The sequence below is a fragment of the Phaseolus vulgaris genome, chromosome 8 (assembly GCF_000499845.2).
Source record: "Phaseolus vulgaris cultivar G19833 chromosome 8, P. vulgaris v2.0, whole genome shotgun sequence".
In the NCBI taxonomy this organism is placed as follows: Eukaryota; Viridiplantae; Streptophyta; class Magnoliopsida; order Fabales; family Fabaceae; genus Phaseolus; species Phaseolus vulgaris.
Genome location: NC_023752.2, coordinates 15,372,145 through 15,443,471, shown reverse-complemented (window position 1 = coordinate 15,443,471; position 71,327 = coordinate 15,372,145). Strand labels below are relative to the sequence as shown.

Here is a 71,327-nt window from a genome sequence, read left to right as displayed (position 1 = left end):
GATCAATCTCTCAGAAAGTTCCTGGAGATGAAAGGAAACATCTACCCAGATTTGATAAGGGTGTTCTACACAAATCTCAAATTTGAGGGAAACAATCTAGTTTCTCATGTAAAAGGTGTAGAAATTGAGATAAGAGGTATGGGTTGTTGTTGCTGGTCTCAAGTTCTCTGGCCTTAGAATCAACAAGGGAAACCTTAGAGTAGTGGAGGATTTTAACAAAATCCAATACTACAAGAGTTGCTTGAAGAATCAACATGCTCAAGTTAGAACATGCTCGGTTGGAGGTCTAAAGCTTGATGAAAGGTTGATAGCCCTCATTGTGACTTGGATTCTAACTCCAAGTGGGAGCAATCATCCAGTGCTTACTGAGGAAGATCTGGTGTATATCTTCTGCATCATGAAGAAGATCAAAATCAATTGGATTCACATCATCAAAGAGCACATGCAAAAGGCTATGAGGTTAAGTGACTATCACTATCCATATGCTGTTTTGGTATCTAAATTTCTACTCTATTTTGAAGTGAACCTTGAAGATGAAACATCTGAGTTGGTCAAGTCAACTCAAGAGTTGAACAATGGATCACTCAGCAAAATGGGTTTTACCAAAGTAGGTGGCAAATGGATTAGCAAAGATGGTTACCTTGGTGCCTCATCTAGTGCTGCTGCTGATCTTGAACAAGATGAACCTGTTGATATGGATGTTCAACATGAAGATCCATCTGAAGATTATCAAGATGCTGGACCAAGTGCTGGTGCTGGAAATCAAGAAGAAAGGATGCAAACCATGTCTCCTTTTGAGAGACTCATGGTAAATAGGCTTGATAGCTTCATGATCTCTGTGTCAGTAATTTCTAGAGGATTGATAACAGGTTTGACAGAATGGATGCATGCTTCATGACTCTAGATGAACAGATTGAAGTTGTCCAGAACCAAATCTTTGATCTTCAGTTTGCTGATGATGATGAATGAAGAAAAAGAACCGGTTGATGTATCGAAACAACCGATTGTTTTTGGGGGTTATATCAGTTTTTCAATTTTCTTTCTTTATGCTGTTGCTGTTTTAATTTTGATGTAATCAAAACAATTATCTCTTGTTTTATCTCTTCTTTTTGTCTATTTGTGAAGACAAATAGGGGGAGATTTATATGCTGTGTTTGATTTCAGTTTTTATGTTTTTCTGCAAAACAGTTTGCTATATTTTGAAGGTTGTTTATCCTGATATTATGTTCTGAATTTCTGTATTTGTTTCTGTGTTAACCATATATCAGAAGTTCTATGCTTTGCTTAAAACTGTATCTTGCAGGAACTGCTTCAGATTCAATCAGGTACAACACAAGCATCAGGGATTTGTCTTCATCAAATAGGGGGAGATTGTTGAACCAAGTGGTGTTCAAGTTTTGAAGAATCCAAACCCTTTGAAGGATGTTGAAGCCTTGGTTGTGCTTGTTGTTGCTGTGCTGTCCTAGATAGGTTCTGGGGTAGTTTGAGTATTGTAATCCACCTCTTGATTGAATCCAAAGCATAGGCATTCTCAATCTTTTTGAAAGAAAAATGTTTTTCAAACTAAGTTAGAAACAACCGATTGTTTTGTCGAAACAACCAATTGTTTATACTTAGATGTTTTTAGAAAAGATTGAAAACTGTTTTTCACATGGTTAAGCTATTAAAACCAAAACAACCAATTGATTCGAGAAGACAACCGATTGTTTGTTTTGGTACCATAATAGAAAAACTGTTTTATCTTTGACTGATCTTTAAATGATTTAACTGCTTACGCTCCAGTCTTTAAATGCTTTGACCAATCCTTTAAATGCAATTAATAGTTTGTTAAGATTTGATAACAAACAACATCTTTGAATAAATTCAGAAAAACAGATTTGAGTAACAAGTTTTTTAATAGAGATTTTGAGTTTTTCAAAGAGTTGAGATTGCTTAGAGTTTGTGATTGATCAAAGTGTGTGGAATAGGATTTTGGCTTGTATCGATTTCAGATTATCTTCTGTAACAAGTGTAATCCTTGTACTCTGTTGAACAAGTTTCGTTTGTGTGTTTGCTGAGATTTGCTGTGTGTTCTTGAGGGGATCAAGATCAACAATCTTAGTGTTGGTGTGTTGGCCAAGAGAAGTGTGTGTCTTGAAGGGATCAAGGTCACTTTCTTGGTTGTGGTGTAAGTGATCAAGGTGTGGTTGCTTAGTGGATTTCCTCAGTGGTTTCTGAGAAGACTGGATGTAGCTCTGGTTTTAGAGTGAACCAGTATAAACATTTGTGTGCAATCTCTCTATCCTTAATCTCTTTAAATTCAGTTTTTGATATTTGTTTGCTGGTATAAACAACCGATTGTTTCTGCGAAACAACTGATTGTTTTTCTGGTACTGTTGTTTTTGCTTGCTGTTTTGGCAAACTAGATTCCTTATCAATTGCTTCTTGAGATAATTTCATTATTGACTTAAAAGTTTGCGAAAACCCTCTTTAAACAATTCACCCCCCCTCTAGTTTAAAGTCATCCATTCTAACAGGATCTACGAGTGTTATAAAAGGGTAAGACCCCGAACAAAGGTAAGTGTCATTCCATACACTGCACACTACACTCATATCTTTATGCTTTCACTGACTTGATCGTCGGAGTCTTGTCAACAGGTGAAGTTCCCCTTATTGTGATTTTCAAGCATCGCAAATCGGTAGTGTTGAAGGCGGATCTGAATTCCACCACCAAGACCTAACCCAGATTTGTTGGCGAGAACAATAACATTTTTAGATTGTCTTCACTCACGAATTTGCTTCAAATATATGAATTTTAGGTCAAACAAATTTTAGATAAAGTGGATAAATTTGAGTTTGAGTTTGGTCTAACTATTGTGGTTGTTGTAGAACCATGCCTAGATCTTACTTCTTGTGGTTGGACCAAGAACATCTCTTTATAGATTTTGTGTTGTTGGTCATCTCGTGAAGGGAAGATATGTAACTTGAATTATAACATGTTTAGAAGATATTAAATGTAGATAATGTTTTTAACCATCATCTTCCTTATACAAGTTGTATGGGTCTTTCACAAAGATGAAGATCATCCTCCTAAACCCTAAACCCTAAAACTCAAATGATAATAAATGTTCGAACAAGGATCAATATGATTTTATATGATTAATGTCTTCTTTCTTGCTTTTATACTTTTTGTTCTTTGAAATGTTTCTCCTTTATTTTGGATAAACATTTTAAACCTCTGTTTGGTGGGTAATTATATTTATGAAGACATTTTGACCTCAAGTTAGTTGACATTTAAGAATAACAATAAATATGTAATCAATTAATCGTATATACCATGAAGTCTTATAGTTGTAGCATTTTAATGAGCTTTTACTTAAATAGGTTTAGCTTAAGTGTTCAAGTTGTCCTAATAAAGGATTAATATTTAATTATCTTATTGTTTTCCTAATATATATTAATTCAAGGGGCTTGGGAACAATACATTGACCCCCTCTCCCTAAACTCAAGCAATTTTTCTTTGTTGATAGTCTAAATAAGTTCATACACCCTTTTTATATCCTAACATGTGATAATTTATATAATATGGTGGGGATCGTCTTATTGATAATAGGTTATCATTCATATGTGGTGAAAAAATATAACTATGACCTTGGGTTGCCACCCAAGCACTGGTCACACAAGTAAAAGGCCAAGATGATATAAAGTCTTCAAGGGAAAAAAACTAATTTGTGTGCATTTTTTTGTGAGAATGTAATGATTATACTATGAAAATGATAATTATTTTTGTTTATGACCACTAGATTAGGGACATTTGACAAATGAGGAAGGTTGTGACAATTGAGTTGCGTCCTTTTTTATTTCTATAAGTATGTGATTGGTCATTCATGTAGGGGATCACTTGTAATAGTTTGATTGTTGACAATATTTAGTAGTCGATATCTTATTCAAGTATTAAGTGAGTCATGTGTTCTCCATCTTTTAGTTTTTAAGGGTTCTCATGTGGTGGTCATTGTTTGAGGAAAGGGATGCTAAAGTGCACCTCAACTCTCTGAGTGATTCTAAAGCAACATCGTCATCAACCATTAGTGACAATGATAATTTCAGTCACGAAGATCACGTAGTCATAAACAAAACGATTAGTTTTGGAGAAAATTGATAACATCTAGCCATGATTTTTAACCTACATTTCCACTCATTAAGATTATTATTGTCAATATATAATTTAATACAAAGTAGAAAATACATAATTGAGAATAATAAAACTCATTATCCACAAATCAAAGGAAAGACATCCTCTAATACTATCTTGTAACTTCCTATAGAAGATTTGACCGCAACATATACAACATAAAAGAATAAACATTTAGATAATACAAATATTTGTCATACATTTGTGTCTCTAAGTTAAATGATTCAAAACATCTAAGATAAATTATTACAAAGAAATACAACTGAGTTACTTTGTACACAAGATTAAAAAGAAAATATATAGAAAAAAAAAAGTAAGACTAAACAACTTTAAGAGTTTCATAAATAAAACTTCAAGCTCCATTGCACTTTTCAAACATAGTGTCATCTATTTCTAAACTCATTTTTCTGTAATACATGTTAAGTGAGATTTGCTTACGAAGTGGTAAAAGAAAGCAAGGTAAATTGTGTTATAATAAAATAGGATTTAAGATTATTAGCTTAATGTTAAACACAATTTTTTTTTAGAGGTATCCCACCAATTATGCTATATTATTGACATTTTATACCCTTTACAAAATTTGATCTAACGAGACTTTCGTATTATAAGGTTACTCATATGGTGACTTAGATACCCTTAAATAATATGAACTTTAAAAAAACATACTTTAGAATTTCTTTTCTCAAATAACTTATAAAACATAAACTATACTAAAAAAATATTCATTTGCTAGGAGTTATATCTCAATATAAGGAAAACAATTATTTCAACAACTCATGAAATGATTCAAGAAAACATTTATTTTAGAACAAGATTTGAGGGACTAGGATCTCATAACCCAAAGGCCCAATACTTCTCCTAAGTCTCATTTTACACCATAAACAACAGAAAATAATGAAATAAGACAATCATTCACCTAAAATGACTACTTGATCCTTTTGCTTTGTTTATGTTAAAATGAGAAATGGAGTCAATTTATGATTATTGAATCTCTATTTTGTTGAATGGATTACTAAAAATCTTATTAGTGGAAGCACTCCATATAAAAATTATGAATTTCTTACCAACTAGATTTGTTAAGTGACTAGACATTTGTTGAGTGAATGTTTTATATCTATTTCACACTTCACTCTTTCATCTGCTAATGTTCCAGTCCACACTGTCACGCATTTCCCCGCGGCGGCACCACCCATTTTCCACCGCGGTCGCCGCCGCCATCGCCGCCAACAGCGTTCCTGCCTCGGGGCTTCCTCCCTCATCTTTCAAAATCCGGCCCCCAGTCCACCCTTGGCCTCGCCGCCTCACGCCTAACAACCTCTCTTCCCTCATCTCCCGCCAGCACGACCCCGACCTCTCTCTCCAAATCTTCCACCACGCCCAATCCCTCCACCCTTCCATCTCTCACGCGCCGCAATCCCTCCACGCGCTCTTCCTCAAACTCTCACGCGCCCGCCGCTTCTCCCTCCTCGAGTCCCTCCTCACGCGCCTCCCCAATCCGCCGCCCGAGCCCTCCCTCGTCATCCTCATCCGCTCCTACGGCCTCGCCGGAAAACCCCTCTCTGCGGTCCGCCTCTTCCTCAAATTCCAATCCCTCCGCGTCCAACCCTCCATCAAATCCCTCAACGCGCTTCTGAACGCGCTGGTTCAGAACAAACGGTACCGTTTAGCTCACTCGCTTTTTAAAAGCTCTGCGGAAAAATTCAGGGTTGTGCCTAATGTTGTTAGCTGCAACATTTTGCTTAAGGCACTGTGTAAGAGCAATGAAGTTGATGTTGCGGTTAGGGTTTTGGATCAAATGGGTTTGATGGGTTTGGTTCCCAATGTGGTTAGCTTTACAACTGTGTTGGGTGGGTATGTGTTTAGGGGTGACATGGAGAGTGCTATGAGGGTTTTTGGGGAGATTTTGGATAGAGGGTGGGTGCCCGATGCAACCACTTACACTGTTTTGATGAGTGGGTTTTGTAGGATGGGGAATTTGGTGGAGGCAATTAGGGTTATGGATTTGATGGAGGAGAATAGGGTTCAACCTAGTGAGGTTACTTATGGTGTCATGATTGAGGCTTATTGTAAGGGGAGGAAATCCGGGGAGGCTATGAACTTGCTTGAGGATATGATATCAAAGGGGTTTATGCCGAATTCGGTGTTGTGTTGTAGGGTTGTTGATGTGTTGTGTGAGGAGGGGAGTGTGGAGAGGGCTTGGGAGATGTGTAGGGGGGTGGTGAGGAAAGGGATTCGGGTTGGTGGCGCTGTGGTGAGTACGATTGTGCATTGGCTTTGCAAGGAGGGGAAGGTGGTGGAGGCAAGGGAAGTGTTGGATGAACTGGAGAAGGGTGAGGTTGCGAGTTTGTTGACTTATAACACGCTGATTGTGGGGATGTGTGAGAGAGGGGAGCTTTGTGAGGCAGCGAGGCTGTGGGATGAGATGGTGGAAAAGGGTAGAGCTCCAAATGCATTTACTTACAATGTGTTGATAAAAGGGTTTTGTAAGGTTGGGGATGTGAAGGAGGGTATCAGAGTTCTGGAGGAGATGGTGGAGAATGGATGCTTGCCTAACAAATCAACATACTCCATATTGGTTGATGGGATTTCTGTTTCAGGAGGAAAGAAAGAGGAAATTGAGAAGGTAGTTTTGTTGGCCATGACGACTGGAGTTGATGGTGGCTTGTGGGGTATTTTCTTAAAACTTGTGGGTAATTTGGATGGCAATGCAGCTATGCTTGATCGGATATTGACAGAGAATGTAGTGTGATAAAAGAAACTCTGTGGGATGTGCTGTCGTGTCTGATCTTTGGAAGTTGACCACCAAAGGGGATTGAATTTCTAAAGCAAAGGGAATCAATGCATGTTTTGTATGCTGTATTACGTGTTTCCCACTCCCTTTGTGGTGTGCTTGGAGAGTGAAACAAGTTCGAAAACTGAGTCTGAGTTGTCAAGTTACTAAGGGAGTCTCATTCCATTACTGACTGCTGTTTAGGGAGTCTGTGTTGCCATTCGATTGAAGCAATTAAACATAATCAAATCATACGAGGGTTCAACTGCTGAAGCACTTGTTTTATTTCCAAACCTATACGAAAAAGAGTTACATCTTAGTTGGTATCCTTCCTGGTAAGCTGCATATATGATAGGCATGCCACTGACTGCAAGCAACATTTTCTTGATGCTATTCTGGGCATGGCCTTAACAAATGATTCAAATGGTTTATGGATGGCCTGTTGCACTAGCATTTGCAGTGATGTAAATGTGGTTATAGAAAAGTAACATCAAAAGGAAAATGTTGATATTCTTTCTCATCTACATCGTATAATGTTGGTCTTTGTAACTTTTAGTCTAATATTGTAGCCAATTCAGTTGTGAGATTGGTTAGTTTATACAAATATACTTCAGTAAGAATGCATTGTATTTTGAGAGTATCTGTAATAGGGGGCAAAAACTAAGGAAGTGAGAGAATAAATTGAAAAAAGAGAGCTTCAGAACATGGAAGATCCAAGATTTAGTTCTTCGCCATGATCACAGGCTCTAATGTGCATGACTTCTTGCTTGAAGGAAAAATCTTGCTTCACTATTTTCAATTATTCTATATAATTATGTAGTCTTTTCAATTTCTTCATTACAGTTAGCAAATTGTGCTGTCCTCAATCCTCAGAATCTCCAGGTGGGCTCTTTTTGGTACATTTGTTTGTTTCTTTGGAAATTTCACCAAACTTTAGAACACATTTGTAAAAGACAAGTTGTTGCAGTTCAGATCCAAGGCGTGGAAACGCTTCAAACTACCTCTGAAAAGGTTCAAACTAATTCAATTTGCATATTTTTTGTTTCATTAATTTGTTTTGTTCAAAACATGACAAGCCGTCCTGTATTATGTCATTGTCGCGTACCAAATTTTAATTATATATGTATATTAAATAATAAGCTCAGGAAAAATCATTAGACCAACTAAGGCGAAATCATAAATTAATATAAAATGATTGTATTATATGTTACGTAAACCAAGGAGTTGAGTGTTTAATTCGTGGAATTCTTTTTACATTGTCCGAGTTTAATTTTTGACCAGCTTTTACCTATCTTTTATTCTAGTCAAAGTTAATTTGAGACAAAATCTTCAAACACAGCTAAAAATTATTTATACGTTCAGGATGAAAAAAAATCAGTAATACGTTTGTAAACACTTTGTTAGAGATTGAGTAATAACAATTGAGAAGTGAACCTTAGGCATGGACTTTTATAACTTGACATTAGGTCCTAATTTAATATAAAAAATGGTTTAATAATTTTTTTAAAGTTTAAACAACTGGTTTGTCTAACGTAATCAATTTTGGACAAAGTTGACCAGTAAACAAATCATATACCTAAACCATTCACAATTTTTCCAATCAGTTTTGTTGATTTTTTTTAACAATATTTGTATAGCTAGGAAGAACATATATATCAAAAGAAAAAAAAAATACCAATTGTTATGAGAAAGCAACTGTTCAAAAACTCATTTAAAAATCCATTTTTATACAAGAAATTAAATTGACCAATGAATTGAATATCAAGTGTTTTCTAATTACCATAGACCCACTGCATTGTCTTTCACAACCTTTGTGCCTATCATATACGTGGTGAAGTTGAAGTTGTGATAGATTGCTTATTGAAACCAATTGCAGATTAAAAAACTAGAAGAAAAAGTGATATGGTATACTCTTTCTTCCAGTAAAGTATAACTTAGCTTTCAAAACCAATTTGACCAAGATTTTATATAAGTAACAACTAATTTCAACCATGCAGAGTTTGAATTAAAAAGGGCAATTTGTTGGACTATCAACCTGTTATATCCAAATCTACTACTTCCTGCTCCCTAATATGTTGACAATGCCTTTTGAATTCGTTAGAACTTTGAGATCAAACTTTTTCTGGACCCTTCTAACATCTTCTTGTTGTTTGAAACTGATAATTTTAAATCCTTGATATTTAGCACATAAATAAGGATCTTTTGTCAACTGCCTGCCATTTTGGTATCATTGGAGAAAAAAATGGGCGTTGACTTTGTGATCAGGTTATGACAATGTTTTTAAAAATTCTAAGAGAAAGGGAATATTTCCCTTGGAACGTAGATCTACCTCTGAAAGAAAACAAAAGATGGATTGGTCATCAGCACAGAACTGGTCCTTTCTAGAAGGAAATATTAAATTGTAGATTGCCCTTAATTTTGGATCATTGGTATTAAAAAATGCAAAAAGGGTAACAGAAGAAGAACTAGAAGGAATTTCTTAGAGTTTCAGTAAGTGTCAAAGACTCTGTGTGCTTAGTTGCTATACTCGTAACCTCATGCAAATTTACACTAATGAACGCCATATTTTTCCCTCTAAGGAGATTATGACAATAGAAATGTCATCATGGTAATGACGGCGTTCCCCTTGTGGAATATCAAGCAGCTCATGGAACTCCAAACCTGCAACAATGAAAGTCAAGCTCACTAAGATAGTTTTGACTTGAGAATTCCTTTCATGTTGAAAAATATTGAGGGAAAAAGTGCTTTATACCAGCCCTTTTTGCTGCTCGACCTAGTGCTTCTTCAATGAGAAGTTGTGCAGGATCTCTATCAGGAAACATGGTGATGAATGACTCAACTTTTGCAGCTGCTTCTTCATTGGTGAAATATTGGTAAAGTCCATCTGAAGACAGCATGAGGAACTTGTCATTTGAATTGAGCTTGTGGTGGTGGAGTGAAGGGAAACATGTGATGTATGGAGATTCTCCTATGTAACTCACTCTGAAACTCTCTAATACTGCATTGTTTTGCTTAGGCTGCAAAATGGACCAACAAAATCATGCCATTGGTTATATGCAACATTGAAGTAATCAAGCAATTAAAGTGAAATATAGTGGTCCATTGCAGTAGCAAATGGAGTGCTACAAAAATTTTATACTGTTGACATGCAAGATGTGCTATGAATTATGATTGAGTCTTCGCAAAGTTGAGTTGTCTTATTTTTACTTTTGAAGAATATAACCAATGACCTAATTCAAGTAAAGAATAGGAGTATGAACCAAGCGTTGCATTTTTTTATGCACTAACAACAACAAGAAAATCCTAAACATGTTTTTGAAGAAAGAGAGAATTTTAAGTGTGATGAATTTCAGACTGATGATTAGATTTATAACTGATCTATTAAACTGAAACTAGTAGAGATACTTCAAGATCCAACTAGGGAGCGAAGATAATTATGGTAGTTGAAAAAGGCAAAAGAAGAAAGCCTTATTCTACTAGATAGAGTCAGTTAAATAGACTGCATAACACCATTAAGTTTAGTTATATACCAAATTCTGATGAATATTATTCACATCAGATCGCTTCTAACTGTGCTTTTTATGCAGTACTGTAAGTAATTCAGCAAGGACTATATTACCTGCTTAAGGAAGCCTGCCCCAAAAGCCCTTGTGACACTCAAGCGACCCTTCACCCGGCCTCTAGTTACTGCTAAAGGGTCATCAGGATGCTCCCTCCTGATTCTGTAAACCTCCTGAGATTCACAAAGGTCTCACAAACTATGTCATATGAACTTAAAACACCAACCTTCATTCATTCATTGCTCAGAAAACAAGTTGCATTGCACAAGCACAAGCTACCTCTTTCACTTGAGTGCTATGGTCCATGGTGAGCTGAAGTGATTCCCCACTGTGAGTGGCCAACACAGCACGGCTATCTCCCACATTCATCAAGTAAACATCTTGACCCTTCATCAACATCACCAAAACACAAGAACCCATCATAGCCAACACAGGGTTGTGACCAATCATCTCTTCAGCAGTCCTCATGAATGAATCCTCAGTCTTCCTCAAGGACTCTGAAAGAGCTTGTAACACATCTGAGTGACTCAAATCCACTCTTTCAATATTCGTCCCATTCATTCGCTCTACTCCTTCTGACACACATTCCAAATTTAACTCTCCGTTTTCTATTGGATAATTTTCTCTATTATGACCTGAAGAACAACCATCAACCACTCCCTCCCTCAACTCCAAAGAGTCTGAATCCTTGAGCTCAAACTTGTTGTGTCCACACAACATCTCCTTGAGCTCATCATTCACAGCATAAAACAAATTGTTGAGAAGAAAATCAGTGGCATCAGGACCATTAAACCCATCATAAATCCCCACAAAAACCCATCCATGATCCTCACAAATCACAATATGCAAACGATCTTCACCAGCTCTCCCTTGAGCCCAATGAAGATTCTCACACCCCATCAACACATCACTATCCAAGTAGTCATCAACCTCAACACCATGCAAACTCGTCTCAGCACTCAAACTAGTACTACAACTCACTCTCGCATTAGTATTATCATTATTCTTGAAAATAGACTTTCCCCCGATGGAAATCTTACTCAGAACCTTTTTCAAATGTCTTTTACTTCCCTTCCCTTTATTCATTGCTACCTCAGAAGAACCTTTCTCGATGGACCCTTCATCGTTCAGCACACGATCACGAGGACCCCAATAAAACCCTCTTTCCGAACACCCTCCCAGAGAGAATCCACGATGAACGTGTTGATGCTGAAAAGGGACCAAGGTGTAAGTGAAGGAGCCAGAGCTCTCAAACGAGGCAGAGGAATCCAAAACGGTGCTGTGTTGAAGCGAATCATCGAGCGAAGTTGAAGGCGTCGCCGACGTGTTTGCACTCACGGTAGCACCGGAAACCGACCGGAAAGTCATGAAGGTGTCATCATCGTCAGAAAACGCCTCGCTGGAGAACCGACACGTGTCGGGTCTCACATAGCAAATAGAGTTTCCGAGGGAATTCTGGTGTTGCTTGGAGAGGAAGGAAGCTCTGTTCTCGAACCTTCCGGAGGCGTCGCCGGAGGAACAGAGGCAGAAATTGCTGATTCGGTTACCCATTGGAGAGTGGAAGAGAATGGAGGGTTCAAGTTTTAAGCTTTGGATGTGGATGTGGCAATGCTGAAAATGGAAGATCTTGCATTGCAGAGAGAACAGAGAAGAGAAAAACAGAAGAGAACAGAGGAAAACATGGTTTTTGCAAGAGGGAAGAGGAAGGGGTGTTGACTTTGTGGCACTTGCTTAAAATTTTAAAATGAAAATGTTGTTTTCTTGTGGTTAGTTCATGGTGGTTTTTCTTTCACGGCTTCATTTATTTTCTCTTTCTATGGATGAGTTGACTATGAGTTTGAGTAAAAGGGTGGGAGAGAGAGTTATGTTCATTATTTTAGGAGTGTTGAGTTTGAATGAGGAAGAGTTTGTAAGGAGAACAGTTACTTTTTTTAGGTATGCTGAGTTTGAAGAAGGAAGAGTTTATAAGGGGAAATATGGTGTTCTTTTTAAATTCAAATAGTAATGGCAGCTCATTAGGGTGCTTTTGACTTTGCCAAGTTAACATAGAAACGGCGTGGGAAGCATTTATGAATGTTTTTATTGCTACCTTCTTTTTTCTCCTCCACCAAATCAATACATTCATTCAAGTTTTTGTACTCTTTATCACTATTAGTTTAAAGCAGTTCATCAAAGTTACTCTAATTTACTATGAATTTCTATCTGTATTAACCCTTAATATTCCTATCAGATTCAAATGTGATTATATCTTATATGTACATACTTTAATCATAGAGATTCAAGCATGGATATGAAGATTTCCAATTATATCTGATCAAATATTAGTCATATAAATATATTTTATTCTCCCCCTTGTATTAAAAGTCAATAATTGTCCCTTCTGCTAGTAATTATTTGCATGCAGATGGTGACAGAGATACCAACTCCAAGATCAGACTCGTTCTGCTGATATGGTTGAGCATGAACTGATAAAAAAAAGTGGAGAATCTGAGGAAGCAATTCAACTATGAGATTCCTAAATTTCATGAAACACCAAAGACAAAGCAGAACTGAATTGAGAGATATGTGTGTGGTCTGGTAAATTAATGAGTATTTTGAGCATGGCATTTTGACTTGAATGAAACAGTACACGTGCTTGAGATCCAAGGCTGACCACACTATACATGATCTTGCAAGTGGAGAAGAAGTTCTAGCAAAACCTAAACCATGGAGTTCACCACTTCAGTTCTATAATGAGTTTATTTTGTACACTCTTTTTCTTTTGAAAAAAAAAATTGTTTCTCTTATCCTTTTGATTCTTGTCTTTTTTTAAATTAATCTTGCAAGTGGAGAAAAAGTTCTAGCAAAACATAAGCCATGGAGTGCACCTCTTCAGTTCTATAATGAGTTTGTTTTGTACACTCTTTTTCTTTTGAAAAAAAATGTTTCTTTATCCTTTTTTATTCTTGTCTTTTTATAAATTAATGAATTTTTTTTAAAAAAAAAAATATGTAAATTTAATCTCTTGTCATATTAAAACTTAATATCTATGGATGACTTTTATAGTACAAAATTACATGTTTCTTAAAGTTGAAAAAATAAATTCATAATTTAGAAGAAATATAAACAAATTTAATAAAAAAAATTAAAAAAACTTTTCATTTTTTTATTATAATTGACATGAAATATTCATTTATTTTATTATTATTGTTATTATTTAATTTTTAATGAAAAATTCATCTTATCATCTTTAGTATAACTGTTTTTCTCACTACATTGTTCCTATTCATAACATTCAAATTTAATATATATAGAGTTTGAATGTAATTCACTCTAATTAACTTAATATTGTGCACAATCTTACTTTATAGTACTAAAATTCCAGAAAACAATATGCAGCATAATTTGCTTAGGAGGATTTTGCTGAAATAACATGAACTTTCTGAGTTATGCATTGTTGCATTTCACCTATCATATCAATTATGCTAATAACTTTTGTTTTTCTGTGAACTTATACAGTGAAGGGAGGGTGAAGTGTCAAATCAGACTGTGAAAAAAGAAAAAGAAACTTCATTAATATCACCTTACTGAAACCAAGAACAATTGTAGATCCTACATATAGTAGCTAAATTTGCATCACAGAGAATAGATAAACTGGTCTGAAAATCGTAAATGTGAGATATTAAAAAGGGTATCTAACATTAAAATGCTATCTGTCATATTCATCCTACTTGAAGTCAGCGGCAGAAAAGCAAGATAAAATTATGAACACTGCGGCTAGTCATCATTGCATTGCATTATTTCTCTTACACATTTGATTCTAAGCTATCTGCTGAAGAGAAGTAGTGTCAATAATATATTTTCTTATTATGTTTTTTCCTTTCACAGTGTTCTTCTCCTCTCATGAAAGCTTTTGTTTATATATTTTGTTTGCAGTGGTAATTGTTGTGAAACATTTTCACTATGAGACAAACTTTCTCTTAGTTTGGGTACTTTTGACTTTGTTTCTTGTACATAAGGTTTTTTTCTCTTGCGTGTTTCTCTTTTATGCTACCATGATGTTCAGAGCATGACAGATAAGGTGGTGCAATAAATATAACAGTAGCACGTAGCCTGGAAAACTAGAATATGTTTGTATATGAAGTACAATACAAGAATTTTTTTATATTAAATACATTATATTTACTTTGTGACAAGATCTTTTATATTTCCAATGTATGTGTATAGGAAATGGAAAAAATGGTTGGACATTTTTCATCTGGCCTACATAGGATGCAAGCTATTAATGTAGTGTTTTTGAAATATTTGCGAGTTGGATATAAATAAAAGTTAAAAAAGTAAAGACTTTTGCATAATACTTTTTGTGTTTTGTAAGTGTTTGAAGATGTACCGTCGGCACTAAAGTCGGATACCCCACGATTTAGGTGGCCGAAATCAATTCTTGGGAAATAAATTACATTTCTTGATATAGTGTGTTAACTTACCATGTCTTAAATATTAGCATAATGACATGACTAATGTTAATAAAGGTTAAAGTCCGAAATTCGTTAAGATACTATAAATATATTTATCAATGTATGTGTTTCATATCTCTTTCAAAATATATAACTCGGTTTTATAAAATTAAATAAGATTTAAAGTCTATTTTTTTATATGGTATTAGAGCGATTTAAAGTCTATTATAACGAGAGTTTGTTGAGCTTATTAGGTTAGTTGTTAGCGGATTACCATGAATTATAGTCTCATGCATAAGTTAACAGTCTCGACATAAGGGATGTTGGAGATCACACATTGATTAGATATAAGAACATTTTATAGTTCAAATCTCACCTTATATGTCGCTTTTATAAGGTTGAGTTAGATTTAAAATTCACTTTTTAATAGTATGTATTGGACAATATTTATTATCCTTAACTACTATCTCGAATAGTAACTTAAACATCGGAATACCTTTTACAGGTACATCATCTTCCTCCACTCGAGACTAATAACTAAAAATAGTGCGACCACGACAAAGACAACTAGAAGGCTGAGACCCTTCTCGAACCATACAAGATAAGACAAACTTAAAATTATTCAATGGATCATTTTCCTCAATAGATCATGTGAGAAAGTGAACTCATTTAATCTTCAACATATATAAAATTGATCTTCAACCATTATAAAAGACATATTCCAAATTTTGATTTGATTTCTTTGCTGAAAATGGGTTTTTGAAACCAAATTCTCACTTAAAAAAAATCATTAAATAACAACCAAATTTAGAGACAAAAAGTAATTAGTCGCTATATTAATTAAATTAGATATTATTTTAGATATTAAAATATTGTTGGTATTTATAAAATAGTTTCTAAATTGTTATCTAAACTAGCTACCAAGGTTTTAGCTACTGATATTTTAGATTATAAATTAGTCTCTAAAAGACTAATAGAGACTAATTTAGAATATAAAGTAGTAAGTGACTAAAATTTTGGTAATCAATGGTTAGATATCAATTTAGAAATTATTTTATAAAATTTTATTAATAATAAAAACTAATTTAGATACCAATTTTTTTTTAATTTATAAAATTGTCTCTAATTTAGTCAAATAGTAACTAATTATTTTGGTCTCTAAAAATAGTTTCTATTTAATAATTTTCTTGTAGTTTGTATGTATGGTTTTTTATTAAATAATTGTTTAAAAGACTTAAATAATTTTTAAAATTAAATTTATTTATTTATTTAATATTTTTATACTATTAATATATATAATTTTATTTATAAAAATTAGTACTGTTAGAAATTATTTTAAATTATGTTAATATAAAATGAATATAAGAATTTAAAATAGTTAAGGTTATAATTAATTATTTTTTAAATTTAATTTACATTTGTTTGATATTATTAAATGTTGTAATTTATAATTGTAAGTAGTAATAACAAATAGAGATTATTTTAACACTTTACTAATATAAAAATATAAAAATAACATTGATAATTAACGTGAATATAAAATTAATTTCAATATAAAATGTTAATATTAAATCAAAATTTACTAGCTTTAATTATTGATAAAAAAATATATTTTATTATATATTCAATAATAATTTAATTATTTAATTATTGTTAATGGTAGATAGATGTATATCTTTTTCTTATCTAGGAATACTTAAAGGCAGAATGTAAAAAGTTAATGAAATGGAATGATACATGCATATCTTTTGTGGGTAGGTTTAATCTAGTAAAATTGGTTATATAGGCTCTCTCCATGTTGTTTTCCTTCAAAATACCAAATTTGTTGGTGAAGAATATAATGAATAATACATGCATATCTTATGTTTTGGGAAAACTTCTGGAATGGGATCAACTATACTGTAAAAAAATTACTTGGGTTATATGGGAATTTTATGATAAAGGGACATCATTTTAATGCATGCAACAAGTGAAAGGATAACACATGACTATCGAATTTTACATAGGAAAATAGTTAGTTTGAGTGTGAAAAACTCATGTTAAATCAACTTATGCAGGAAATATCACAATAGTAACCTTCTAAGTTAGTAAATAACAATTCCGATGGGATGACACAAAATCCTTTATTTATTTGGAAGCTTGAAGCTTTACCATGAACAATGCATTTTGAATGGAAAGTTGTGTTGAATAGCAGTAAAATTTATGTTAGGAAATAAAGGTGTTCAAATAGGTAACTCTATGTGTGTTATGTGTACAATGGTGGAAGAAAACAATTAATCAATTGTTATTTACTTGTTTTGTTATAAATAGAGCATGGGCAAGATAGATATGTATTTTTGTAGTTCTTCCTAACAATGCAAAACAACATTTTGACCAACACACCACCCAGGGACAACGACAATACATAACCAAGGAAGCTTTTTTCTCTCTTCTCTCTCTTCGTCTTCCCCAATTGCCACGACTTCTCAACAATCTTTATCTTCAGCCGTGTGAGCAGGAAGATGAACAGAGGGGGTACTCCTTTCTTCTTCTCTAACTTTCCCTTTGATCTCAAAGAAACAGATTTGTGGAAGATTTTTAGAAGATGGGGGAGGGTAAGTGATGTTTTTATATCTAGAAGATTGAACATCAAGAAGCAAAGGTTTGGTTTTGTTAGATTCCAGGGAGTACAAAATATTAGAGAATTGGAGAACCAGTTGAACACTATATGGATTGGAAGCTGGAAACTATATGCTAATAGACCAAAATATAACAAGTCAGCAGAAACAAGAAAGGAATGGAATGAAAAGCTGAAAGAAAAGGAAATTGAATCAGAGAAAGTGGTTAAAAAAGAATGGAGGGCAAAAGGAACAAATTCTTACGCAAATGTGGTAAAAAATGGAGACAGAAACAGAGCACAATCACTGAACAGGGCAAACATAAATGCTATACACTTTAAAGTGGAAGAAACACCAAGAGAATGGTTAAAACAATGTTATATTGGTAGGGTCTCAGATCTAAGCAAAGTATCAAGTCTGAATGAAAGCTTTATTTTGGGAGGCCTCAGCTACATAAAGGTTAAATTTCTGGGCGGTTTTCATGTCTTATTGATGGGCGAAAATGAAACGAAGGTTAAAGAAGCTATAGAGGAAAACAAAGAATGGTTTGAAGATTTGTTTGACACCATTATCCCATGGGAAGATCAATTTGTAGCGGTGGATAAATTGGTTTGGGTAAGATGTAGGGGATTACCGTTGAAACTGTGGAATACTGAGTGCTTCAAACACATTGCTGCGTTACTAGGAACACTGGTTGAGGTAGATGAAGCAACAATGACATTGGACGAATTAGAATATGCAAGGTTTAAAGTTAGAGTATCAGTGGGTTGTGAGGCAAAGATAACTAGTTATATGAGAATCAATGAAGTCCTGTATCAGATATCAGTGGAGGAAGAATGCACAGTTCCTGAATACAACCTTTGTCAATGTCACGGGGGCGAAATATCTGACGGAGATGATTCTGAAGTAGATTCAATGGCGTCGCACGCATCAGGGCGTTCGGAGAATGGGGCTTTCGAAGATGCAAGAAAGATTGAAGAGGAGGAAAAAACGGTGGAAACGAGCAAGACAAAGTCACCACTTGAACAGGACCGCCGGCGATCTGAACCATTATCACCATTACACTGTTGCGACCCATTTCCGACAAAACTCCTAGGGGCTACATCTGCACCTAATCTCTGCCTACTCACAAAAAAGGAAAACATAGGGCCTGCAACATCAACGGCTATAAGCAGGGCTGACAAGGCAAAGAAAAATGGGCTTTTAGAAATGGCCCAATGTGTCTCAAATCAGACACAGTTAGCGGATGCGAAAAGGAGGTGCAAATTAAAAAATCACTTTGAATCAGATTCTAATTCAAGCCCAATTAATGGAAGGGTGGAGGATTCAGTCTGGATTGGGTCGCTGGGAAGCCCACTTAACATGGCAAGGATTAACGATCTGGAAGAGGTTGAACAGATTGGGAAACCTTGGAATGAAAACGTTGTCGCACTCCGTGCTCACGGTCGATCCCAGAAAGACATTGCATCGGCACACCACGCCCAAAACGAAGCAGCCATCACACTCCAATCACACACAGTAGAGGAAACGGAGGAGAAACGGAATCAAATACCGCACACCTTGAATTTGGCAGTGCAAAAGGAAAGGTTTTTATCCAACCATGCCCAGTCATCGGTGGGAGAAGAGACAGTGAGGGAGGCGGTTTCAATGCTGTCAATATCGAAGGTGGAGGATTCCCTTTGTACGACGCCCTTGGGGGTGGAAGGGTGTTCTCCTTTTCTCTATGCTCCAGCCTCCGCGGAGCAGAATCACACACAAAACCTTCTCCATTCAGGGTCAAGATCGTGCAGAATAAACGACAGATATCTACCATTCAATGAGCAAAGTAAAAGAGAGTCTCATCTGGCATTGGATGGAACAGGAAAACAAAAGAAGGAAAGCAATGAATTGAGGTCCTTTAATTCTATCGACACAAATGAAAGAAGAGTCTTTTGGATGGGTGAATCAAGCAAAAATACCAAACGGAAAGATCGCAAACATATAAGGTCAGTCTTATCTCAAATTAGTAATTTTGTTTCTGACACGGCTATAAATAATTGCAATCGCTTATTTTGGCAAAAACGTGGAAGTTTAGAAACAATTAGATTATGGGAATTGGGTAAACAGTTAGGTGCTACCTGTGGGGATGAAGGAAATATTATGTTAAGTTTGGAAGAACTTGAAAAAAGGGATATAATGTTAAAATCTCAAAGGGAAATGGGGGAAAATATGGGTTATCAATGAGAATTCTATCTTTAAATGTGAGAGGTTTGGGGAGTCCTGTAAAGTGGAGATATATTAAGGATGTAATTAGGAAGGAAGGGGTCAAAATGGTATGCTTGCAAGAAGTGAAATTGGCGAATTTCAATTTAAATAATTGTTGTCAGTTATGGGGGGATAATGATATAGATTATTTTTACAGCGAACCAATTAATGGAGCAAGTGGTATTCTTACAATTTGGCACAAAAAAATTTTCCAATGTTCTAATCATATTATTAATAGATGGTTCATAGTTTTTGTCGGGATATTTAGGGAGAGTAATACTCCTGTTGTTATTACAAATGTGTATTCTTCATGTAATTTACAATTGAAAATGCAAATATGGGAGGAACTAAAAGGAATCAGACAAAGGGAACCTTGTAACTCATGGTGCATTTTGGGAGACTTCAATGCAATAAGAAATGAAGAGGAAAGGAGGAGAATAAGTCAAGCTAGAGGAAACAAGAGAGAAATGCAAGGCTTTAATAATTTCATTGATAGCATGGAGATGGTTGATATACCTAGCATTGGAAGAAAATATACATGGTATAGACCTAATGGAAAGGCTAAGAGCAGACTTGACAGATTTTTAACTACATTTGAATGGTTGCAACATTGGCCAGGCAGCAAACAATATGTCTTAGATAGACAAGTATCTGATCACTGTGCCTTGGTGTTAAAAGTAAATATAGTAGATTGGGGACCAAAACCATTCAGGTTTCTAGACATTTGGCAGGAACATAAAGAGTTTGACAAATTTGTTAAAGATAAATGGGGAAATTACTTGGTACAGGGAAATGAAATTCTGGTGTTAAAAGAGAAACTGAAAATGCTAAAGAGCGATTTGAAAGGGTGGAATAAAGATGTTTTTGGTTATACAGATAAGCTCAAAATGGATATCTTGAATAAGATACAAGAACTTGATAGGAGAGATGATGAAGACGAGTTAGATGAAGACAAGATCAGGGAACGAAGAGAGCTCTTGAGCCAGTTACAAGATATCAATATGAGGAATGAATCCTTATTACAACAAAAGTCAAGAGCATTATGGTTTAAGAAAGGGGATTCCAATTCTAAGTACTATCATGCTTCAATTAAATGGAGGAGGATGAGGAATGAGATCAAAGGAATACATTGCTATAACTCTTATAAATGGGTGGAAGAACCAAGTATGGTGAAGGAGTTGGTTAAAGAATTCTACAAGAAAAAGATGTCGGCTGTCAAAGATATTGGTGTTAGGTTGGATAATGTTGAATTTAAAGAATTAACAGATGCTGACAACAAGTTTTTGATTGAACCTTTTGAGGACAATGAAATTAAGGAGGCTATCTGGAATTGTGACAGCAGTAAGAGCCCTGGCCCAGACGGAGTAACATTCAGTTTCATTAAAAAGTATTGGGGTTTGTTAGAAAAGGATGTGATGGGTGCAGTAAAACACTTCCACAGCGGGGGGAAGATCCCAAAGGGATGTAATGCTTCATTCATAACATTGATCCCAAATTCTGAGAATCCTCAATCTCTTGAAGAGTATAGACCCATCTCACTTGTAGGTTGCTTGTACAAGATTCTGACAAAAGTGTTATCTAGAAGGATTAAAAAAGTTATTGAGAAGGTGATAGACGGGTCACAATCAGCTTTTTTATCTAATAGAGGATTATTAGATAGTGTTCTTGTTGTGAATGAAGTCATGGATGATTTGAAAAGAAGGAGGAAAAGTGGGGTGGTTGTAGAACTTGACTTCGAAAAGGCTTACGATTCAGTGAGTTGGGAGTTCCTACTATACATGATGAGTAGATTAGGTTTTTGTGAAAAATGGATACAGTGGATTAGAGCATGCCTTGAATCAACTACTATATCAGTATTGGTAAATGGTAGCCCAACAAAAGAATTCAAACCGTCTAGAGGCCTTAGACAAGGGGATCCGATGGCACCATTTTTGTTTTTGATTGTTGCACAAGGTCTGGCTGGACTAGTAAAACAAGCGACAAGAAAAAACTTGTTCTCAGGTTTAAAAGTCGGGGATAAAAAAGTGGAGGTGAATCTACTACAATTTGTTGATGACACTCTCTTTGTGTGCGAATCAAATGTACAAAATATTTTGAGCATCAATGCTATGTTAAGATGTTTTGAATTAAGTTCTGGTCTCAAAGTAAACTTCCACAAAAGTAAAATACGAGCAATTGGAGTAGACAGGTATGAGGTAAAAATGTACTTGGAGATACTTCATTGCAGCCTAATGAACATACCATTCACATACTTAGGCCTACCTATTGGTGGTAATCAGGCTAGGTGCTCCTTTTGGGATCCGGTATTATCGAAGATAAAAAAGAAACTCTCGGTATGGAAAGGGAGGAATCTCTCCTTCGCGGGAAGAGTTTGCCTTATAAAATCTGTCATCAATGCCATACCTCTATTTTTTCTATCTTTTTTCAAAGTCCCGGTTGGAGTATGCAAGGAGATCACAAAATTACAAAGGAAGTTCCTATGGGGATGGGGAGCAGAAGGGAGGAAAATTGCATGGACTAGTTGGGAGAACATATGCAAAGCGAAAGAGGAGGGAGGGTTAGGTATTAAAAGTATTGATTTATTCAATAAGGCACTCTTGGCAAAATGGTTTTGGAGAATGGGTTCCACTGAGAAGGGTCTATGGAAGGATGTTCTTGAATCGAAGTATGGATTGTGGAGTATGACAAGCTCATTTGCACCGAATCAAAATAGGTATAAATCTAGATGGTGGAATGATTTATTCAAGGTTTGCCTTTCAGATCAAGGGGACAATTGGGTCAATTCAAATATGGTTTGGCAACTTGGATCTGGGGACAAGATAAAATTCTGGGAAGATGAGTGGCTAGCCAATGGTCAACTCAAAGGTAGGTATGAAAGAATATATAATAATTCTGATCTTAAAGACAAAACTATTGGTAATTTCGGAAGTTGGTCAACAGAGGGATGGGAGTGGAAATTTAGTTGGAGAAGAGAATGGTTTGAGTGGGAAAGAACGATGATAGAGGAGTTTATGGAAAACTTATCACAAGTGTCACTATATCCAAACAAAGAGGACTTACGACTATGGAATGATCCTCCATCATACACGTTTTCGGTTAAATCTGCTTACAATAAATTAATCAAGCAGGCATCTGGAGGGGTATCAGGGGTATTCGAGTATCTTTGGAAGTTAAAGGTTATGCCATCAGCTCAGTTTTATGTGTGGAGGGCCCTATCGAATAGGATAGCAACTAAGTTGAATTTGCATAAAAGGGGAGTTTTATTGGGAGATACAATATGTGTTTTATGTGGAAGGGAGGAGGAGTCAACCTCACACATTCTTGTTACTTGTGATGTATCAACCAAGGTTTGGAATATGTGCTTTAACTGGACAGGAATTAGTTCGGTAGATCATAATGATTTGATTCATCATTTCGAACAATTTTCTTGTATGTTTTTTAACCAAGAAGGCAACAGACTATGGAAAAGTCTATGGGTCTCAGTGGTTTGGTGCATTTGGAAGCATAGAAACAAGGTTATTTTTAACCAAACAAAGATAGATGCAGAGGAAATCTTTACTATGGCACAAGTACAAACATGGGTGTGGATGAAACATAAAGAAAGAAAAGTTAAGTTCTCCTTCTCTGATTGGATCTTATCGCCTTTAACATGCATTAATATGGCAACAAAATAAAAAGAGATAAGCATAATTACTGTTTTCCCAATTAAGTACATGGTTTGCTGGTTTTGTTATAAATCTGTCAATGATTTATTATATAATCACTGTTATGGGTATGTATTATTTTTTGAAATAGCTGAAAGGTTTGGAAGGTATTGTTAAGTGGTGCAGGTTAAAGTATTAGAAGAACACATGTCAAAGGTTGGTATTCCTGGCTTGATTATGTTGTTGGCAGGGGGCAGATTGACGAACCTGATGTTGGCAAGAATTAATGGGTGTAGATTTCCAGACTGGCTTATTTAGCTTAAGAAAAATCAAAGCTGCAACTAAAAACTTTGATTTTAGCTTCAAGATTGGAGAAGGAGGTTTTTGGTCCTGTATACAAGGGTGTTCTCTCAGATGGCACGTCTTGCTCGTGCTTTACTTGAACCAGATCTGAACTGAAACTGAATTGGTCAACAAGGCAAAAGATCTGTGTTGGTATTGCTAGAGGTTTGGCTTACATCCATAGAGAGTCAAGGCTAAAGATAGTTCACAGAGACATCAAGGCCACTAATGTGTTACTAGACAAAGATCTCAACCCAAAGATATCTGATTTTGGTTTGGCCAAACTTGATGAAGAGGGCAACATACACATAACTACCAGAGTAGCTGGCACCTATGGATACATGGGTCCAGAATATGCAGTGCATGGTTATTTAACTGATATAGCAGATGTGTATAGTTTTGGTATTGTTCCACTAGAAATTGTCAGCGGAAAAAGTAATAACATGAATTGGCCAAAGGAAGGATGTTTCTCTCTCGTTCATGTGGTGCATCTCTTGAAAAAACAAAGTGATTTAATGGACTTAGTTGATGAGAGGTGGGGTAAGGATTTTAGAAAAGATGAAGTAATGGTAATGATCAAGGTGGCTATATTATGTACGCAAGTTTCTACAATGCATAGACTCACCATGGCCTCTGTTGTATGCATGCTTGAAGGAAAAACTAAAGTTCCAGAGGTGATAGTAGATACAAGTGAAATATTAGATGGAAAGAAGTTGGAGATGCAACAATATTAAAGTATGAGAAAGAAAAATAAAACTCAAGAAACTCAAGAAGAGAGCATCTCAATGGATGAAACTTCAACATTTATGTCTGATATAGATTTGGGTGGTGTATGGGAAGGATGGAATATGCAAGTTGTATGTACAGCTATCCACGTGAGCTGGTTTTGCTTTTCAGGGGCCAATCTTTTTGCTCTTGTGCTGAGGAAGTGGTTCTGGGCTCATGCTTATTGTTATGAGCCCAAGCTTTGATGAAAAGATTAGGCTTGCCTTGTGGTTATTCCGGGTGTATCATGCAAATTTTTATTCTTATTTTTCTGTTTTAATTGTTTTTTAGTTTTGCTGTTGTTGGTTCTGTATAAGGGTTGGGACACCCCTGAAGTGTCCCTTTTAATTTAAATTATTTAATTCTTTGCTGAAAAAAAAAATAACCACCCAGGATTACATATAAGAAGAAAAATCAATTTAAAAGCAACATGTGAATAACGGTAATATGGAATATTTGGAATCAAATGAATGGTGTTATCTTTAAAAATTAAAAGATAAAGAGGAAGGATATTTTGGTTGGCACATGTAAAAGTGTGGGTTTGGATTACGACTAAAAGTAGGAATATCAACTTCTCATACTCTAATTAGTATATGCATCCTAATACTTGTATTAGAGGGTTGTAAATACAAAATAAAACACATTTATAAGATATTTTATTAGAGTATGATAAGGGATCTATGAAAGGGAGGATTGTATATATCTATAGGATTAGATAAAACATTATAAGGTTGTTAATGAGACTCTTACAAAATATGTAAAATGGTGAGTGGGTTTTTTTTATTAAGGTGAATGCTAATAATAGACTTTAAATGTCGTAAGAATTCATAAACTAAGGTTTGAGAAATATAGTTTCACCAACATTGTTGTAGTTAATAAATTTATACCACAAGAAAAATACCTTCATAGTGCAATTAGTCATATGGAAGCTCTACCATCAGCAATGCATTAACAAGATACAATATATATACTCTTGTTTTTAAGGTTAAAATAAATAACTTATACAACATCACAATATAAACACAATATTCAATTCAAAATTTCATTTATTCTCTTGTTAATACTTATTGAGAAAATTATTGATCAATAACCTTTTATTTATGTTTAATTTTCTTTCAAAACTTTAAAAATATTGATTTAGTTTCTCATCTCAAAGCCTTTTTCTTCTATTTTCTCCCACATCTTATCATTTTCTTTTAGATATTTCTCCATTGTTTATCTTTTTTTTTTTTTTAATTTATTCTCTATTATTATTCTCATTCTTTACTATTTTTTCTTTCATCCTCATATTTAGTAACATGCCTATCTCTGCTAGTAATGACTAACTTCTACAACCATTACTATTTGCTATTTGTGGTTTTGAGTATATATTATTTATTATTTTAGTTTTTAAATTTGAGTTTTGTCACTTTGATTATTATGGTTTGAAGTTTTCAAATCTTGTCAAAACATTGATGAATTTTATGTTCTGTACATTGATGAATTTTATGCTGAGTTATGCGACTTTGATTTTATAAGAAATATTTTAGATTTTTTATTGTCTAATTTCATATTTTTTCTAGTATGATCCTATTACCTTTATCTCTTAAACTAGTTTTTGGGTGACAACGCAAAAAAGAAATTGCAATAATTGATTGTATAAGGAAGATTCTTAAACATGAATGCCAATATGCCATTTCCAAGGGTAAAATTTTGATAAAAATGGTTCTCAACTATAAGGACCCAACAAAAATTTCTTATATGGAGACAAATTTGTTTATCTTACCCATCCCAAAATGACATCAGTATTATTATTTTTATTACATCTAAATTTGTGATCTATAATAATATATAGTACAAATTTTCGTATATATTATTGATTTTTCTCATTGTATATTGATGGAGTATTTTGGACATTATGGTGGTGTTTTCTATTCACCTTGAACATTTATTACATTTATAATATAATTGCGTGCAAAGACATCACTCAATTTAGGTTGACAATATTTTTTTAATTCAGTTTTTTGTTGAAAAGTCATATAAATCACCCATAAGAATTTCTATATGATTTAGTTTGATTCCATTTGAATTTAATATTAATTTAGACCAAATTTAAACCAATAGTTTGTGATTTGCTTCGAATCAATTCCGTGATCTTTGAAAAGATGTTTTTATTGTTATTTTAATTTCTTAATTTCAATATTTTGTTAATGGTTCTTCTTGCAGGTGTGTGAGTGTAATGGAGAGAAGAAAAGGAAGTAAGAATATAAATAATTCAAATTTTATCTAGTAATGAATTTATTTATTTTTATATAGTTTATGGACACTTATAATGTTTAGTTGATTTTGTATTGATGAAATTAAATGACAATATCTACATGCTAAAAAAAAACTAACAAAGAAAAGTGTGAGAAACTTGATGAATAAGAACTTTGTGAGAAACTTATATCTGATTATAATAGGATTTTAATTTAATTATAATATTATAAAAACATGAATATGAACACCGTATTCACTAATTGAAATCGAAACGAAAGAACCAAACATGAATAAAGAAGCAAAATAATAAGAAATAAGAAACCAAAATAAAACGTATAAATGCAGCCAAAACAATAATAAACTGCGACTTCGGTTTTTACTATTTTGGATTTGTTTTTTTTTTTTATCCATTTGGATTTCCACATTGTTAATTCTTACCATAACTAATTACCATGTCATTTAAATACATCATTGGTTAAGTATTATTAATTATTTATATGTAGTTTAATGAACTACTAAAGTAAAAATTGTGATTTGGCTTTGAATTTTGTATTCAATGTTAAGATAAGTACAACAACATAAAAATGTTTCCATTAATTTTTTTTAAATGTTTTCACTAGTTAAATAAAATTAGACATTAAGCAAGTAGAAGTATACATAAGAATATAGAAAATGTTAAGTGTTCACGTGGCAAATTATAAGTGTATATTTTTATGTGACTTTATATTTTTTTTAAATTTGTTTTTTAATGTGGCATAACATCCTTGTGTGTCAACAAAAGAATGGTTAAAGTAAAAAAAATTTAATGTTTATAAAAATTAAAGGTTAAACAAAGTTCATTGTTTTCGTTAAATTAATATAAAAGTTGTCACATTTCCTTATGATATTAGATCATGTATAAGATGGACAAAATATATGAGCATAAGCATGGTTAATAATTATATAAGTCAAAATAATAAAATTATTATAAAAGTTCATATAGAGAATTTAGTGGTCAAGCAAGGTTAATAACAAAAAAAATTATTGTAAAAGTTTATGTTCTGGATAAAGAATTTAGTAGTCAATCATGTTAAATTGTTTGGTTAAATTAGTATACCATTTTATTATTATGGTAATGAAGAGTTACTATAACTTTTACATGAGTTAAGGATATGACATGTGACAATAGTGCAAAGGTGATGCTTCTTTGTGCAAAAAAAAATTATTTAAAATATAAAATGTCATGTTTATTAATATCATAATACAATGGTTAACGAAGTGCAAGATTTTGGTTAAATTAACGCATTATATCGTTATTGTGGTAATGAAGAGTCACTACAATTTTACATGAGTTGGGGTAGACACATGACAGTAGTGCAAATGTGATGCTTTTGTGTGCAAAAAAAATGTGAAAGTACGAAACTTCATGTTTATCAATATTAGAAAACTTTGGTTAACAAAGTTGTAGATTTTGGTTAAATTGGTACAAACGTTGGTTAACCTAATTTCCTATATGGTACTACAAATTGTATTAGATGAGAATACTATTTCTTATAACGTGAGAGTAAAGTTGAAGAGCGAGTTTGGAAAGCTATTATTTAGCACAAGACTTAATATGGAATGAGAAGGTGGAAGATTTAGAGGAGATTTGTGGGGAGGAAGAGAGCATTGATCTAAAGAGAAAGAGGATGTGATGGGGAGTGGGGTTTGGGAGACCACGACAATGCCAAAACAAAATTGTCTGAACTGGGCAGGGAATGGAAATTGAAGAAGGGAAGCAATGGAAAAGAAATTGTAAATATGTGAATGAAATGTGCAACGTCAGAAAGTGAAAAGATATTTAAGTGAAAAATGAAGTCACCTTAAGAGGTAGATTTGTGGTACGTCATGTGAATGTGTATGTTTATCATAACTCGTTGAATAACAAACTATCTTAGAATAATTAACCTACCTAATGACACATACTTAAGCAATACTTCCTTTGTGTGAATGATCTATTGAGGAATGTCTTTGTTCATGTTGAAACCAAGGTGAAATAACTTTGTACCTAATAATTTTTCTTTTCTTTTCTATGATAACAAACATTCATGAATAAGTTAATATTTATCTTTCATAGAACATTTTCTTATATAAAATCATGATATCTTACTTTTAAATACATAATATAAACAATTTATATAAATTTTGTGTAGCTTCTAATAGTTAAATTTAAAAAAATTTAATTTTGCCTCTTAAATTTAAAATTAATCTCCTCAAAACTCATGTCAGACCATATATGATAAATTAAAATATGAAATGACAATGACAACAATAAAGAGAACATAAGTGATAATACCAACTTTTTGTTGTAATAGTACTAACTTTTATTATAATAGTATATTAGTACTATCATATGTCATGATATGATAATAAAAATGATAATAATTATAAAAAAATATAAAAATAGTTATGATGAATATATGTCATGACATTATGATGAAATTGGTATTGTTAATGATGATGATTATTCTGACCAAAAAATTATAAAAAATACAAATACAGTGAAAAAAATATATAAAGTGGTAAAGTGAATGAGAATATTGTAAAAATATGATATGAAAATAAATACACTAACATGATACGGTAGAAGAAATAGGATAAAAAATATATATCCTCTTATAAAAGGGTTTGATAAGATAAAAGAACTCATTTAAAATTTCTCTTCCATAATAAATAAATTACAATTTTTATTTTACATTTCATATAACTTTTTTTTATAAGTGAGGGTTGTACGATCGATGTCACGTTTCGGTCTCTATCACTGGGCCGACCAAGGTAAAGACTCACGTCTGTGGGGTCGACAGACAGCACAAGTCCAATTACGCTCAATCAATGTTAGCAAAGCTAATCTACGATTAAGAACTGGGTAATGTAGCCCTAAATGCGGTCAAACTCCTTAACTTGACTCAATAAGGAAAGTCCACCAAAGGTAATATAAATAACACATATTCCAAGAATTAAGTACGTCATCATATAAGAACCAAGTATCGAACATCTTTGCTGACTTAAGCGTCAAAGCGCCTTCTACAAGTACTCTCCGAGTCTGGATTACGAGAAGACCAAGAGCCGAGGCTAGGAAGGAAGAACGAGGAGTTTGCAAGGAAGGGAGCTTAAGGACCATACGACCGACTGAAAGAAGGAAATAGAAGAATTTTCTCAATAGTTCTCTAGGCCCAAACATTCATGCGAGAACATTTTCAATGACTTTATTTTCTTTGCTAAGTAGATAATAAACCTTTTTCTTCAAATTATGGCTTAAAAAGTGAGATATTTTAAGAGTGGTAATTTGTAATCGATTACAAATATTGTGTTGAAAATATTTATTATTAAAAGTGTATTAAAAATATTTAACTTTTTAAATTCCTTCCTTTCATTTTTTAAATACAAAATAAAATTCACTTCTAGATAACTAATTTCAACTAGTCATTCTTCACTCAATAACATTCAAAATTCACCTTTCGAGAGATTGAATTTTAAACAAGGATGAGAATGCGGTTGACAATAGGAAATGCGAGTTGATTTTATTGGTTTGCCCTGCAAATAACTAGCATGTGAGCTTATGTGCCAAGCCACATAATAAATATTTTTTAAAATTAAAGTAAATAAGTTCAAATATAAATTTTGAATAAATTATTTTTTGTTTATTAATTTTTTTTCACATTTAGAAGAATTAGGTAAATAATCTTATAGTATTATCCGCATCGTCACAACACATGCGTAATAAGATATAGGTAAAAAAAATATTATGATGTTTTGATTTTCAATAAAATTTGAATTTTAATCACACTAAGAAATTGACTAAAAAAATATTTTACTAAATGTATACACTTTTTTTCAAGGTAATACATATAATAATATAAAATAATATATATATATGCATATAATATTATATTTAAATTTTATTATAAAAAAGACTAAGGTCTTATTATTATTTTATGGGATGAGTATTGAAACCTAAATGTACGTATTTCAGAAAAAAAAAACACTATTAAAAGAGGGGAGTTTCTTCCTACACCTCCATGTATTTATTCTTGCACCACATACTTAAAAAAATATTCAAATTATCTTTTAACATTTTTCATTGACTATTTTTTCTTTAATTTCATAATATGAAATTTAGAGACTTCATAAGTTATAGAATTTGGGAGTTAAAATTTGTGTTTTTGATTGTACAAGATTCTAGATTGTACGATTCATAACTGAAATTTGTATTTCAGATTGTAGAATTCATAATGAATAATTTTAGAATTGTTAAAATATGAGGTTGTAAGAAAAAAAAATACAGGGATGCATAATTTTTTTTCTACGATTTTTAAGATATGTGGGTCAGTCTGTCCCATCCCGCACTTAGTTTGCATGGACTATGAGTTATGTAGAACATAACTAACATGTTAAAATGGACCGTCTACCTCATATTTTTTTCTTAAGAACACACGAACTAATCACACGACTAGTGACACATTTTCATCCCCAATTTAACCATTTTATTTGATTAAGCGTACATGATGATAAACTTAGTTATTCTAGACAAAAATTATCCATAATAAACAAATTAAAAAAATTTATTTTACACTTCTTTCCTAAAAATCCCTCAACCATCATTTTTAAGTAGATACTTTTTTTCTTAAATTATGATTTAAAAGTGTGGTCTTAATATTGGTGATTTGTAATCAATTACAAAGAGTTTGTTAAAAAATATTTATCAAAATAGGTTAGCTTAAATTTTTTTAAGAACAAAATATACTTCAAATATATATTTTCATAATCTGCTAATAAATTTGGAAATATTCATTCTCATTTTTATATACTTTTTCAGAACCAAAATAAAGATACGATGAAACAATATTGACAAAGAAGGTAATAAAAGAATGAAAAGATGAGAAAAACCAGAAACCTATGATATGAGAACCTTGGCCCAATATTACAAACCACCATTGTGCACACCACGGCCACCACCCCCGCCTCCTCTTGTTTCTCTTCCTCCTTCCAACACCAGCATCTTCATTCATCCCTCACCAAACCCACCCCATCTCCATCTATTGTAGCTCCTAACAGGGTTCATTCATGGATCTCTCACCCCCACTTTCCCATGCTCCAAGATGAGATTTTTGACCTCCCTCACCATTCCCAGAGAAACCCTTTTGCTCCTAAACCTCATCAGACCCTTCTCCACCCTGCACTCTCCCCCACCGGATCTCCCCTCCCACCTCTTCACCCTCCTCTCCCACCCCAACTGGCACCACCACCCTTCCCTCCCCCACTTGCTCCCTTTCATCACCCCTTTCCATGTATCAAGCCTCCTCCACCTCAAACCCTCCCCTCAAACCGCATTGCAATTCTTCAATTGGGTAGCCACCAAACCCGGTTACAAGCACACCCCTTTTGCCTATGCTTCCCTGCTCAATCTCCTGGTGCCCCACGGGCTCCTCCGGGCCGCCGAGGCCGCCCGGATTTCGATGGTCAAGGCGGCTGGATCGCCTGATGACGCCAGGATTGTGCTGGCCTTCTTGAGGGGGATGAACTTGAATTGTGATGAGAAGTTTAGGTTTAAGCTCAGTGTTAAGTGTTATAATTTGATGCTGATGTTGTTGTCAAGGTTTGAATTGGTTGATGAAATGAAGGGGCTGTATGTTGAGATGTTGGGTGACATGGTTTTGCCAAATATGTTTACTTTCAATACAATGGTTAATGGGTATTGTAAGTTGGGGAATTTGAGTGAGGCTGGTGTTTATGTAAGTGAGATTGTGCAGGCGGGTTTTGCGCTGGATACGTTTACTTATACTTCGTTGATTTTGGGGCATTGTAGGAGTAGGAATGTCGATGGTGCTTGCTGTGTCTTTGGCCTAATGTGGCGAAAGGGGTGTCCGAGGAATGAGGTTTCGTATACGAACCTTATTCATGGGCTTTGTGAAGCAGGAAGGATTGGAGAGGCACTGAAGTTGTTCTTGCTGATGGGGGAGGACAATTGCTGTCCAACTGTGAGAACGTATACGGTTCTGATTTGTGCTTTGTGTGAGTCTGGCAGGAAATTGGAGGCCATGAATCTTTTTAGAGAGATGAGTGGAAGAGGTTGTGAGCCTAATGCTCATACTTATACCGTGTTAATTGATAGTTCTTGTAAGGAAAGGAACTTTGATGAAGCTAGGAAGCTGTTGGATCAGATGCTGGAAAAAGGTTTGATTCCTGGTGTGGTCACTTACAATGCGTTAATTGATGGGTACTGTAAAGTGGGAAAAAATTCAGAGGCATTGGAAATTTTGGGGGTGATGGAATCAAATAATTGCAGCCCAAATTCTCAAACATACAATGAGTTGATTTGTGGATTTTGTAAAGTGAAAGATGTGCATCGGGCAATGTCACTGCTTAATATAATGTTTGAGCGCAACCTATATCCAACCCTCGTTACATATAATTCGCTAATCCATGGGCAGTGTAGAGCAGGTCATTTGGATAGTGCTTTTAGATTACTTAATTTGGTGAAGGAAAATGGTCTTGTTCCTGATCAGTGGACGTACAGTATTCTTATAGACACACTATGCAAAAGAGGGAGGGTAGAAGAAGCTAGCGAACTCTTCAATTCCTCCCAGGTAAAAGATCTTAAAGCAAATGAAGTAATATATACTGCTTTGATTGATGGATACTGCAAAGCTGGGAAGGTTGATGAAGCCCATTCTTTGTTCAAAAGAATGGTGGATGAAGAATGTCCTCCAAACTCAATCACTTTCAATGTCTTGATAGACAACTTTTGTGCAGAGAAAAAAGTGCAGGAAGCTTTATTGCTTGTAGATGAAATGATAAAGATGAATTTGAAGCCCACAGTTGAAACATATACAAATCTTATTGTAGAAATGTTGAAAGAGGGTGACATCAATCATGCTAAAAAGACTCTTAACCAAATGATATCCTCAGGTTGTCAGCCTGATGTATTTGCGTACACTACATTTGTACATGCATACTGTCGTCAAGGAAGATTGGAAGAAGCTGAGAATGTGATGGCTAAGATGAAGGAAGAAGGAATTATTCCTGATTCTTTGGCTTACACATTTTTAATTGATGGATATGGGTGCATGCCACTGATTGATTGCTCATTTGATGTTCTCAAGCGAATGCTTGATGCTGGTTGTGAGCCTTCTCATCATACATATGCATTTCTTTTAAAACATCTAGTGAAGGAAATGCAAACGATAAAAGATGGCTGCATGGTTGAAGATTCATTTGCTCCAGGTTTTGTTCCAAATGATTTAGATAATGTCTGGAAGACCCTAGATTTTGATATAGTATCTCTATTGTTTAAGAAGATGGTTGAACATGGTTGCAAACCTAATGTTAATACCTACAGCAAAATTATTACCGGACTTTGCAGGGCTGGGCAGGTGAATGTAGCTCTGAAGTTGTTGAATGACTTACAAAAGGGTGGAATGTCTCCCAGTGAGTTTATTTATAACGAACTCCTTAGATGTTGCTGCAAGCTGAAATTATTTGAAGAAGCATGTAGTTTGCTACATGACATGGATGAGAATGGCCATTTGGCACATTTGGAATCCTACAAGCTGCTTATTTGTGGGCTATGTGATGAAGGGAAAAAAACAATGGCTGAATCAGTATTTCATAATTTGCTTTGTTGTCAGTATAATTATGATGAAGTAGCCTGGAAAGTTCTTATTGATGGCCTACTTAAGAATGGCTATAATGATGAATGCTCAATGTTTCTGAAAAGTATGGAGAAGAAGGGTTGTCAATTGCATCCTCAGACGTATGCAATGTTGGTTGAGGGACTTGATGGAACATAAGATGATGATTATTGGCATTTTTTCTTCTGCTGGTCTTCATACATGATGGAGATTTTTTGAACCATTTGTTTATAAGCTAGCTAAGTACATAAGGGGATATCAAATTATTTGTAGAATGAGAATATCATTTGACACTGAAAATTCAAGTTTTCATGAATGGAACGGCGGCTTTCTGGAAGACACAGTCTTTAGTTGTTTTTACAGCTAGTGGTTTCTGTATCACTACTACAGAAAGAAATTTGAAGATCAGGATGTAAGTCAGGTTTCACTTTCTTAAATTGTTCATGATTTTCTTAATCATTTAATGTTTTTCCCATTTAAATTTTTTCTTCTTTTTTATGCTTATTTGTTTTTTTAAAGTCTTTAGTCTTTGAATCACTTTTACAGCATGTCTCTTTCAACCTTGAATTTTTTCCAAGTTAGAACATTGTCCTGTGTCTCTTATAGCTAATACAATTACTGGTTTGATCAGGAGAAAATGTAAAGAAACACTGGACTAAATCGTATTATTTGAAAGCATAATTTAGAAATTTTATTATCATGATTAGGAAAATCAATTTGCCATAATTTTTTTTTATTGCATGGGCGCTTGCTTAACGCTTATGTTTAACAAAAGATCAGTAAAAGTGTGTATTTGCAAAAGCATGTTTGTATCTAAAATGAATTGCAAAAATTTGGCAGTCAGGTGTCTGATCTGACTCTAATTTTGATGTGACCAACCACTACAGAAAATCAATTTAGTTAAGTAGAGTATCAGTTGTTAGAACTGCGAATCAAGAAGCTCAGAATGTGATGATTACTGATTTATTCTTAAACAGATTGATATTTAGTGTCGTGGCTCACCAAAAATTGAAATGATTTTGGGACCATGTGTATTGTTTCTATACATTTACAAAGAACATGCTGTGTTGTGATGCGAGCTAAGCTGTAAACTAAAAAATAGATATATAATATAAAAGAGAATGTTACTGGACAATGTGAACTTGTTCAAATACGAGTCTCAATGTCGGCTTTTTCCTCCATTATGCTCTGTGTGTGCTTTTCTCGTTTGATCGCATAAGAATACATTACAATTGTCATTGATTTAATATAAGCATAAATATATAATGTAAAGTTCTTATTGCAGTTTAATGATCATAGTTTACCTTAGTGCCCATTAGCTAACGTTTACTGCTTACTTCATAATTTCAGGAGCAACAATATAACAGGGACAATGTGCAGTGCAGCCAGAGCATGTGGATTTGTCTCTCAAGTGCCAAGCTACTAAAGCAGATGTGAGTCTAGCTTGTCTTAATAGACCATTTTCCATATTGAATACTTATATATATTGTATGTTTTCATGGCTGTTTTATTCTTGAACTCAAAATTTGATTTACAAAATGCATTTAGCTGGGGGGAAGTACTTCGTTACTGAATTTAATTTTATGCTCTTAATTCCCTAAACTTTTAGGTAGAATCTTAGTAAGATGAGACAAGGATTAAGTCAAGGAATCCATCTAGCAAGGATATATTACAGTTACAGAAAAAAAAGCTAACGGCTGTTGCTCTAGTTTTGTTGACTTGGGCAAACATTGGTTTCCAAATAAGTGAGGTAAGGTCTCGGTTTTAAGAGGTTGAAAGAGGATGCATGGGCAGATGAGAGAAAATTGGGCCTGGATTTGTTGGAAATTGCATACTTGTTTTACAGTTTGAGGTGAACCGGGCTTGGATGTTTTGGATAATGATTTGTTACATGGGCTACAATTATTGGTAGTACACTAGTATGGCCACCCACACTTGGCACCTTTGCACTTTGTTCTGGTGATCTAGTGTGACCATGTTACAAATCCTGACTTTTTTTGTGATGGTTTAGTATGTATTATGGAATTTCATTTGCTATTGAGGCAAACAATAATATAATAATTCCACTTAGTAATAAAACAACCCAGTATAGATCTTTTTTGACTGAGGCGCCTTGTCATTGTGTATAATAGTGAACAATTTGCTTATTTGACCTGCAGTGTTGTTCTCACTGAGAATGAACCTCCTAGGTACTTTTATGGTTATGTTAAGAACAAAATTTGTGTTTAGACAATTTGGTATTTATTGGAGATCCTACATCGACTAGAAATTATAAAGTTGAGTTAGATTTAAAATTCATTTCTTAATATGTATCAGAACAATTTAGAATCTATTTTAACGAGAGCTTGTTGGGCTTATTAGATCCACCCTCTATCGGATTGTTATTAGACCGGCCATAAATATATAGTCTCACGCACATGAGTTAACAGTATCGGCGTGAGGAGAGCATCAACTAGAACTTTTCAAAGTATATAAGTGCAAATCTCATTTTGTAAGTCGATTTTGTAAGATTGAATTATATGGAAAGTCCACTTCTTAATAGTATTATATAAGTGAAATATTTACTTTCCCATGCTGCATATTGAATTTATATGTATTTTCCTTGTTCTTCATAGTTAATAATGCTTCATAGTTGATAATGCAGTTCAATTTTGCCAGCAGGAGTAATGAGGCTGCGTGGCTTTGGCAAACAAGGTTAGGGATAAGATGCACATATTGATTTTGGTCAGTTTGGTTAACTCCACCGGGCAGGCATATTGAAGAAGTCATTTGCTAAACACGTACCATAACCTCCAAAACAATTCTTTAATTTTTAAGATATGCTAAAACCATCAAAAGAGAACCAAATACATATACATTTTATACCGAGAGGCATGACATGGTGACAGTTAGTCACAGATTTTGCAGAGTTTCTTTAGTGAATCTTTGATAACAGAAGATGATTTCCTCATTAGTGTCCAAGTAGCCATCCTGTAAAACTGCAGGGATTAGATGATACCAAGTAGTTGTAATAGAATTGATTCTGTAAATTCCATATGTTAAATTTTGATGTGATAATTTTAGTGCATTCAAGTTTGTTTCGATCTATTATCCTTGCCAATGTATGAAACATTAAGTTGGATCATCATTTTAAGAAATCCACACTGCTTACATTTGTTGTGAACCATTTTAGTTATTTGTAAATTTTATTTATATATTTATGTAGAAGTTGTAATTTACTTTTGGCTCTTATTAAGACTGAATTTACTATTTCTTAGAGTCATTTAAGTTTTTCAAAGTTTGAATCAAATTTAGCTCTTTGTCTATTTTTACCAGAATCTTTTAAATTCTCATTCTGCCATATTTGTTTTATAAATTGATTCTATAAAATTACATTTACTTAAAATTTACTAACACATTAAGCTCCACACACTATTTAAAATTGTCTTCAAATTATACCAAGTTTCTAGAAGAATTTTTCTAACCTTTTTAAAATTATTCCATAGCCCAATTACGTCACCACCCTCCAAATATTAAGAATAAAAATAATAATGAGTTTCAAACAAAAGAAAATCCATGAAAATATCAAGTTTACTAAAATTTAAAATTAGAAATAGCGTAATTGGCTGGACAATTCACAGTTCTTTTATAATAACAATTAAAGACTCTTTACTTTATTACTAATTTTATTCCTTTACTGTTATAACTAATGACTTTTTCTTCCTCTAGTTAAAGATGTTTTAATTTTATTTTAATTAACAGAATCGGTGACAATGTAATTTTCCATGTTTAATATTTTTTAATCAATATTTACAAATAAAATTGGTATAATAATGATGAGTCTCTTGACATGTTTGGTTGCCACCTTAAAAAGGTGAAAATGATACACAGCTGTTGTACACTACCAACGTAAAAAATTAGTTGTCTCTTTCAACACTACCCAAAACCAAGTGCACAAATAAATTCAAATGCCAAAATAGTCATTCATTCATTGTCTAAACTTATTTAATCTACCTAAACTTTTCTTACATGAAAACTCATTTTAGCTTTGTTGTGTTTTATATGATCATTGCAAATTTTCTTTCAAATCTTGGAAAAAGTATAAAGGTCAATGGTAAAGGAATGGTAACAAGTGACAATAAATTTATTATATCTACCTGGTCACTACATGAATTACATGGAGTTATTAAGAATTCTAAAGCAGATGAAATTAAACTATAAAATTCACAGGATACCAAAGGCACTCTTTGAAACAACTACCAAACATTCCACTTTGAAACAACCATTCCACATTCCTCACTTACAAAACTCCCAAACATTAACCAAAAGACCAGTACAATAGCATCTTCAAGCTGTAAAGAAATTCAACTTCAAAAGATTATCATGTGAACTAATATAGATTGCTGATATCAGAACAAGCAGTAGAAATAAACCACATTATTGTGCATTCCAAATTCCCAATCTGACAAACATAACAAGAGAAGCACCAAAAAAAGGCCACAAATCTTAACCTATTATTCTTGCATCACTACTGTCTGGCAGTGAAACTCCTCTTTCTACTTTCACGTCAGACATAAATTTTCTGAGATGAAACTTTCCATGCTGAAAACACACACAAGAAAATTTAAAGGCTATATCATAATTATTATTTTTATTAAGAAATCAATTGAATATGACTAACAAAGCATACCTACCATGCTAACCTCGCATTTGTTGAAAGCTAAGGTCTATTTGCTTAAATTTTTACAGAAGAGAAAAATAAGAACGATGTACTAAGCTTCTCTATAATCTAGAATTAACTTATGCACCTTTGAAGAAGTTAAATGAAAAGGGCTTCCATAAAAGTTAAGTATATAAGCTAATTTTAACTTAGTTCACAAGTTCAACTAACTTGACTTTTTTTTTGTCTTAAAAAAGTGTATTTATGCAGAAATTGGTTAAACAAGAATACACAGAGATAGGATGGAAGGAAATGAACAAAAGTGGAATAAATTATAACAAATCATAATAGAATAAATCATCATTTCCATTGTTTGAGCATGTGTTAATTAAAACAAAACACAATCCTCTGACAAATAACTACTAACTTCATTTTAAAATTTGTAAAATATTATCTTACAAGCCACACCAGAAAACCCATTTTTGAAAATGGAAAGAGGAATCGACTATAGGCAATGATTAACCAAAAAAAGAAGTAAAGTAAATACCTTCAGGCCATTTTAGGTGGAGAAGTTGAAGTGGGGACTGAAAATGGAGGCAATCGCAGCACAGCTTCTTCCGTCTCAATTGGGTCGGATCTGAGTATCTGAAACAGAAGAAGAAAGGTTAAGAATGAACAAAAATTGAAAGTGTGGGAACAAAGAAATCAAAGAGAGTTTACAGGGTCTTGAAGCACGGGCTTGGTGTCATCCTTTGCTGGCTTGAAAGGGGGTTTGAGTTTGGGTGAATTGTTGTTTGGTTTGGTTGAAGACTCTCCTGAACTCTTCTTCATGCTTTCTTCTTCTGTATCAGACACTACACTGTTACCTTAGGGGTTTTCTTTTCTTTTCTTTTAAAATTAATTTTTACTTTTTATTATTTTTAACATCTCACCTTTTATCAAGTTCTGTTTCTAAATTATTCAAAAGTTTATATATAAAATTCTGGTGGAAATTCAAGCATTCTAAACGAAAACTAGTCTCATGTTACAAATACACTATCACCGTATTCATGGCAAATGTTATTATTATATAAATTTTCAATTTATTTTTTATAACTTTTATTGTGTCACACTATTAATATTTTATTTTTTAAAATAAAATCTTTCAGTATCACAATGTAACTTACATCTTACCTTACCTGTTGACATCTCAAGTAACACCAATCATTTGTCATCACATGAAAAATAAATATTATTAAAAAAAATAAAAATACAATACAAAAATATGGGAAACTAGACCAAAATTTAAACGATATATAATTAAACTATACATTACTGAAAAATTCTAAAAACATATTAGATGGTAGCTTATTATATTAATGAAAATATTCTCTACGAATAACACTATTAATATTTTATTTAATTATTAACTATATATATATATATATTAAAAAATAATGTTTTTAAGTCTAAGTCTTATTTTTTTTTACATTGTATTAATATATTAATGAGAAGATATTATAAGCCTAATATCTTATGATTCAGTACATGACCATGCATATGTACTGTATATGGTTAAATATTATTTCAAATAATTCTATGACCTGAAATCTAAAAAATAACTAAAATACAGGATCAAGTAACAAATTTGTAATCGCTCTATATTTTCGTATAAATTATTAAAAGATTAAATGTGTTTATAGTTATACTATATTATAAAATTAATTTTATTTTTTATCTAAACTTTAGATTATTCAGATACTTATAATATAAAAATTATTCTCAATGTTAAAATCATGCAAAAAAAAAATTCATTTTAATCATTTTTATACTACAAACACACCTAAATAGTCTAAAGTTTGAATTATAAAAAAAAATCCTTATAATATAGGTATGAAAAAGATATTTAACTCATTATTAAAATATTTATGACTATTTAATAAACTTAAATTCAACATTTATTGATAAAAATATTTTAATTATTAAGAATATGATTTTGCCGTTTGAGTAAGAAATATATTCCATAAATAATATTTTAAACGTTAGTTAATTACAAAGCATAAATAATATTTTTAAAAGGCATAAACTCTCGTATGGATAGTTCAGTTGAAATTGCATTTAAAAGAGGATTTTAAATAAAAAGAGATAAATAATTGAATATACATATTTTTATACTCATCTTCAACCACTATTATCTTTAGTTCTTGGTAATTAAACCAAGTTTTTAACTAAAACAATATTGTTATAATTTACTAAATCATAAGTTATTATTGATTTTTTTTCGAATATTCTTTCAATTATTTCTCTAAATAATAATTCAAATATTATTTTGAGTCAAGTTTCTCCAAACTCAGTTTACTCACTAAAAAAATCAAGGGGATTTTTGACCATGATGGGGTTATTTTTTTTGCTTTTTACCAAAATGGAATCCGTTTAAAAAAAATTGCAAATTTAGGCAAGTCGTGCCAATTCGGCACGACTTCATATGCACAAATCGTTCCAATTTGATACGACTTTGCCGTATCATATTGAAGTCGTGCCAACTTGGCACGACTTCTGCCACGTCATAATTTTTTTTAAAAATTTTATTGTTTACATATTAGGTAGTAAGTTTTGTAATGTTAAAAATTAATTTGATACATAACTTTCTAAGAGTGTTAGTTTTAAGGAACAAAAAATTAGATAATCGTGTATGGATCATGTTTGAATTGAATGAATAAATACATAGATAAAGAAAATGAATGTTCTAAGAGTGTTATGAATATAAAGAAAATGAGGAAATTAATAATCAAACTTGAATTGAATTTTATTATTAAGCTGTTCTACAATATGTTTATACAATATGACCTTCTGTTCTACAATATGAACATTTTTTTGGTTAATTTGGAATTGAATCATCCATTTCGTTACAAATGCGTTGAGTGCTAGGTCTTCATGATTGATGTCGACGCATGATGGGGTCAGGTAAGAAATTGGGTCCCGTGTAAGTAGACCAATAATCCATTTTTTTTTCCTTAAAACTAACACTTTTAGAAAATTATGTATCAAAATAATTTTTAACATTACATAACTTACTACCCAATATAAACAATAAAATTAAAAAAAATAAAAAATTATGATGTGGCAGAAGTCGTGCCCAGTTGGCACGACTTCAATATGACATGACAGAAGTCGTGCCAAGTTGGCACGACGTTAGTATGACATGACAAAGTCGTGTCTAATTGGGACGATTTGTGCGTATAAAGTCGTGCCGAATTGACACGACTTGCCTAAATTTGTAAATTTTTTTAAACGGACCACATTTTGGTCAAAAGCAAAAAAAATAACTCCATCATGGTCAAAACCCGGTTTATTAGATTAAATAGGTTTTTTAAAAATGCGGTTTAACAAGCTTATAGGTTTCAACAAGGGGTATATATGTAATATATAAAAAGTGATATATGAAATATTGATTACTTTTTGTGTGTTAGCTAATCACTTCTTTATTCTCTATGTTGTCTGTTTCTTCAAGTATCTTCCATGATCATAGTTTTAATAACTCATAAGAAAAAAAAAAAACTTAAGCTTAAAACATTTACTTATACTTTTTTAATTTCAAAAAAGAATTTCATAAAAATTAGTCAACAATATTTATTATTAGACATGTTCACTATTCAACATAAAAATTCCATATCTCATAAACTAAAATTGCAATGTAAAATAGTACTATTGGTGTTGGAAGACTAGTCAAAATTTCGTTAATGAGGAGGTTAATTTTCAACTATGAACGGTGTTACATAACATCGAAAATCCACTTAGAATCAAATTCTCAATTGTCAACAATGTCAGTAAATGTTGAAAACTCACTTAAAATTAGATTTTTAATAAGCTGATTCTTTTTTAAAAAATCTTAAAACTAATAAAAGAAAGTCAAAAAAAATATCAAAATTCAGCTCCTTACAAACTAAATTCTAACATATTTTTCAATATTAGTGACACTATTTCATATTATAAAAAATTTACTTTCAAAAACTCAATTCTCATACTAAAACTATAAATCTATTTTAATAGATCAAGTTATACAAATTTAAATTAATGAGCAAATTTTATCAAATTAAAACTTATAAGTCACATATTTTCATTGGTGAAAATCTTCTTTATGGAGGAAGATGGTCATGTGCATGTACTTTCAATACCAATGATCATGTTCATCATGTTAAGAGGGACTTTATCATGTTAGACGCACATCTCTTTACAATTTGGTTTAATGGTTAGATTCCCTATTACTATCTACTCTCTATTATATTATTAGGGTGTTCTTCCTACACCCCTACATTTTTCGAAAATATCAAAATTACTCTTTACAGTTTTAGGTGTTTATTAATTTTGTAAGCAAAACATATTTTCAAAATAGAAAATTCGGAAGAGAAATAATCATTTTTTTAACACATTTTTTTATTTCTGGATTTATAAATCTGGAATTCATAAAACATATTCTGAAAAAGACGTTTCAAAATTATTTTGAAAAAAAATCCGGAAGTCATTTTTTAAAGGGGGCAAAACAGTCTTTTCCGTAAGTGAGGGGGTGCAGGGAGTAATTTGTAGAGGTGCAGGAAGAAGTTGCAATATTATTATTCCAAATACAAAACTCAAAAAAATCGAACTAAGGCCATTACATGGTCCAAAAGATAAGTCTTAGACTGTTTCTTTATGCACCTTCATATGTTCTTCTGACACTCTCATACAAAATATAAAAATACTTTTTTATCATTTTTGTGTCATCTCCATACTTTGAATTACATAATCTAAAATGGTATTTCGGATTATATAATCTGAAAGTCTGAATTTGATAGTAACTTCCGGATTATGTAATCTATAAACAAATCATGCATATAAAAAAAAACTTCTGAATTATGTAATCCAAAACTAATTATAAATTTAAAAAATGACTTTTGGATTACATAATTCAAAATATTATATAGAGATATTTTTAAAATATGAAAGAATAATTCATTATGATTGGAGTTTAATTTTACTGCGGTGACCTAAATCTCAGTCATCTTTTAAATTTTCTTGATCATTACTCTTGTAACTGGTGCTTTCTTAGGTGCGTTCCATCTTTTAAAAAAATGAATAATAAAAAAATCAGTACTAAACAGTTGAAATAAAGTGGAAGCTGAAGCTAAAACTTCTTAGATTGAAAGACACTAAAAGTTTACTCTGAAAAAAACACAATTTAACTTTGTTTTTGTGACTTCTTCTGACTTCTTTTGTTTATAGCAAAGGCTTTGTATTTTGGTTGATAATTTATTGTTTGATTGAAAGAAATGAGAAGATTTTGATAGAAAATATAGAAAGGTAGTGTGATTGATGTAAGAGAAGATGAAGAAGAAAAGAAAGATGGGGAAATCAAATGGATTCGGTGCCCACATACAATGGTCACCCTAAACTAAGGGCCCACACCACCACCAATGCAACATGAATCTTTCTTTTTCTTTTTCTTTTTCCAACCCTATCTATCATACTCTTTTTCATTTCTAATCATAATTTCAAAATAACCATTTTCAAATAAAATTACTGTGATATTATTTGTTTTATAATTTTAATTTTAGTTCCAAATGTGATCTATATTCAAAAATAATTTATATCCTTTCTAAAAATATTTAATTGAACAAGGGAAATTTTAGAACAATAATTTTAAAAATGTTTGATTATATTTTTTTAATTCCTAAAATTTATAGTCAACTTCATTTTGGTCCTCTATATTAAAAATTACAATTTTAGGATCTTAAAGTAATGCTAACATAAAATAAATTTATTTTAAATGAAGGTGAAATAATTAGACATTCTCTAATTCAAAAACCACATAATTACAACCCATTCAAACTTTCATAAACTTTATCAAGTCATATTTTTCATCCCAATATAACATGTAAACAATAAATATTTAGAAACTCTTAACTAATTACAGAGAAAATAGAAGTGGGTTATATTAATTGAGGTATTGATTTTTTTTCATTTGTTTCAACAACAAATGAAAAAATATTGCTGGAGTAACTTAATCATCAATCAACCTAATTTGAGTGTTTCTTTTGAAAAACACTCTAAATTAACTAGTGTGGCAGGTTTATAATTTTTTATTATTCTTTGATATTTTGAAACAAACAAAAAACTACATATTAATACAAGTTTGAAGGTAAGTATTTAATATTTACAAAATTAGAAAACAATAAACATAAATATTATATTTTAATAAAAGAATTAAGCAATCATAATTAGGAAGAAAACGTAAAAGTTAAAGACAAAAGCACTTTGTTTTGAGTAGAGTAACTAAATTAGACCCTAGATGCCTTGAGCAAAATAATAAAAGTTAGCATGAATAATAACCCTTTAACTTATGAGTACAAATTCAACATTTTAAAGTTAATTTTAGATTTAATAGTTTTTTCACTGTCTTGGTAATTTTTTTGAGTCAACGCTTTTTATTTGGTGTAACTTTATTTAAAAATTAGTATATTTTTCCATGATAATAATATTATCAAAATAATGAATTATACACGACGATAGTAGTAAATGATATTTCATTAGTTAATGTAGACTTATTGAGAAAAATAATATTGACAAGATCATTTAAAATTATTATAATATTCTCATCATCGATTTAATAAAAATAACTATATTAATTTGTTTTAAAAATAATAAAATTAAATTGAAAATGTTTAAAATAATAAGATAAAATTTGAAAATTATCATAATAATAAGATAAAAAGAATTATTAAACTTTATTTTTTATTATAAAAATACACACCAATTTATTTGACCTTGAAATAGGTCAGTGAAGCCATATTATGCTGCTTCCATTACATCCACCCGTTTGGATTTGCATAATAGCTTTTCATAGAATCATAAGTAATCATACTGTAATAGGGTATTACTAACTTTTCTCATATTTTTTATTTTTATAGCCATAGATGTCTCTATCAGAAAAGAAAAGAAGAGAAGAAAAAAAAGAGAGATAAGAATTTGTTGTGTTTTCTTTTTCACTTTTTATTTTTGCCAAGATGAAAAGCCAATGCAGACGTGGGAATATGAAATGTGGAATTGAAATAGATAGTTTGGAATATCTAAGCATTATTTTTTTATAATTAATACATACTTTTAATTTTAATATTTTTTAATGAAAGGCCATGTTGAAATAAGGTAAATTATTTGGGTCTAATATTCTCAAGTCTATTTTTTATTATTAGAATTGAATATGTATTGGAAATTTTATAACGGCTTACATATTTTGTCCGTTTAATTAATTGAGTTAAATTTTGCTAACTCGTGTAAGTTTAAGTAACCTTAAGATAAAAAGTATGTCGAAATAAAATTTATTATATATTGTTGTAACATTTTTTTATTAGTTTTTAGAATTATATAAAAAAGCTACACTATGTTATTAGAATATGTTTTTTATAATTATATTTAGTTATGCATGCTTATGAATGATTAGGGATGATAATGTGGCGGACTATTGGTCTGTAGTCCACTACTAAAAAATTTGGGGTGGATTAATTAATTTTGTCCGTTGATCCACTTAGACATATCTCGCAACCCGGTAGCCTATGCGAGTCAACAGTAGGGTGGGTTGATCCGCTGACTCGTGTAAACAAAAAAAAATAATTATTTTTTCTGCAAAAAAAAAAAGTCACACTTCACTTATTCATTATTGCACAACCTTTATTTTATTTTATTTTAAAAAAATTGAATTTAATGCACTAAAGAAATGAATGTTTAATCATCTAAAGAAGTTAATATTAAGAGTGAAAATGGATTTAGTTTTAAGTAAAATCTTATATTTAAAATTTTTTAATAAAAAAAAATTCCAATAAGATACTTATTAAAAACTTAGTCATTTTCATTAAAATTAGTCATGTCATTTTGGTTGAATTGAATGTCAGTATGTTGTAAGAGTTTTAAGAATATATGACTCTCAAATAGTCTGACATATCAATGTTTTACCTTTATTGATTAGGCTATTTATGTGGTACATTTACATACCTATAGAGGGAAAATATATGTAAAACAAAACTTTAATTATTTTTAATCAAGTGTGAAATCCTTTATATTTTTATCTTAATTGAATGAATTGAAATAATGATGAAATTTTAAATTTTCAGCAGCAAAAATATATTAATTTTATAATTTTTTTTAAAAGAAATATTTTTCTTACGTGAGTTACCTCTTACAGACTAAATGCGGGACGGGTCAACCCACATTGCCTCCCTTATGAATGATAAGATTGTTAACTTATATAATAATTGTTTTAAATATTTTGGTTAGAGTGATTTTTAATTAGTTAATAATATAAAAAGTATATTAATTAAGAAATAACTACTATAAACCTTAAATATTAAAAGAAGTAATTTGCATTGACTTATAATAATAACATATTATATACGTATACATTCTACTTTAAGATGCAAATTTATACATATATCTATATGCAGAGTTACTAATCTTTTTTTGAGTTTACTTTTAGAATCGAAAGACATCTTTCTCACTTGTTAAGACATTTGCTCACGTGTAACAGAATATGGTAATCACAAATTAAATGATCAATAAATAAAAAGTTAGTAATCATTAAAAACATAATAATTTTACTAGATAAACATTTATACAAATATCATTAAGTAAATTACCATTAATTCACATTCATCTCATCATACTCATCACATAGATTATATCATACATAATGAAATTTAGATTACTTCCCGATCTTAGAGACTAACACATGTGGGTCACATTATTATCGACTATCATAGTAACAACCAACCTCACTATAGTCTCACGGTATGCCTCTAGTATCTTTTCCATTGGTTGCTCCTCACCCGACACCTTAGTCTACGTTACCAGGGTTGTTAATGGAATTTGAAATCTCATTGAATTTGTTCTAATATAGCTCACCACACTAGATGTCTTTGTACCTCCTTGGGTACCATACATCTCATCCACAAGTCTCAATAGATTATGGACACTAACCCCTGACTCTACTCAACCTCACACACAAGTAGTAGATTATAGGCACCAACTTTTGGCTCTACTTAGCCTCACATTACTCACCTCAAAGTACAAACACATAACTACCCAATAATTTCACTTTGATGGAAGTCTAAAAACATTCAACAAATATGATTAATTTTCGCTTGAGTGAAAACAAACCCACAAGTAAGATGGTTTCCTACTTCATTTTTGCTTAAGTAAAAACTTCATCGCTAAAGCGAAATTTTCGTTGTTGGAGTGAAATTCGTTGTTAGAGTGAAATTCATTTGCTAATTTCGCTTGAGCGAAAAGCTTGTTGCCTTGGGTCACATCAGTGCCACAAATACTTGAGTGAAAAACTTTTGGTTTGAGCAAAAATCTTGCCACCTTGGGTTACATTAACATCGCTAACGCTTTCACTTGAAAATAAGCTTAAAGCTAACATTCTCATGGGAAACCTCCAATTTTGTCCTAACAAACAAGTTTTCCATCCCCAAAACATTACTAGACAATCAAACACTCACTTATGCATCCAAAGTAATATAGAAAAGCAATATCTTATCGAACATAACAATTTACAATTATCTTAACAAAGGCATATAATACATCCTAATTATTATCTTTTGAATGATAGTTCCCCTGACCTGAATTCTATTGGTTCCTTTTCTTAAACAAGAATGTTATAACTCAACCCTTAGTTCCCTTTTATCTTAGAATTTAGGACAACATTGCCCCATTCAAAGATTCCAGTTACGAAATTCCTTAGAATTCAAAAAATTTTCCCATATAAACTTTTTAGGAAAAATAAACTTAGACTTAGTCATTCTTAAATTTTGATCATGTAAACTTCATCCTCTCTTTATAAGCTTTTGGTTGCTTCTTCTAAATCTATTTACTTAAGAGAGAATAGTGGTAGAGAGATAGAATATTTTGTGAAAAAATGAATTACCAAGCTCTTCTATTTATAGATTTCAAATACTAGCTGAATAATAATATAATATATTTATATTAAATCCTTTTTTTATATGTTACAATCACATCGCCAATAAAATTTTCATATTCAATAATGAACTTAATGATAAATAAGTAAGGATAAAATTCTATTATTTGGTTCTCTATCTTGATAAATGTCAGATTTCAGTAATATTTCATATTAAAATATAAACATTTATGGATATTAATTGATAAAATAACCCCCAATTTATGAATTTATACCTTTTTTACATATTTTATGATTTTAATTTAAATAAGAATGATTTATTCTTAAATTTTTGTTAATTTCAAGATTTTAGGGAAAAATGAAGATGATTGGGCAAAAAGAGAATATACAAAGCTAAAAAGGGAAAGTTGGAACGCACCATCACTCACCAAAGCTTGCCCAAACTCGCCTAAACTAGACGCTCCTAGAGGATCTCGCCTAGGCGAGATCACTCCAGTGACGTTGGGCCTTTTTTCGTGTAACTCGCCTAGGCGAGCCCAACACTACAAGAAAATCATTAAATAGAAACTAATTTTAGAGACCAAAATAATTAGTTACTATTTGATTAAATTAGAGACAATTTTATAAACTAAAAAAACTATTGGTATCTAAAGTAGTTTCTATTATTAATAAAAAAATTATAAAATGGTTTCTAAATTGGTATATAACTATTAGCCACCAAGGTTTTAGCTACTTACTACTTTATATTCTAGATTAGTCTCTATTAGTCTTTTAGAGACTAATTTAGAATTTAAAATATTAGTCGTTAAAACTTAGATAGCTAATTTAGATACAAATTTAAAAACCATTTTATAATTTTTTTTAATAATAAAAATCACTTTAGATATGAATAATTGTTTAATCTCTAAATTAGTATCTAATTTAGTTAATATAGTGACTAATTATCTTTGGTTTCTAAGTTTGATTACTATTTAATGATTTTCTTGTAGTGCAATAACGCCCAAGCGAGAAGTCACTTAACTCAAACCAATTAGGTTAAATAGGAGACTTGGACACAACCCTAGACACACAAGATTGATAGGAAAACCATTGAATGAATTGGGAGGATAAAAGGTGTTACTTTTTGTCTCTAAATTTGATTACTATTTAATGATTTTCTTGTAGTGCAATAACGTCCAAGCAAGAAGTCACTTAACCCAAGCCAATTAGGTTAAATAGGAGGTTCAAGGCACAACCCTAGACACGCAAGATTGATAGGAAAACCATTGAGTGAATTATAATCTAATTGGGAGGATAAAAGGTGTTAGAAACCCTAGAAGAGGCAGTCGTCAAGGAGAAACATCTTGGATATTCTTTTCTTGCTCTCCCTGTTTTAACAGCCAACATGTGTGCCTAATTCTACCATTTGAGATTGTGAGTAATCTGTTTGAACTCTTATGTATTGAGGTGATATCTAAACATAATATTTTGTTCTTGATTGATGATTGGTATTATCATTTTGTTAGTAATGCTTGTTCGCCATAATCTCGAAATTTAGATTTGATTGGAAAGTACTTATAAGTTTCTCACCCAAATGATAATGCTTAACATATTTGAATGTTAGGAATAACTTGAAATGTTAATTGCTATCAACGTCTGATTTTACTGACAAAAAGTTGTTATAAATAGCGAGGAATTGATATTTAAGAGACATCTTAATAATTTTATATGCAAGGAATCAATAAATGATTTTTATACGGGCATCAATATCAATCAAAGAACATAATATTTTCATGCTAATCAAAATACAAAAGGGTGAGAAAGATGAATCCCAATCCTTATTTTTCCAATTGAAGTAACAAACTTTTTAATTTTTTTCTTATTAATCATTGCAATCTTAACTAACTTCAACAAACTTTATTATTTTGTTTTCTATTTAGTGAATATTTTACTTGATTATTCAATTATTCCTTGTGGATTCGATATTACTTCAACAAATTATTACTTCTGCCAACGTGGTGTACTTGTCGTAGAAAAGTCATCATATCTCTAGGTGAAGTCACTAGTTTTCCTGATTCACACTACCTCACAATATTGATCGCTCTATCTTGGAGCGATTTTATGTGAAAATCAATTGCTCTTATTTATTTGACTTCCATTGATAAATCCTCTCTTATATGTACATCATCATATTTGCACATCATCACACTCTAGAATAAAGGGTGGTTGAAGAAAAGAATTTGATAGACAGTTTGGAGGTTGGCAAGCATAAAGTGAAGGTAAATATGTTACAATATGCAGATGATACTTTATTCTTCTGTGAATCTAACACCAAAAGCGTTTTCAATATTAAGGCGATTTTGCAATGCTTTGAGTTTTCTTCTAGGGGTTTAGGGTGAATTTTTTGAAAAGTAGAATTGGTGGGATGGGGCTGGATCAGCTTTCGCTTCAGCGTTTGATAGCTATTCTTAACTGTGACGTGATGGTTTCTCCTTTTGTTTACTTGGGATTGCCAGTTGGAGGAATCACAAGCGAAGCACCTTTTGGAATGGGTGTTAGAGAAAGTTCAGGCTAGGCTAAGCAGGTGGAAAGGCAGATGTCTGTCATTGGCTAGGAGGATCTGTTTGATCAAGTCAGTTCTTTCCTCTATCCCGTTATTTTTTATGTCCTTATTCAAACTGCCTTCAGGGGTGGCAGATAAATTAGTTAGGATTCAAAGGAATTTTCTCTTGGGGTGGGGATCTGAAGGAAGGAAGATCGCTTGGGCTTCTTGGCAAAAGGTATGTAAGCCTCGCGATTTTGGGGGGCTTGGTATTATTGATTTAAAGATTTTTAACTTGGCTTTGTTAGGAAAGTGGATCTGGAGGTTGGGTACAAATAAGGGTGGTCTTTGGAATGAGATTCTGGTTTCAAAATATGGTGGTTGGAGGTGCTTGAGAGAGGAAGGAAAAAGTCGTAGGAGCTCTCTTTGGTGGAAAGATTTAAAAGAGGTGTGGGCCTCAGAGGGTTGGGGAAGAAGTTTTGAAGATGGGTCCAACTGGAAAGTTGGTGATGGAAAGGATATTTCCTTCTGGGAGGATAATTGGTTAGGTTGCGATGCGTTGAAGAGAGCCTTTCCGAGACTGTTCTCTCTATGTTTGGCCAAATAGGCAAAGGTGGCAGAGCTTGAATCTTGGTCTAATAGTGTTTGGGTTTGGCATTTAGTCTGGCGAAGACCTTTCTTCGAATGGGAGAAGCCTTTGGTGGATCAGTTTTGGCAGGTATTGCAAGGTGTTAGGTTGATTTTGGGAGAGGCGGATAGTTGGATTTGGAAGGTCGGGGGTCTTCAGAAGTTTTCAGTTAATTCTGCTTATATGCATGTTAAGAGGGATAGTGAGGTGGAAGGTTCTTCGGTATTCAGTAAGCTGTGGAGGTGTAAAGTCGTACCTTCTGCTTTATTTCTTGCTTGGAGGGTTCTGGAGAATAAGATCGCTACTAGGGTCAATCTGGAAAGGCGAGGGGTGATGGTTGAAAATGCTTTGTGTTGTCTGTGTGGGAAGGAGAAAGAGTATTACTGCCATTTGTTTTTCGATTGCAATTTTGCTTGGCATGTTTGGTGTCTTTGCTATAAGTGGCTTGGAGTGTCGTTTGTGTCTCACATTGATCCTAAGTTCAACTTTGCTCATTTCTGGATGAGTCAGTCTTTAGACTCGATTAACATTGTGTGGAGTACAATTTGGGTGGGGGTGGTGAGTGAAATCTGGAATCACAGGAACCTTATCAGTTTCAAAAAGGGTGTGGCTGATGTGTCAGAAGTGTTTGCAATGGTGCAAGTAAAGGTTTGGTCTTGGATTTCTGCAAAATCTCGTTCTGCTTCGTTTTCCTATTCTGATTGGTGTTTGGAATGGTTCCTTGAAGTTTTTACGTGTTAGTTTGGTTAGTGTTTTCGTCAGTTAGGTAGGCGGTTATAGTTAGAAATTGGTTATTGTGAGATATTGTGAAAATTGGTATAAGGATTGAACCACCCCTAAAGTGACTCTCATTTATTTATTGTTTATTGTTGATAAAAAAAAATTATTTTGAATCATTCGCATATATCTATTTTTATCTTAATTGAAGAAAATAATACTTTTTATTACTATGAAAATAATATATTTTATTAATGTAATAAAAAAGATAAACTTAACCAGATAAAAAAATTATAATCAAATTAAGTTGAAAGAAATATATAAACTATAACAAAGTTCCCTTTAATTTATTTTGTTATATATATATATATATATATATATTAAAAATTAAGATGTTTCAATATTTAAAAGTATGACTTTTTTTTATTTAAAATAGTTCATCTTTATTTTCTCTTATGATTAAGAATTTTAAATATTATTTTTTAATACAAAAAATATCTTGGCATAAAATTTAAAAACACATTATTTTAATCAAAATTAAAGATTGAAGATTAAATAAAATAAAAAGGTAACTGTACCTGAGTGGAGAGATGGGGCCCAGGCACGGTCGGTTGACGTGGTGCAATTGCTGACGTGTTGACCTTCTTCTCCTCTGGTCGACTGTCCTTTCTTGCTGTCTCCTTTGGTTGGTCGTCCCTTCGTGCTATCAACTTCGGTCGGGCGGGGGAGGGTACCTGCGAAGGCACTCCGACGCTCAAGTAAGTATGAGATTCTAAGCGCAGTTTCGTAAGTGAATGAAAACGTACCTTTCTCTGGCTTGAGCACAGTATTTATAGGATTGCCTAATGGGCTTTCTATCCCTTGGGCTCAGGGTGGTTATGGATATGTCTTGTCAGTCGTGCTCCGGAATACCCGGGGAACATATCTTCTCTAAACGCATATTCCTTATTCTTCGGAGGTGTATCTTAACCACCTTAGCTTGTCACATAAATGCCCTTACATTTATTGTGCACACGGCCGGTCGGCCACGTGCGTTCGTTTCCATTTAGTGTATAAGGCCGGTCGGCCACGTGCGTTCGTCCGGTGCCTACCAGTACACTTGCCCCCCAGGCTCGAGGTGAATAAAAGCCGAAGAGTCGTAATAATTGTTGTGCCTTTCGAGTTGTCAGACATTAAACTTAACGGAATGGCGGGACGTTCGCATTAGCGAAGAATATTTTCGGTTAGGCATCGGACAAGCGGCCTGCCTGCATGCAGCACCCCTGGAGGACGACCAGTACGACAGAAAAAATAATAGTTGATGGAAAGCTGGTGCCGATCAACCCCGATGATAATTTAAATGAGGAGGCCGAGGGGGAGACCCCTGGCCCACAGCCTGACGCCTCTTTTGAAGAGTTAATGAACAATGTGGCATAGAAAATTGCTGGATCCGACATGTGGGCAATGCACACTTGCATAAATAATTCTGATTACATTAAAGTAATAAGATAATTCTGATGCCGGACGAGGCATAAATAATTCTGATTACATTAGTAATAAGATAATTCTGATGCCGAACGAGGCATAAATAAGTGAATAATTCTGATGCCGAACGAGGCATAAATAAGTGAATAATTCTGATGCCGAACGTGGCATAAAAAAGTCTGATTACGTTAAGGTAATAATTCAGATGCCGAACGAGGCATAAGATTGAGTAAATAATTCGGATGCCGAACGTGGCATAATAATTCTGATTACGTTAAGGTAATAATTAAGATGTCGAACGAGGCATAAGATTGAGTAAATAATTCTGATGCCGAACGTGGCATAAATAATTATGATTACGTTGAGGTAATAATATAATTCTGATGCCGAACGAGGCATAAATAAGTGACTAATTCTGATGCCGAACGAGGCATAAATAAATGAATAATTCTGATGCCGAACGTGGCATAAAAAAGTCTGATTACGTTAAGGTAATAATATAATTTTGATGCCGAACGAGGCATAAATAAGTGACCAATTCTGATGTCGAACGAGGCATAAATAAATGAATAATTCTGATGCCGAACGTGGCATAAAAAAGTCTGATTACGTTAAAGTAATAATTCAGATGCCGAACGAGGCATAAGATTGAGTAAATAATTCGGATGCCGAACGTGGCATAATAATTCTGATTACGTTAAGGTAATAATTCAGATGTCGAACGAGGCATAAATAATTCTGATTACATTAAAGTAATAAGATAATTTTGATGCCGAACGGGGCATAAATAATTCTGATTACATTAAAGTAATAAGATAATTCTGATGCCGAACGAGGCATAAATAATTCTGATTACATTAAAGTAATAAGATAATTCTGATGCCGAACGAGGCATAAATAATTCCGAATAATTCTGATGCCGGACGAGGCATAAATAATTTCGATTACATTAAAGTAATAAGATAATTCTGATGCCGAACGAGGCATAAATAATTCTGATTACATTAAAGTAATAAGATAATTCTGATGCCGAACGGGGCATAAATAATTCTGATTACATTAAAGTAATAAGATAATTCTGATGCCGAACGAGGCATAAATAATTCTGATTACATTAAAGTAATAAGATAATTCTGATGCCGAACGGGGCATAAATAATTCCGAATAATTCTGATGCCGAACGAGGCATAAATAATTCTGATTACATTAAAGTAATAAGATAATTCTGATGCCGAACGAGGCATAAATAATTCCGAATAATTCTGATGCCGGACGAGGCATAAATAATTCCGATTACATTAAAGTAATAAGATAATTCTGATGCTGAACGAGGCATAAATAATTCTGATTACATTAAAGTAATAAGATAATTCTGATGCCGAACGAGGCATAAATAATTCTGATTACATTAAAGTAATAAGATAATTCTGATGCCGAACGGGGCATAAATAATTCTGATTACATTAAAGTAATAAGATAATTCTGATGCCGAACGAGGCATAAATAATTCTGATTACATTAAAGTAATAAGATAATTCTGATGCCGAACGAGGCATAAATAATTCTGATTACATTAAAGTAATAAGATAATTCTGATGCCGAACGAGGCATAAATAATTCTGATTACATTAAAGTAATAAGATAATTCTGATGCCGAACGAGGCATAAATAATTCCGAATAATTCTGATGCCGGACGAGGCATAAATAATTCCGATTACATTAAAGTAATAAGATAATTCTGATGCCGGACGAGGCATAAATAATTCTGATTACATTAAAGTAATAAGATAATTCTGATGTCGAACGAGGCATAAATAATTCTGATTACATTAAAGTAATAAGATAATTCTGATGCCGAACGGGGCATAAATAATTCTGATTACATTAAAGTAATAAGATAATTCTGATGCCGAACGAGGCATAAATAATTCCGAATAATTCTGATGCCGAACGAGGCATAAATAATTCTGATTACATTAAAGTAATAAGATAATTCTGATGCCGAACGAGGCATAAATAATTCCGAATAATTCTGATGCCGGACGAGGCATAAATAATTCCGATTACATTAAAGTAATAAGATAATTCTGATGCCGAACGAGGCATAAATAATTCTGATTACATTAAAGTAATAAGATAATTCTGATGCCGAACGAGGCATAAATAATTCTTAGTGTCTGCTATGCGGAATGGTCCTTCCCAACTGCTAGAAAACTTGCCTCCTTCCTTTCGGGCGCTACTCCGCATTCGCCATACTAAGTCTCCTTTGTGGAACATTCTTGGTTTGACCTTGGAGTGGTTCGGACGGTTCATTCGGTCTTCGACTTCTCTTTCTTTGCTCGGGGTTTGGTCTTTGAGGACTCCGGATCCGACGGCTTTGAACCGTTGGTGGTAATCAATGTGTTCCTCGATTTGCATGAATTTGGTTGCTCGAGTTCGAAGGTCTTCCATGTCTTGAGGCGGCTTCTTGATGAGACTTTCAGTAAAACGGCTCGGCCGGATGGCCGAGACCAAATGGTGCAATGCAACTTCCTGCTTGAGCCCTCGGATGTTCATACATGCTTTGTTGAACCTATCTAAAAAGGTTCTGAGAGATTCACCTTTTTCTTGTTGTATCGCTAGGAGAGACATGGAGGACATGTGATGCGGTCGGCTGGTGGCATACTGAGTAGAGAATTTTACGGCTAAGACGTCGAAGTCGTCAATGGAATTCGGAGACAGCTCTGTAAACCAAGTAAGAGGTTCTCCCTGGAGCGACGTGGGGAATACTTTACACCACACATTGTTATCTGTGGTATACAAAGTCATTTGCGTCTTGTAAACATTTAAATGCTCGTCCGGGTCGGTCGAGCCGTCATAGAGTTTAATGGCGAGGCCTCTCCATTTGTCAGGAAGTGGAGTGGTGATGACCCCTTTTCCTTGACTTTCTTTCGACTGTTTCAGCTCTGGAAGCAGGATTGGTATTGGCAGGTGTAGGTATGCGAGAGGCGGTTCGGTCGGCCATATGGGATTGGCCTTCTCATTCGGGATTATCGACCTGTTGTTGGAGTCGTGCATTCTGCTCTCTTAATAAGGCGATTTCTTCTTCTTGGCGGCGTCTATCTTCTTCTTGGAGGCGTCTATCTTCTTCATGTTGACGATGGTCTTCCATCCCCTTTTGTCGCAGTTCCTCCATCTGAGCTTGGAGGATTTGAATCATAGTCATCTGTTCTGCCATAGCGTCGTTGTTGTTTCTTGTCGCAACCATTATAGCTTCAAAAATTGAAGATTTGCCTCGGCCCCACGGTGGGCGCCAATTGTACCTGAGTGGAGAGATGGGGCCCAGGCACGGTCGGTTGACGTGGTGCAATTGCTGACGTGTTGACCTTCTTCTCCTCTGGTCGACTGTCCTTTCTTGCTGTCTCCTTTGGTCGGTCGTCCCTTCGTGCTATCAACTTCGGTCAGGCGGGGGAGGGTACCTGCGAAGGCACTCCGACGCTCAAGTAAGTATGAGATTCTAAGCGCAGTTTCGTAAGTGAATGAAAACGTACCTTTCTCTGGCTTGAGCACAGTATTTATAGGATTGCCTAATGGGCTTTCTATCCCTTGGGCTCAGGGTGGTTATGGATATGTCTTGTCAGTCGTGCTCCGGAATACCCGGGGAACATATCTTCTCTAAACGCATATTCCTTATTCTTCGGAGGTGTATCTTAACCACCTTAGCTTGTCACATAAATGCCCTTACATTTATTGTGCACACGGCCGGTCGGCCACGTGCGTTCGTTTCCATTTAGTGTATAAGGCCGGTCGGCCACGTGCGTTCGTCCGGTGCCTACCAGTACAGTAACTCATTTATAAAGTACCATGTATGCATACATAAGGCCTGGTACAAATATACAAGGTATATAGGTTATATAACACATTTTGATCAATATAAGCTACGACTATCCAAAACAAATGATTGTTAAATATAGATTTTGCACAGGATTTATACATACTATTACATTAATATAGGGATTAATCGTGATAAATGTACTAATTTAGGTTTATAGATCCAACATATATTTATAAATAAATTGATAACGATAAGTTAAAACTCGCATTTAATAATACTCGTTATCCTTAACCACAAAATAATATCAGTACTGATTTAAATGTTTGGAAAACCTTTTATAAATACACCGAGACGGAACATGAGAAACTAAAATATATTAGAGGTTGACGTAGAAAAATGAAGAGTATATCAAAAGTTTTCTAACCCATAAAAATATATATATTATAAAATAATTAATTGATAAATATATATTATATTATATGTATATGGGACACAGTTAGTGAGATATTATTATTTTTTATATAAGTGATGAGTAAATATGAAATATAGTACACTAACACATAATCAAAATTTAATGTCAAATTACTACTGTTTAAATTCGATAAATTTTAAAAAGTAACATAACCTATTACTTTTAATTCAATTTTAACTATTCACACTAGGATGTAATATTCAACTTAAGTTGTTATCAAAGTGAAAAGTAGTAGTCTTCGAGCATGTTTGGAAAATTTAAATTTAAAGATTCAAATTTATTTTTTTTTAGAAAAAATAATTCATAGTTATAAGTATGAAATAATAAAAGTTAAATTTTAAAAAATTAAAAATTGATACATTTATAAATCTACAAGTTTATAATTTATGATTAGTTTTAATAAAAATTTTCATCGTCTTATATAAAAGTTATTTTTATTACAACCCAAAAGAATTTAATTATTTTCAACGATCTTGTCCAAAAATAGTTTTAATTATTTATGACAAATATTAATCTTCCTAACCATTCCAAAAATATCTTCACTTAACAATAAAAAATTAAAATCTTTAATAATCGAAAGGGGTAAGAACCATTGATGAGAAATTGATAGAATGATGATTGAACGAGTGCCACGTCGTCACAATTTCCAGAGATATTTTCACGCCTTCCATCACATCTACTCTCACCGTTGATTCTCTCCCTTGACCGAAATCAAACATCTCATCCCACGGCTCAAAACTTCTCAAACGTACATTTTAGAACACGCAAGAAAACCCCACCGCAAGACTAGCTACAATGACGTGTCGAAAACGACGTCGACGTGTGTGGAGATCCGCAAGAGGATTAGGAGCACCGTGAGATGTAGACACGTGGACGGTGGAAATTTCACTCTCTCTCCACTCAATTTTGCTATAAATTGGGATCATCGCTTCGCCTTGAAACTCGAACTAGTGCGTAATAATTGTTGTTGTGACTTGTTCTTCGTCGTTATCTTCTTTTCCTCTGTGTCTGTTTTTTGGTACCTGAGAAAATGTCTTGCTGTGGTGGTAACTGTGGTTGCGGAAGTGGCTGCAAGTGCGGCAACGGCTGCTCAGGGTGAGTGAGGTTATAGTGCCTTTGTTGTGTCTTCGTTTTATATGTCGGAAAATGGTTTTCCTTTTGGGAGGGTCTTCTTCCTGGATTTTAACTTGCTTTATGGAGACCCTTTTGGCTGAACTGCATGAAAGTTCACGCTTTGTTAATTTTCTTGCATGGGGATATTGTGATAACCTGAACATTTATTTTGCTTGTACAGAACATGTAGATTTGTTTTTCTTCTACACGGGAAGGTTTCTGGGGTTTTTTTATTTCTATCTGGGTACCCTTTTTTGTTGAATTTGTATAAAAGTTAGTACTTTTAATTTTTTTTTTCTTCTTACTTGCGTTTTTGCGAGTTAAACTCTGACCGCTTTGATGGTCTCTTTCACTTGTTTAAAGATTGCGGTGTTTCGATTTATTTGGCTTTTTGGATACCCTTTGAGTTGATCTATGGTTGTTAGAATCTCCACGAGGATTTTATTTCTGGGAAAATGTTTCTGGGAGTCCTGATACATGTTGAATGTGAATTCACCTGATCATGATGCAAATGAACCATATTAAATGTTTGTGCACTGTTAAGAAGAGAGAAACGCAATGTTTTCATGTTAAAATAATCATGAGAGGATTTTTTACCCCTGTGTTGTTTAAATTTCCCTTAGACTTTTTGTTTTCTTAATTTTTTTGTTTTTGGTTGTTCTGCAGCTGCAAGATGTACCCAGACTTGAGCTACACGGAGCAGACAACCACTGAGACTTTGGTCATGGGAGTGGCACCTGTTAAGGCTCAATTCGAAGGTGCTGAAATGGGTGTTTCTGGTGAGAATGGTGGCTGCAAGTGTGGAGGTAACTGCCAATGCGACCCCTGTACTTGCAAGTGAGGTTGGATTGCGAAAGCTTGAAGCAGAGATTGGACCTTAATTAGCATTAGCAGCAGGAATAATTACAATAATTAACTATTATCTGTTTTTTAAAAAGCTTACAAAAATTTATGTCTTTGTTTCTGTTTTCGTGTACTCTGGTGTTAGGTCTAAACACCCTTTAGAATAAAGTGATCATGTCTTGCCCTTGAACAAGTTCAAGTGTTATGGACTTGTGGTGGGATTATCTAGCCATGGTTACTTTGGTTTGTTCTGTGTAAAGTTGGCTAATCAGAAGTATCAGTCTCTGCTTATAATATTATATTCCTGGAAAAAGTGAGTGTTTTATGTGATTTTGTTGATAATTTTACTTATATTCGATAAGCAAATTTTAAACAAGAAAATAATTTGAAAACTAAAAGAAGATGTTTTGAAAGTAATTGTTTGTGGAGTGAAAATAGAAGATTATTTGTCTCCATTTGTTGTGGAGGTAGCATGGTGTGGTCACTGTTGGTCCCCTTCTGGTTGAAGACTGAAGATGGAGAGTTTGAGTCCATGTGCGTATTTCTGAAACAATTGGCAGATTACTATTGTGATGGTTACAGTTATTGTGGCTCTTTCTGAACAATCTTAATCATTTTCAACTTTTTCATTCACAAGAAATTTATAAAATCCATAAAACTGGAGTGGTGATATACCGACACAAAGACAATATAGACAAAATATGTATTTATCTTTTAAAATTATTAATATATATTATTATATGTTTAAAGTTTTTCTTAACTGTTTAAAGTGAACTAATAAAGAAAGTGATATATATATATATATGTGCCCGTGTGTGCATATATATATATATATAACACGCACGAACACAACATATTGGAAGGAGCTTCTAACTACGCAATTGTAGTAAGTTTTAAGGACTGATTTTAAAACAAATATTTTTATTTAACTTATCTTCCAATAAGGGTCAATTCTTTTTAAATAAAAATGTTTAATTTTTGAATATTCTAATTTAACTTTTGCTAAGTTAAAACTTGTGTCAAATATTTTGAGTTAAAACGCGTCTCTAAGTTACAAAATTTAAAGAATTAAATATTTTATAAATTGAGGGATAAAATAAATTTAATAATGATTTATAGAACACTAGAAAAAAAAAACAATTTACGAACTTAAATAAAATTTTATCACATTAAATTTTAAATTTTAAAAATAATTTTTCAATAATACTAATAATATATTAATATTCTAAAATTTATTTGAGTCTAAATTATTAAAAAAATTATTAATATAAAATTAATATTTCAAAATTGATTTAATATACACACTCACTGTGAATAAAAATCATCACTATGTGCAGTAACTGACCCACTTAAAAAGAAGGGATGCCGTTGATAATCTTAAGGACTTCTTCACAAGCAATTCTGTGGAGAATAATTTACCCTTTACTTTATACAATTGAGATTTCTTGAAAACACTGAAAAAATAAACTTTTTCTTTTCTTTTAAGATTATAAATTTTATTAATTCAGTATTTTAATTGTTTGACATTAAAAATTAAGAATTTAATAGATTGTTTTTACACTGTTTAAAACTTTTATCACAATTTATCACTGAGTTAAGTTTTTTCTTTATCTAATAGATTCTATTTAGAAAAATATAATGCATAGATTACAGATATATTAATTAAAAATTATTTAGTATTATCCTGTCAAAAAATTATATTCAATATTCTATTAATAAAATAAAAATATTTTGATTATATTCTTGCTATTATTCAACTTTGAACAATTTAATGTGTTGTTATAACTTTCATCAGATTAATTAAAATATTTTCATATATGAATGATTAATGATGTACTATTCTAAAATGTTTATTAATAATTGGTAGTTATCATAACGTTTAAAAATTAAAGTTTAGCAGTATGATTAACTATGAATACATGTAGGGCTAACTTGAGGACAAGAATATTAATATAACATTTAATAATGTACTTTATTGAAAAGAGACAAGTTGAAGTCTTGGATCAGCACCATGCATTATTGTTTTTTGTTCCTATCCTTGGAACTAGATAACTATGTTGTCTTGTTGGGAAATCATGAAAATGAAAATTGGTCTGACTTTTTTATTTACCTCTGAGCAAGAAACCACCTAGAATTAGTAACTTATGACTCTATTTACTCAAAACTGAAAAAAAGAAGAGCAATAAATGAATAATATGTGTTATTTTACTTAGCCAGATCTTGAAAATGTAACTTATATGAAATTAGTCTATTATTCATTAAAAGATAAATTCAATAAAATTATTTAAAATTTTATTCAAGAATAAATTAATGTCTATTTGATTCTTGAAATTAGTTGAAAAATATACATATTTTAAAAATGAGATAATACTATTTAAAAATTAAAGAATAATAGAAAACTAAGTATGATTTATGAAAGATATATTTTATTATAAATAAGGGGATTTGAATACTCTGATTTGTGTTCCTTCAAGTCAAAATAACCAAATTTTTAATCAACAAAATCAAAAGAATTTTTTTCTTCAACACTTTGTTGAAAAAATTAATGTGAAAAAGAATTAGAAAATTCCATAAATTCTAAACTTCTATTCTAAATTCTCATTCGATGAACCCTGAAGAATCTCGATGAACCTCTCGGCATAAAAGACTCCATTTTAAACAATAAAAAGAAACATAAGTAGAAAGAGAAGAAACGCTTAAAAATGACCACCATAATTCAGCGAATTCCACTTAAACTTGCTTTTGTTTTGGAGCAACAAAAAAGGTAAGGTGAAGGAAGAGAGCAAGTGCTTTAAATATTGTCATTGGTCTTGCAACGGTACACTTCTCTTCAAATAAAAGTTTTCTATTAGTCACTCTTTATTACTAACCTTTAGCTTGAAAACTTTTAGAAAAATAAAAGGAAAAATAATAATAATTTTTTAAAATTATATATAGTTTTAATATATTTAATTATTAATTCTTAGAATATTATAAATAATTATTACTTTTGTTTAAGAGATGAAATATCTGTTTTTGGTGCATCAGGAAATAAAATATTTAATAACAATTCACAATTATAATATTATTATAAGTTTATTTCTAAATTACATCGTTTAAAAATTAATGTATATAATTATTTTTTTACATTAAATAAAAATATATTACTTAATTAAATTATTTGTTTAAAAAATAATGATTTTGAATTTTCATTTCTTATTACTTTAATTACCTTAATATTTTTTATTTTAATGTTAAACTAATCAGACCCCAGTATAAAAACTAAAAATATAATATTACAAATGTCAAGATGTAAAATTACAAATATAAACAAAATCATTTATAAACTAAAAATATATTTAATTTTATTTTGATTACATTTTATTTTATTTTTTTGGACATTTATCACTCTGCAACTTTACTTTGAAAAGAAAAAAAAATTATATTAACGAGTCTCAACTTTTACCAACTAAATTGACAAAAAAAATAGCATACACTATTTTATTGAATAATAAGGGTATAGAATTTTTTTTTATTTCATTCTTTCTTGTAAAATATTAATTAAATATGATTCAAATTTCATTGTGTTATATTTTCTTAAATGAATATTTTTTAGTTTATTGTGTTTAATTTGAATAAAACTCTTCTCTACAATAAATTTTTATGTTACTAAATTTTTTTAGGTTATCAAAATGTTAGATTATGTTTATCCTCGGCCTCCAACTCGGTTGAATTGATAAAATTATTAACTATGTTTAGCTTCGATCCCAGCTCAGTTGAATTGATAAAACTACTGACTATGTTTAGCCTCGACCCTAGCTCGGTTGGATTGATAGAACTATTGACTATGTTCAGTCTCGATTCGACCTCGACCCCAACTCGAGTGGATTGTTAAAATGCTATAATCATCCGCCGACTCAGCTGAAACATTAAAAGATTAAGACATCTACAAAAATCGACTTTATTAGGTTGTAACTACAAAAATCGACCTTATTAGACAATATCTACAAAGACTAACCTTATTAGGCAATACTAATTTACCTCTACTGACATTTAACCCCGTGTGACACGAGTTTATTTTTCTGAACTTTGGCAATTGTGGAAGCTTAGGTTGTATGATAATTTGAAGTATAAGCAATCGATAAAACGTTGAGAACAAACTAACACGATCATAAATCGATTAAACAACTTATGTCATATTAGACGATCTAATATTTTTATGTACGACCATAAATCGATTAGGCACAACTTACATTGTAATTTGTTTTCGTATTTTTTACTAGATAAACCTCTTAGCCTACTTGTCTTAAGGTTGAGGTCTTCGTCTACTCATCTTAAGGTTGGAGAGATGTGTGTATCAATAGTTAGTTTGATCTTCTATTAGGAGGGAATGTAATTGATTTAGGGTTAGTTGTAGAGTCTATTAATCAAAGATTTAATAAAACTACTCATAAAGGGATATCTACTTGTAGTACTTGCAATCAATTAAGAAAGATACAAATTTTAAAAATTATATATTATTAGTTAATATTTAGAGAATAATAAACAATTAACTATGACTTATAAAATATATCTCTCAAGACAACTAAACTTTACATTATAAGATAACTAAACTTGAATGTTGTGGTTTAAAGTCATTTTGAACCAGAATAATATGATTGGTATGAAACATGCAAGGGCGTAGAAAGAAAAGAGAGGTTGGAATGTGATAAAAGAGAAAAAAAAAAGTAATAAATATTGTAAACCCTTTCTAGCAGATTAAAAAAAAATAAAACTTTAGTTATTTTCATTTTCAATATTGATAATATGAGCCTCTTTTGTTTATCTCAACATAAAAAAAATTTCTGTTTTCAACTGAACCTTGAGAATGATTCATGCGTGTGACCTACTTGTACCTGCTCATGAAAAGGCATATTGTTTGTAATTTATATAACTTCAACTGAATAAAGTCATAAACACTGCAGATGTAGGCAAGAGAATATTAGAACTAGCTGACACTATGTTACAAAGATCACACTTTTTTAACGATAGGTAAAGTATGTTATGATTAGGTTGTTACAACATACAAGAACACAAAGCAACTTGAGAATAGGTTGCTAGTGGCGGCAATGGTACGGTGGTAATAAATTGAAAGGAATACAAATTGCACTTGATGTTAGCCTATAAAAAATAAAAATACTGATCATGGACTTCAACTGAGTATTGAATCTTCATCTTTTTCTTCAAATAATTTTTTGGCAGCTTTTGTAAACAGGTTATGGACCTGTCAGAAAGAGGTTTAAGTTAGAACTTTTGTTCACACTTTTTAGAAGAAAAATTTCAGCTAATGTAGCATACCTGCTTGGTAGAGAGGCCTATCTTCTCCAAATCATTTAACTACAAAATGCCAAAACAAAAGCATCACTAAAAACATTATGCTTATACTTAGTTCAGTATCTGTATTATTAATATTCTTTATACTAACCGATTTAAGTGGAGTTTCTTCTCTGAGGTCTATAATGTATTCTGCCATTTTCTCTCCTATGCCCTGAAGGAATTGAATCCCGAAAATTACAAAATGAAGAAAAAACACAAGAAATGATGAAATAAATAAAAAGGGTAGAAAAAGAAGTAGCTATGGGGCATTTTTGTGACCAGACAGAATGTACCTTTAACTCAAGTAGTTCCTCTCTGCAATTAAGAATTAAACTCAAAGTTAATACACTTGAACAGAAGGTTCACAAACTAGATATGCTTTAGATAGTAGGCAAGATACAAAGGAAGTGTTCGCTTTACCTGCTAGCACTATTCAAGAAATCAAGGTATTCTTGAACTAGACAGTTCTGCATATTAAAAAATGATGTGAGAAGTGTTGGTTCAAAAAGTCCATTTGTTAGTGGAGTCAAATAAGCTCTGCTGTACCTTCAGTGTAGAACTTCGTGTGCTGAATTTCCCAAGTGGAGTTTCATCCTTTTGTATCCCTTTATTAGTGGAGCAGGTTGCCAGAAAAGGTGTTTGTGTGAAGGACAATGCCTCATGGAGTTTTTTATTAGCATTGATGTTGATGGGGGAGAGTGCTTTTCTTAAAGGACTCTGTGCTGCATCTTTACACTCATTAGTAACTGAGTTTACTCCCTTTCTCAATGGCTCGGCTACATACAAAGTCATGTGGCATTAAAGCTTCAGAAAGCACGGAACACTATACCAAAGTACCAATTTAAACTTCCCCCAAATAATGTACTTATTATCAAGAATTTTACACAGTGGCATACCAGGTAGATTTTTGTAAGATTCCCAAGCAGCCTTATTGGCATCATGCTCAGTCTCTTTGTTATCGTTGTCCTTGACACCAGATGGTGCATTCTGCAGAGCATTGAGTATTATCATATTCAAAGAAAGATGCAAAGGTTCCTTCACAGTGAATGAAAATTAAAAAGATTATGAAGATTATTATATTCAAGAAAGAAAGATGCAAAGGTTTCTTCATTGTCAACGAAAATAAAAAAATAAAGTAAAATCCAGGAAGACAACAAATTCCTTGTTGGATTTTTTCTTGCTTCTTGTGATAATGATTGTATTTTCAGTATGAATATGGGTTAACGAACTTCCCTTTTGATACTCACCTCCATGAATGAATCAAATGAACCTTCAGCATCTAGTAAATTTCCAAAAGCCACAGCAAAGGCCCTGCTAAGTAAAACATATAGCAGTGACTAACAGACTCAATGAGAAAATTATTTTCAATAATTATGTATGCAAGAATAGGACCCCTAGAGTCACCTTTCATTAGTATGTTTAGTATCTAGGTTGATGGCAGTTCTTCCCCCCTTCACTGAACTGTTAAAGGTAATGGATCTCTTAGCAGGTGTAACGATGGAAACGGGAGTTTTTTTCAGAAGAGGAGAATTAAATGGCCCAAGTCTTTGTGTACTCTTTGTTTTGCCTTTTGATTCTAACCAAGCTTTCAATTTTGCTTCCATGTCAACTTTAACCTTTGGGGTCTCTTGTTTGTGAGCTGAAGTTACAAAATTTGTGACATGCCTTGATCGAGCAGCTAAACTTACAGTATAAACAGATTCCTGATATTCTCCTGGATTCTGAAATAAAAAATAGTCTACAATAAAATTTTGAACCTAACCATAGTTAACAGTGAAGCAAACTAATAATGCTTGGTTGCACAAACTTATATAAATCTCTTAATCAAGCTCTGTTGTTTATGCATAAAAAAATTTAGTGGACGAACAGAATATAAGAGAAGAACTATAAACTCTATAGCTTTACCAGGCAAGCAACCATCAATGCACGATTTGTTCCCCCTAGGGAGTCCTGCAATATACGGGTCAATTTGCTTTCTCGATAGGGTATTCTAAGTTTATTGTTGTTCAATGCATATATCACATTTGACAGTGCAAATAAGGACTGGTTTATCTTTGCACTCTCTTGAAGACGAATCCCTTCATTGCAGGTCCTTCTGTTGTCTTCATTACCTGTTTCAATATTAAACACATAAGCTTATAACCATAAGTGCTTCTAATCCCTTGTACCAATTGAGCATGGAAGTAACCTGCCAAGTCAATGAGATTCAACTTTCCACATACAACAGTTCCAGTGCCATCAGCCGAAGGAGTGGACACAGATATCACAAGCACTCCGTGACTCCTACTAGAGACATCATTGAGACCTGTGTGGGCAACTTTGCGTCTCCGAACTCCACATGAGAAAACATCTTGAAATTCAGACATTGTGTTTATAGGAACCTGAGACAGTCCCTGGAGGTGAATTTGCCCATCTTTGTCATCCCAAATCGAAATGTCGTTCGCTTTGAGCTCTAAAAGGTCGTAGCATCGGTCCATGTAGACCTCATAGTATGATATCTGTGCTGTGCTGCCAGTGCTCTGGCAAGTAGACAGAATCATAGACATTGCCAGTGGCATCAAGCCAGGTTGTTTCTCAGTTCCCTGCAACACCAAGCATCGGTTCATCACAAGTGTACAACATGAAAATGTAAGAAACTTAAAAAAAGTATAAAAATCAAATACAAGTACTAAAATTTAAATGCACCCAGAATTTTACATCTATGTGTAATTTAAGGAGTCCAAGAGTGGATAAACTTTTCCAAATCCTCCTTCTTTTCCCCATAACCAGGACCTGTGCTATTGTTAACCATAATTATCCTAATTCTCACCGTCTTAACTCTAAATATGAGTTTGATTCTGCATCAGAAAGCCTAAATGGGGATCAAAACAAGAAAATCAAAAGCTATATGAACTAGCTTCTTTCTTGGATATGGGAACGAGGCATGCGTGTTGGCTTATTTGATGCAAAACCAAACTGGATACAAGTTCACATTGACAAGTAGGTACCGCCAATTAAAAGAATCTAAGACTGAAAACAGTATTTTGAATCTTCACATGCAACAGTTTGAATGCTCACATGCATAAAACCTATAACTTTTAAATAGCAGTTGACAACCACGATTGCAGCGGTAAAATTGTAGTCTTTTGATATCTCTGTAACTGCATGCTAACCATAATTTAAAACCATACTCATAATACTTACTAGCAAGACAGTGATCGGTAAAAATATAACTAGGATCCACGCTATTGCTGAACCTCATAATACAAAAATCCTCATCAACCTCTTAACTCAAAATTCAGAAATTGCTCAAAGATAAACTAATTCATACATCTAGGTAAATAAATGTATAAAAAAAGAAAAGTGTGACATATTGACATTGCAAATCACAGGACATTAGCTTGTAATATCCCCATGAATTAAAAACCTTATTGCAACAAAGTGAAGTACAAGTTTCCTTAAAGATCACACTCACACCTGCATAGTGTATGTCTTCCCACTGCCAGTAGCCCCATAAGCAAACACAGTGGCATTGCATCCACTGAACATTCCCGGAATCAAGGGACTCACTTCGCTGCAGAATATATGTCCTACATTGTTATCTTCTTGCCCAAAGAAAGAGTCCAACTTGTAGCACTCATTCCGGCTAAGGTAAAAGATAAAAAAAAAAACTGAAACAGTTAGAACCCCACATCATCAAAACCAAATTTCACCAACCGAAAAATCCAAAGGTGGGAACTTTATCAGACCTGGATTGTGGGTCTTTGAGATAAACAGCAACCTCTTCCTGCGGCAACTCGAAATCTTGTTCCAAGACGGAGATGCAAGAAACAGGGTCGCCGTTTTTTGTTGAGGTTTCGTGTGCGAGGAAGGGTCTGACCCTGACGATGACCCTCACTTTGGAAACTGAAATTGAGGTGTCGGAGGGTTTTTTAGGGGTGAAAGATTTGATGGGTGTTGGAGTAGCAGCCATAGTTGGAGGCAGAAAAAGGTTCAGAATTTGATGAGAATGTTGAAGATTTTAATCTGTGGTGAATTCAAGTTTGTGAAGTGATAACTAGGCACAGAGAGAGAGAGAGTGGGAGAAGATTTTGAATACACACGACCGTTGGGTTTGCAGAGTGAATTTGAGGCACTTTTCATTTAAATTTGAGCATCATAGAAAATGGCCCCCTTTGTTTGTGGGACCCATATACCATTCTTAAAACTCAATTTTAGAAACAAATTTATATTATAATATTAAGGTTAATAGGCAAAGATATAATTCATAAATAAGTTGATTGAAAATTTAATAAGAAGGTGCTGATATTGTTAAACAATATATTATAATAATATTTTTTTTCTTTAACCATTGTCAGTGATAATTAACATAATTTTCATTTAATATAATTTTTGGTAAAATTTCCTGGAATCATTAGTGTTGTTATATTGATTAGTGCGTCTCAATGCTGCTATAAATGTAAGTGAATGTTACTTGTAATACTTTAGCTTTTGTTAGATTTTGTTGTTGAAAATTATTTTTATTTTATGTAATAAACATGTATTAACTATTCTATAAGGTTATTTTTAATAAGAGTTATGTAGTTGTATTTGGTAAAAATTTATTACTTCAGTGATAGATATTTCCCTTGAATAATTTTATTGTTCGTATGCAGTGTTGTAGTTTGACTGCTAGAGAATTGTAATGATTTATAATTTGCATAATAGGTTAATAATATATCTGGTTAAGATATAAAAACTTCAATAAAAAATATAGAAATTTTATAAGAACTTAACTTTTGAAAAAAATTCTGATAAAACCTAAAGTTGGAAAAGTGTTTATTAGAATTTTTAAAATTTTGTCTTAATTTTAGTATATTTAGATTACTTAATAAAATTTTCTACCTAATTTAAAAGTAGACTGAAAGTTTTAACCAATCAAACACATAAAGATATTCTTAATTGATTAAATTAGTATTAGTTAACATATTTAAATATATTAAGATAACTAATCTTTGAAGTATTTTTTGGGTGTAGATCTCATGGTGGCATTAGTTTCTTATAATTAATTAGTTTGATAGATGATAAAATAATTCTAGAAAATTTCATAAATTTTCCCAAAATGGACACATTGTATATCTTATAAGTTTAATAAAGATGGGAACTTAAAAGAGAGAAGAATAATGCAAAATAGGAGGAAGACTAACACGTAAGGATGATAAAACAATTTCCTTTCACATATATCTATCTATACGTAAATTTTGCAACAAATACTAAATATTTACCTTTAATAAATGCTTGTGGATAATGGATGTTAAGGAATAAATGAAATTTCACATAGATACAAATTTAAATTTTAAATTTGAGAGTTATTTAATACATTCACAATTATGATAATAACAAATAATATCATATATTTTAGTATGTTTAATGATTTGTCTAATGATATAAATATAAAAGCCTTTTAAGACTAAGAAGAATAAATGAA

At 32.5% G+C, this 71,327-nt stretch overlaps 7 protein-coding genes across 15 annotated transcripts; 4 read left to right on the top strand and 3 right to left on the bottom strand.

The window, feature by feature from the left end:
* Positions 1-5,154: 5,154 nt before the first annotated feature.
* On the top strand, positions 5,155-7,770 carry LOC137827183 (pentatricopeptide repeat-containing protein At5g16420, mitochondrial). The gene has a single exon (XM_068633409.1). It carries the CDS (start codon positions 5,316-5,318, stop codon positions 6,918-6,920), a length of 1,605 nt encoding a protein of 534 aa, XP_068489510.1. The 5' UTR covers positions 5,155-5,315; the 3' UTR covers positions 6,921-7,770.
* A 1,528-nt stretch (positions 7,771-9,298) lies between these two features.
* On the bottom strand, positions 9,299-12,440 carry LOC137827182 (probable protein phosphatase 2C 4). The gene is made up of 4 exons (XM_068633408.1): positions 10,781-12,440; positions 10,561-10,674; positions 9,694-9,958; positions 9,299-9,602 (listed from the first exon to the last, which is right to left on the bottom strand). The coding sequence occupies exons 1-4, from the start codon at positions 12,050-12,052 to the stop codon at positions 9,487-9,489; spliced, it is 1,767 nt and encodes a 588-aa protein (XP_068489509.1). The 5' UTR covers positions 12,053-12,440; the 3' UTR covers positions 9,299-9,486.
* A 19,173-nt stretch (positions 12,441-31,613) lies between these two features.
* LOC137827181 (pentatricopeptide repeat-containing protein At5g65560-like) lies at positions 31,614-37,576 on the top strand. Of its 5 annotated transcripts, none has more exons than XM_068633406.1 (4): positions 31,614-34,825; positions 35,764-35,846; positions 36,775-36,904; positions 37,058-37,576. In XM_068633406.1, exon 1 carries the CDS (start codon positions 31,882-31,884, stop codon positions 34,570-34,572), a length of 2,691 nt encoding a protein of 896 aa, XP_068489507.1. In that variant the 5' UTR covers positions 31,614-31,881; the 3' UTR covers positions 34,573-34,825; positions 35,764-35,846; positions 36,775-36,904; positions 37,058-37,576. The 5 variants fall into 5 exon arrangements, with proteins under 5 accessions (XP_068489507.1, XP_068489508.1, XP_068489505.1 ...); XM_068633407.1 differs by lacking the exon at positions 36,775-36,904 and adding an exon at positions 36,023-36,163 and having other exon boundaries at positions 37,075-37,576; XM_068633404.1 differs by lacking the exon at positions 36,775-36,904 and having other exon boundaries at positions 37,075-37,576.
* LOC137827185 (uncharacterized) lies at positions 37,170-39,949 on the bottom strand. 5 transcript variants are annotated; one of them, XR_011083677.1, is made up of 4 exons: positions 39,773-39,946; positions 39,600-39,697; positions 38,904-38,994; positions 37,200-37,383 (listed from the first exon to the last, which is right to left on the bottom strand). XR_011083677.1 is itself a non-coding variant. In XM_068633412.1 (3 exons), the coding sequence occupies exons 1-2, from the start codon at positions 39,881-39,883 to the stop codon at positions 39,602-39,604; spliced, it is 207 nt and encodes a 68-aa protein (XP_068489513.1). In that variant the 5' UTR covers positions 39,884-39,949; the 3' UTR covers positions 37,170-37,383; positions 39,600-39,601. The 5 variants fall into 5 exon arrangements, 3 of the variants coding, with proteins under 3 accessions (XP_068489513.1, XP_068489512.1, XP_068489511.1); XR_011083676.1 differs by lacking the exon at positions 37,200-37,383 and adding an exon at positions 38,516-38,744; XM_068633412.1 differs by lacking the exon at positions 38,904-38,994 and having other exon boundaries at positions 37,170-37,383; positions 39,773-39,949.
* An 11,429-nt stretch (positions 39,950-51,378) lies between these two features.
* On the top strand, positions 51,379-52,864 carry LOC137824638 (uncharacterized). Its single transcript, XM_068630304.1, has 3 exons — positions 51,379-51,523; positions 51,804-51,997; positions 52,103-52,864. The coding sequence occupies exons 1-3, from the start codon at positions 51,379-51,381 to the stop codon at positions 52,862-52,864; spliced, it is 1,101 nt and encodes a 366-aa protein (XP_068486405.1).
* A 6,650-nt stretch (positions 52,865-59,514) lies between these two features.
* LOC137823710 (metallothionein-like protein 2) lies at positions 59,515-60,860 on the top strand. The gene is made up of 2 exons (XM_068628946.1): positions 59,515-59,686; positions 60,371-60,860. The coding sequence occupies exons 1-2, from the start codon at positions 59,622-59,624 to the stop codon at positions 60,543-60,545; spliced, it is 240 nt and encodes a 79-aa protein (XP_068485047.1). The 5' UTR covers positions 59,515-59,621; the 3' UTR covers positions 60,546-60,860.
* Positions 60,861-65,491: 4,631 nt separating this feature from the next.
* Positions 65,492-69,994, bottom strand: LOC137826313 (kinesin-like protein KIN-10B). Its single transcript, XM_068632241.1, has 13 exons — positions 69,610-69,994; positions 69,338-69,506; positions 68,070-68,463; positions 67,787-67,992; positions 67,286-67,602; positions 67,129-67,192; positions 66,778-66,868; positions 66,428-66,657; positions 66,302-66,348; positions 66,175-66,196; positions 65,991-66,053; positions 65,864-65,902; positions 65,492-65,789 (listed from the first exon to the last, which is right to left on the bottom strand). Exons 1-13 carry the CDS (start codon positions 69,831-69,833, stop codon positions 65,718-65,720), a joined length of 1,938 nt encoding a protein of 645 aa, XP_068488342.1. The 5' UTR covers positions 69,834-69,994; the 3' UTR covers positions 65,492-65,717.
* Between the last annotated feature and the right edge of the window lie 1,333 nt (positions 69,995-71,327).

Excerpts from the sequence above, each read along its gene's own strand:
- LOC137826313 (XM_068632241.1), bottom strand. The coding sequence starts at position 69,833 with ATGGCTGCTACTCCAACACCCATCAAATCTTTCACCCCTAAAAAACCC. Across the intron at positions 67,603-67,786 it reads CATTGATGGTTGCTTGCCTG|AATCCAGGAGAATATCAGGA; the intron begins GTAAAGCTATAG and ends TTTTTATTTCAG. Across the intron at positions 66,658-66,777 it reads ATCTTACAAAAATCTACCTG|CCGAGCCATTGAGAAAGGGA; the intron begins GTATGCCACTGT and ends CTTTGTATGTAG.
- LOC137827185 (XM_068633412.1), bottom strand. The coding sequence starts at position 39,883 with ATGAAGAAGAGTTCAGGAGAGTCTTCAACCAAACCAAACAACAATTCA. Across the intron at positions 39,698-39,772 it reads AGCCCGTGCTTCAAGACCCT|ATACTCAGATCCGACCCAAT; the intron begins GTAAACTCTCTT and ends CTTCTGTTTCAG.
- LOC137827181 (XM_068633404.1), top strand. The coding sequence starts at position 31,882 with ATGAGATTTTTGACCTCCCTCACCATTCCCAGAGAAACCCTTTTGCTC.
- LOC137827183 (XM_068633409.1), top strand. The coding sequence starts at position 5,316 with ATGTTCCAGTCCACACTGTCACGCATTTCCCCGCGGCGGCACCACCCA.
- LOC137824638 (XM_068630304.1), top strand. The coding sequence starts at position 51,379 with ATGGGGCTGGATCAGCTTTCGCTTCAGCGTTTGATAGCTATTCTTAAC. Across the intron at positions 51,524-51,803 it reads GGGTGTTAGAGAAAGTTCAG|GAAAGTGGATCTGGAGGTTG; the intron begins GCTAGGCTAAGC and ends TGGCTTTGTTAG. Across the intron at positions 51,998-52,102 it reads AAGATGGGTCCAACTGGAAA|GCAAAGGTGGCAGAGCTTGA; the intron begins GTTGGTGATGGA and ends TTGGCCAAATAG.
- LOC137823710 (XM_068628946.1), top strand. The coding sequence starts at position 59,622 with ATGTCTTGCTGTGGTGGTAACTGTGGTTGCGGAAGTGGCTGCAAGTGC. Across the intron at positions 59,687-60,370 it reads TGCGGCAACGGCTGCTCAGG|CTGCAAGATGTACCCAGACT; the intron begins GTGAGTGAGGTT and ends GTTGTTCTGCAG.
- LOC137827182 (XM_068633408.1), bottom strand. The coding sequence starts at position 12,052 with ATGGGTAACCGAATCAGCAATTTCTGCCTCTGTTCCTCCGGCGACGCC. Across the intron at positions 10,675-10,780 it reads ATAGCACTCAAGTGAAAGAG|GAGGTTTACAGAATCAGGAG; the intron begins GTAGCTTGTGCT and ends TGTGAATCTCAG. Across the intron at positions 9,959-10,560 it reads GGGCAGGCTTCCTTAAGCAG|CCTAAGCAAAACAATGCAGT; the intron begins GTAATATAGTCC and ends TCCATTTTGCAG.